Raw genomic sequence first — 72089 nt, forward strand, 5'->3', positions numbered from 1 at the left:
CGGGTGGGGAGAATCACGGCGGAGGGTGGGGGACGGAATTCTCCGGCTGTGCTGGACCAGAAGCACGACGTTCCCGCCCGGCGGACAATGGGTTTCGCGTTGTCCGCAACCCGCCCGCTAAAATTCCCGTGGCGGTGGTGGGATGGGAGGATTCCACCAGAATCTCTACACTGCAGAAGGAGGCTATTTGGCCCATTGAGTCTACACCAATGACAATCTCACCTGGGGTCTATCATCGTAGCCCCACATATTTATCATGTTAATGCCCCTGACACCAAACGGCAATTTAGCATGGCCAATCCACATAACCTGCACATCTTTGGACACTAAGGGGCAATTTAGCATGGCCAATCCACCTAACCTACACATCTTTGGACACTAAGGGGCAATTTAGCACGGCCAATCCACCTAACCTGCACATCTTTGGACACTAAGGGGCAATTTAGCATGGCCAATCCACCTAACCTGCACATCTTTGGACACTAAGGGGCAATTTAGCATGGCCAATTCACCCTAACCTGCTCATCTTTGGACACTAAGGGGCAATTTAGCATGGCCAATTCACCCTAACCTGCACATCTTTGGACACTAAGGGGCAATTTAGCATGGCCAATCCACCCTAACCTGCTCATCTTTGGACACTAAGGGGCAATTTAGCACGGCCAATCCACCTAACCCGCACATCTTTGGACACTAAGGGGCAATTTAGCATGGCCAATCCACCTAACCTGCACATCTTTGGACACTAAGGGGCAATTTAGCAATTTAGCAATTAACCAGTGTCCCTGGTGCTGTGAAGTAGCAGTGTTAACCACTGTTCCACCTCTGTCACCTCCTCTGGCAGCTCATTCTGTATACTCACCACCCGCTCCATTATAAAAAGTTACCCCCTCAGGTCCCTTCTAAATCTTTCCCCTCTCACCTCGCAGTCTTAGAATGTGGGCATCGATGCCAATGCCTCTGAAATGCTAGGAGAGTGCTCAGTGGCACAGTAGTTAGCACTGCTGCCTCACAGCGCCAGCATCCAGGTTTGATTTCCGGCTTGGGACACTGTCTGTGCGGAAACTGCACATTCTCCCCATGTCTGCGTGGGTTTCCTCCGGGTGCTCCGGTTTCCTCCCACAGCCCAAAGATGTGCGGGTTAGGTGGATTGGCCGTGCTAAATTGTCCCTTAGTGTTTGGGAGATCAGCAGGGTCAGTGCATGGGGTTACGAGGATCGGGTCTGGTTGTGATTGCGGCCGGTGCAGACTCAATGGGCTGAATAGCCTCTGTCTGAACTGAGCATAGATCATAGAACAGTCCAGCACAGTACAGGCCCTTTGGCCCTCAACGTTGTGCTGAGCTATGTCCAATCCCAAGATCAAGCTATCCCACTCCCTATCATTCTGGTGTGCTCCATGTGCCTATCCAATAACCGCTTGAAAGTTCCTAAAGTGTCCGACTCCACTATCACAGCATTCCACACCCCAACCACTCTCTGAGTGAAGAACTTACCTCAAACATCCCTTCTATATCTCCCACCATGAACCTTATAGTTATGCCCCCTAGTAACAGCTACATCCACCCGATAAAATAGTCTCTGCACGTCCATTCTATCAATCCCTCTCATCATCTTATAAACCTCTATTAAGTCACCTCTCATCCTCCTCCACTCTAAAGAGAAAAGCCCCCAGCTCCCTCAACCTTTCCTCATAAGACCTACCCTCCAAACCAGGCAGCATCCTGGTAAATCTCCTCTGCACTCTCTCCAATGCTTCCACATCCTTCTGATAGTGAGGTGACCAGAACTGCGCACAATATCCCAAATCTGGTCTCACCAACGTCCGGTATAGTTGCAGCATAACCCCATGGCTCTTAAACTCAAATCCCCTGTTAATAAACGCTAACACACTATAAGCCTTCTTCACAGCTCTATCCACTTGAGTGGCAACCTTCAACTGCCGGCACCATTCGAGTGCATTCCCCTCAATGTACGATAATGAGAATTAAAACCACCTCTGACGCCAGCAGCAGTTGTTCCAAATCCCTGTCGTCGCTTTTTTGGATGCTCCTTCCCTCCTAGCTCCGGGACCCTTGTCCCGACAGTGCGATATTTTAAGGAGCGCTGAAGCTGGCATTGTTCCGAGTCCTCAAACTCGCTCCTTGGAGCGCCGTTCAAATATTGGCCTGGCCAGCTGGGACAGGAAAATAATTAATTCCCTTTTGAATCATATTTAATCCTCTTCAGGGCTATCGTTATCAAACAAATAATTAGCAATCAAGGATGCTGCTCTGATTTGTACTAAAGCCAGAGGGTAATGAGAGAAGATGGACATTTATATTCCTCAGTTCATCACGGTTTCTCACACGGGTCTCAAATAGTGGAAATGCAAAGATAATTCTCAACGGTTATTGCAATGGAATGTGATGTCAGATCTCACTTAGAACTCGTATTTCCTTGCCCTGTTTGTGACTTTTTCTTCTTCGAATGTCTTTTCTTCCATTCGAATATGAGAACATAAGAAATAGGAGCAGGAGTTGGCCATCTAGCCCTTTGAGCCTGCCCCGCCATTCAATAAGATCATGGCTGATCTGAAGTAGATCAACTCCACTTTCTTCCCACAACCCTTAATTCCCCTGTCTATCAGAAATCTATCTACCTGTGACTTAAATATATTCAGCGAGGTAGCCTCCACCACTTCAATGGGCAGAGAATTCCAGAGATTCACCACCCTTTGAGTGAAGAAGTTCCTCCTCAACTCTGTTCTAAACTGCGCCCCCCCTTATCTTGAGGCTGTGCCCTCTAGTCCTGCTGTCCTTTCTAAGCGGGAAGAATCTCTCTACCTCTACCCTATCCATCCCCTTCATTATCTTATACATCTCTATAAGGTACCCCCTCAGCCTTCTAAACTCTAACGAGTACAGACCCAGTCTATTCAATCTCTCCTCGTAATCTAATACAGAAGATACAGAAAAGAATTCTCCATCTGAATCGTCACTGTAGATTAGTTTTAAGTTTGTCCGCCGAGAAAAATATGTCGCTTGTATCATGAGATGAACACTTAGGAAGTTAAATTTTATTCATTAGTCCCAAGTAGACTTACATTAACACTGCAATGAAGTTACAGTGAAAATTTCCTAGTCGCCACACTCCGGCGCCTGTTTGGGCACACTGAGGGAGAATTTAGCACGGCCAATGCCTCCTCACCAGTACATCCAGTACAAGAGCACCTGGAGGAAACCCACGCAGACATGAGGAGAATGTGCAAACTCCACACAGACAGTGACCCCAAGCCAGGAATCGAACCCGGGTCTCTGGTGCCGTGAGGGCTCGTGAGAGCGGAAAGGTGAATGAAAGGCCCCATCATCCAGCTCTCTCAGCTAATTTCTCCCCAGTTTTTTACTGGTTTGACGAAGGCTAGAGGTGAAAGGCCGAGGCTGGTCCTGCAAGAGTATGGCCCCAAAACTAGTCAGAATGTGCGGAGGGTTATGACAGGTAAAATGAAATTCACTTCTGGTTAAATGGAGAATGTGGCATCCATCGTGGAGATTCCCCCTTGCTCCAGCAGGTATAGTCAACATCTACGGTGATGAAGTAGAAATGGAACTTCAAGTTTCTAGGTGTCCCTGATCACCCCTAACTTGCCCTGGTCCTCCTACATTGATGCTACGGTTAAGAAAGCCCATCATGCCTTTAGTTTCTCAGAAGGGTAATGAAATTTGGCATGCCTACTACCATTTTTACCGGTGTATCATAGAAAGCATCCTTTCCAAGATGTATTTCACACCTTGGGTTGGCTTCTGTTCTGAGGCAAGAATGCAAGAAACTACAAAGTGTTGTGAACGTAGCCTAGTCCATCACGCAAACCAGCCTCCCATCCATTGACTGTGTCTACACTTCCCGCTGCCTCGGGAAAAGCAGCCAGCATAATTAAGGACCCCACGCACCCCGGACATTCTCTCTTCCACCTTCTTCCGATGGGGAAAAGATACAAAAGCCTGGGATCATCTCCCACCCGACTTTCAAAAAAAACAGCTTTTGTTTATTCATTTCTGTGACAATAAGTGGGCCAGTATTAACTGCCCATCCCTAGTTGCCCTCGTTCAGAGGGAAGTTGAGAGGCAACTACATTGCTGTGTCTCTGGACCCACATGTAGGTCAGATCAGGAAAAGATGGCAGAATTCCATCCCTAGGGAGACATTAGAGAACAAGATAGGTTTTTCCGACATTTGATAGCGGTTTCATGGTCATCTGTACATTCTTAATTCCAGATTTACCTTCTACTGAATTCAAAATTCCACCGTGATGGGGTTCGAACCCGGTTCCTTGGAACATTAGGTGTTGTCTCTCCTTAGCTTCTTTTCTGATATATTCACTCAAAAGGTGGTGAATCTCTGGAATTCTCTGCCCGTTGAAGTGGTGGAGGCTGCCTCGCTAAATATATTTAAGTCACGGGTAGATAGGTTTCTGATAGACAGGGGAATTAAGGGTTATGGGGAGAAAGCGGGAAAGTGGAACTGATCCACTTCAGATTAGCCATGATCTTATTGAATGGCGGGGCAGGCTCGAAGGGCTAGATGGCCGACTCCTGCTCCTGTTTCTTATGTTCTTATATATCAGATATTTGAGAGGGTCTAACAAATATTCAGCTGATCTTTCTCTCAGGACACAGGGGGCAATTTTACCATTGTGTTTCTACCAAAGCTGTGGTAAAGTTGGGTGTAAAGTGATCAGCGCGACTGGCACAGATTTTCACGACTGGCACCATTTCATGGGCACCGGATTTCTAGTGCAATCTGCCTCTCATTGGAAGTGGGCGAGAGAAGGGTTAATGTATAGAAATTTATATTCGATTTGATTTATTATTGTCACATGTATTAGTATACAGTGGAAAGTATTGTTTCTTGCGCGCTTATACAGACAAAGCATACCGTTCATAGAGAAGAAGACAAGAGGGTGTAGAATGTAGTGTTACGGTCATAGCTAGGGTGTAGAGAAAGATCAACTTAATATAAGGTAGGTCCATTCAAAAGTCTGACAGCAGCAGGGAAGAAGCTGTTCTTGAGTCGGTCGGTACGTGACCTCAGACTTTTATATCTTTTTCCCGAAGGATGAAGGTGGAAGAGAGAATGTCCGGGGTGCGTGGGATCCTTAATTATGCTGGCTGCTTTGCCGAACGGAGTCAATGGATGGGAGGCTGGTTTGTGTGATGGATTGGGCTGCACTCATCTTTTGTAGCTCCTTGCGGTCTTGGACAGAGCAGGAGCCCATACCAAGCTGTGATACAACCAGAAAGAATGCTTTCTATGGGGCATCTGTAAAAGTTGGTGCGAGTGGTAGTTGACATGCCAAATTTCCTTAGTCTTCTGAGAAAGTAGATGCATTGGTGGGCTTTCTTAACTATAATGTTGGCATGGAGGGGACCAGGTTGTTGGTGATCTGGACACCTAAAAACTTGAAGATCTCTCCTTTCCAATTAATGTGGACAGGGGCATATTCTTCTCTACACTTCCTGATGACAACGGCAATCTCCTTTGTTTTGTTGAAGTTGAGGGAATGGTTATTGTCGCTTTATCAGTTTACCAGATTCTCGATCTCATTTCTGAGGTGTCCACTGCCAGTTGGTCAGAATTTGGGGTGGGGGGGGGGGATAGGGGGGTGGAGGGAGAGGGAGCCCGTGGCTATTCTGCAGCGATTAATAGGGGAGGGCCATGGGTCTGCAATCGGTGGGAGGAGGGGGGATCTGCGATTGGTCTGGGCAGTCGGCACGGGCTATGCCTTGGGCCGTTGGGCCCCCGCAATTGCAAGGGTGAGGGAGAGATGCTCCAGGCAGCATGCAGCAGCAGGGGCCTGACGGCTCTCTCGTTGTCGGCTACTGCTATTGCGCACGTGCAGCGTCAAAGGACTGCACACGCGCACTACCTCCCTCTGCAGGATTTTGGGCCCTGCCAGCTTGCTGATACTTTTGCAGGCAGGGTCCGTATAGTTGGGTGGGGGTAGTGGGGAGGGTCAAGGGGGTGCTAAAAACACACCCACAAAAAGGATCTCAAATTCTCCCTGTTTCAAGTCCGTCCAGCACTGATGGTAAAATCGCCCCCTGTAGGTTTACAGCACGGAAGCAGGCCCTTTGGCCAAACTTGTCCATGCTACCCGGTTTTTACCAGTAAGCTAGTTCCAGTAGCCTGCATTTGGCCCATATCCCTCTATACCCACAACTGCCGACACCCAGGCAATTGTTTAAATGCTTTTTAAGACTCAAAATTGCACCCACCTCTACTACTGCCTCTGGCAGCTCATTCTAGACACTCACCACCCTCGAATGCCTTCTTCACCACCTGTAATTCCACTTTCAAGGAGCTATGAACCTGTACCCCTCGATCTCTTGGTTCTGTAACTCTCCCCAACGCCCTACCATTAACTGAGTAAGTTCGGCCCTGGTTCAATCTACCAAAATGCATCATATTGTATTTCAGCTAAATTAAACTCCATCTGCCATTCATCAGCCCATTGGCCCAATTGATCAAGATCCTATTGCAATCTGAGAAAACCGTCTTCACTGTCCACTCTGCCATCAACTTGCTGCAAATGTACTAACTATCCCTTCTAAATTCTCATCCAAATCATTAATATAAATGACAAATAGTAATGGACCCACTACTGATCCCTGAGGCACACCGCTGGTCACAGGTCTCCAGTTTCATAGATTCATGGAATCATAGAAACCCCACAGTGCAGAAAGAGGCCATTCGGCCCATCGAGCCTGCGCAGACCACAATCCCACTCAGGCCCGACCCCCATATCCCTACATATTGTACCCGCTAATCTCTCTAACCTACACATCTCAAGATACTCAGGGCAATTTTAGCATGGCCAATCAACCTAACCCGCACACCTTTGGACTGTGGGAGGAAACCGGAGTGCCCAGAGGAAACCCACGCAGACACGGGGAGAATGTGCAAACCCCACACAGACAGTGACCCGAGCCGGGAATCGAACCCAGGACTCTGGAGCCGTGAGGCAGCAGTGCTACTGTGCCACAAAACAACCTGCTACAACTTACCATCAAGCCAATTTTGTATCAAATTGGTTACGTTGCCCTGGATCTTGCGAGATTTAACCTATGCAACAATCTACCATGCGATACCTTGTCAAAGGCCTTGCTAAAGTCCATGTAGACAACATCCACTGCACTGCCCTCATTTACCTTCTTGGTTACCCCTTCAAAAAACTCAATCAAATTTGTGAGATATGATTTTCCACTCACAAAGCCACGCTGACTGTCCCTAATCATTCCTTGCCTCTCTCAGAATATCTTCGGACAACTTACCCACTACAGACGTTAGGCTCACCGGTCTGTAGTTCCCGACTTGACCCAACATTTGCCACCCTCCAATCTTCAGGCACCTCACCTGTGGCTGTCGATGATTGAAATATCTCTGCTAGGGGATCCGCGGTTTCCTCCCTAGCCTCCCACAATGTCCTGGGATGCACTGGTTGAGGTCCCAGGGATTTATCTAACTTGATGCACTTTAAGAGTTCCGACACCTCCTTCTCCGTTGTATGCACACATCCCTGTTTATTTCCCAAGTTCCCTAACACACAGGTCCTTCTCAACAGTAAGTATGTTTGGTTCTGGGATCGAATCCCACCACAGCAGATGGTGAAATTTGAATTCAATCAAAAATATCTGGAATTAAGAATCTACTGATGACCATTGTTGATTGTTGGAAAAACCCATCAGATTTACTAATGCCCTTTAGGGAAGGAAATCTGCCGTCCTTACCCGGTCTGGCCTACATGTGAGTCCAGAGCCACAGCAATGTGGTTGACCCTCACCTGTCCTCGGGCAGCTAGGGATGGGCAATAAATGCTTGCCACCCATGTCCCACGAATGAATTAAAATAAAAGGGTGGCACGGTGGCACAGTAGTTAGCGCTGCTGCCTCACAGCACCAGGGACCCGGGTTCGATTCCCTGGCTTGGGTCACCGTGTGCGGAGTTTGCACATACTCCCCGTGTCTGCGTGGGTTTCCTCCTGGTGCCCCAGTTTCTTCCCACAGTCTGAAAGACTAGGTCAACTGCTGCCCGTTCATGGGGAACATATCTATTCCTCACCAGTGTGAACCTTTCTGGTGAGGTCATAAGGGTGTTGGGGGGATGTGAGGAGGAGGAAGGGGGCAGATGAGTGAGAACCGGGCTCTATAAGCAGATGTAAAGCAGCATTATAATCCAACTATCTCCCCTGTACTCTCTGTGGATTTTTGTTGAACAAAGAACAAAAACAGCCCGGGAAACAGGCCCTTCGGCCCAACGAGCCTGTGCCGTCATCTTAACACCACCCATGACCCTTATCTAATGTTTTATGGCCATCCACATTGAGGGAAACTAATTTAGGGACAATTTATTACCTCCAGTCAGCCTAAGAGCACATCTTTGGGGTGTGGGAGGAAACCGGAGCACCCGGAGAAAACCCACGCAAGCACGGGGAGAATGCGCAAACTCCCACAGACACCGGCCCAAATCCATGTACCTGCACAGCAAACAGTGATAGTCACTGAGCTGTCGTCCTGCCCAGTATCTGGTCCAGTTTAAGCGGACAACTCAACTCTTCCTACCGAAGGCACAACTCTTGTGCGAGCCACTCACTGCCTCGCAGAGGGAGCGGTGACCTGGGAACGGGAGCTGGGTTAGGCTGTTCAGTGGCTCTATCTCTGGGTTTACGCCAACCCACCCCCTCCGGATGAGCTCAGTGCATTCTACACCCATTTTGAGCAAGAGGTCAGCGACAGCACGCCCTCCAGCCTGGAAGCTCCGGATGTATCTGGGATCAACATTACAGTTGTGAGAGCAGCTTTCTCGAAGGTCGATGCACGGAAAGCGACGGGTTAGATGGATGGGCACAGTAAGAAATCTCACAACACCGGGTCAAAGCCCAACAGGTTTATTTGGTAGCAAAAGGCCACGAGCTTTTGGAGCGCTGCCCCTTTATCAAGTGACTCATCTGACGAAGGGGCAGCGCTCCGAAAGCTAGTGGTTTTGCTACCAAATAAACCTGTTGGACTTTAACCTGGTGTTGTGAGACTTCTTACTGTCTTTACCCAAGTCCAACGCTGGCATCTCCACATCTTAGGTGGATTGTCCATACTAAAATTGCCCCTCGGTGTCAAGGGGGGGAACTAGCTAGGGTAAATGCATGGGGTTATGGGGATAGGGCCAGGGTGCGGTTGTGGTCGTTGCAGGCCCGATGGCCCGAGTGGCCTCCTTCTGCCCTGTCGAGATTCGATGAAAGGTTTCTCCCCACCAACGGGGCAAACGAGAAGAATCCGAATAATCCAAAACAAAAATAAAAATCAATATCTGTTTCAGCGAACAGGAAAGAGAGAGAATGGAATAATTACTCTGGGAGACATCAACACTAACAATCTGTCCACCTGGTCATTTAAATAATGAGATTCATGTTGTGATTCCACTCCGAAAGGATTTTCTGAAACACAAACCTGATGGCAAATATTTCAAGAATAAATCATGTGTTCATGCAACAAAAGGTTGCATAATGCTGAGGTGAGTCATCCCCTGGTACTGGGTCTGAACTCAATTTCCATTTTAACACAGTCAAGAGCAAGGAGCTTTATACAGGAATCTTAAAATAAAAGACCGTCTCGGTTTGAGAATGATTAACTCTCTGTGCCAGTATTAATATTAACACTGATTCCAATGAAGGGGTTTCATTCATCTTCCAAGGAGAATGTATTCTTGAGTGACCAGGGAGCTCTGCTACTAGTTATGTTAGATGGGGTTAAATTCTACTTCAAGAAAGAACCCACAACAGGAAATGCAATTCACGCACTCGCGTTAAGTCTGAGCAGTTTGTGTTCCTAACATGCTTCTCAATGTGGATAAAAAGACTGAGGCTCTTCTCGGACTCACAACGCCAGGGACCCCCAGTTCGATTCTGGCCCATCGAGTCTGCATCGACCACAATCCCACCCGGGCCCCGTTCCTGGAACCCCTCATATTTACCCTGCTAGTCCCACCACCCCCCTCGACACTAGGTTCAATTGAGCATGGCCAATCCATGCTCATGGGAGAGGACCTGGCAGATGGAGTACAATGTTAGCAAGTGTGAGGTTATCCACTTTGGTAGAAATAATAATGGGAGGGATTACTATTTAAAGGGCGAAAAGCTGCAGCGTGCTACGGTGCAGAGGGACCTGGGCGTCCTTGTGCACGAGTCACAAAAACCCAGTCTGCAGGTGCAGCAGGTGATCAAGAAGGCGAATGGGATGCTGGCCTTTATAGCGAGGGGGATTGAATATAAAAGCAGGGAGGTCTTGCTGCAACTGTACAGGGCATTGGTGAGGCCACAGCTGGAGTACTGTGTGCAGTTTTGGTCGCCGCACTTGCGGAAGGATGTATTGGCCTTGGAGGGACTGCAGAGGAGGTTCACTAGGCTGATACCGGAGATGAGGGGGTTGGCCTACGAGGAGAGATTGAATAGACTGGGTCTGTACTCATTGGAGTTTAGAAGGATGAGGGGGGATCTTATAGAGACGTATAAGATAATGAAGGGGATGGATAGGGTAGATGTAGAGAGATTCTTCCCGCTTAGAAAGGATAGCAGGACTAGAGGGCACAGCCTCAAAATAAGTGGGGGGGGGGGGGGGGGGGGGGGGGGCGTGTGGGGGGGGGGGGGGGCATTTTAGAACGGAGTTGAGGAGGAACTTCTTCACTCAAAGGGTGGTAAATCTCTGGAATTCTCTGCCCGTTGAAGTGGTGGAGGCTACCTCGCTAAATATATTTAAGTCACGGGTAGATAGGTTTCTGATAGACAAGGGAATTAAGGGTTATGGGGAGAAAGCGGGAAAGTGAAACTGATCCACTTCAGATCAGCCATGATTTTATTGAATGGCGGGGCAGGCTCGAAGGGCTAGATGGCCTACTCCTGCTCCTATTTCTTATGTTCTTAATCCACCTAACCTGTACATCTTTGGCTTATCACACAGACCGTGACCCGAGGCTGGAATTGAACCCGGGTCTCTGGCACTCTGAGGCAGCAGTGCCACTGTGCCGTCCAGAGTTTGCACATTCTCCTCGTGTCTGCGTGGGTTTCCTCCGGGTACTCCGGTTTCCTCCCACTGTCCAAAGATGTGCGGGTTAGGTTGATTGGCCATGCTAAGATTGCCCTTGGTATCCTGAGATGTATAGGTTAGATGGACTAGTGGGTAAATATGTAGGGATATGGGGGTAGGACCTGGGTGGGATTGTGGTCTGTGCAGACTTGATGGGCCGAATGGCCTCTTTCTGTACTGTGGGGATTCTAATTCTAGTTCTAGACTCCCCCACCATTGGGAACATTCTTTTTGAATCTACCTTGTCTAACCCAGTTAGAATTTAATAATTTCTATGAGATGCCCTCTCACTCTTCTAAACTCCAGGGAATATCATTCTAACCGACTTATTAACTCCTCAGATGACAGACCTGCCATCCCAGGAATCAGCCTGGTAAACCTTCGCTGTACTCCTTCTATAGCAAGGACACCCTTTCTCAGATAAGGAGACCAAAACTGCACACAATACTCTAGGTGTGGCCTCACCAATGCCCTGTACAATTGCAATAAAACATCGCAATCCCTTTACTCCAGTCCTTGGAGTTGGGTGCCACTCCAGACTTGATGTTTGGTGACAGTGTGGGACAGCAGTGGGGCCCAATAAGTTGGGGTGAGCTTATGTATCCCTGAGGATTTTGACAACACTCTTTTCCCGGTCAAGTCATCAGGTAGATGACCAGACAGCTGAAAGTAGCCTCCTCAGAGGATCCCTGCACTGCAGAAGAGGCCATTCAGCCCATTGAGTCTGCACCAACTCTCTGACAGAATATTATACCCAGGCCCTTTCCACTATGTTGGGGCTACTGGGGATTTTTCATGAACGTCTGTATAAGCTGTGTATGTTTATTGATGTCTCTTTTTGTTATATCCACAGGTGATTCGGTCCACCTTGTTGGCCAACAAGGGGCATACACGTGGTGGGTCGTGCGAGGGCTGCTCTTGGATGTTCCTTTGAGAGTTGCCTAGTGCTTCACGTCGTTAGTGTACGCTTAAACTGGACCATCTGACGGGCAACACGACAGCTCAGTGACTATCACTGTTTGCTGTGCAGATACAGGGACCCGGGTCGGATCTCCGACTTGGGTCGGTGTCTGCGGGAGTTTGCACATTCTCCCCGTGCTTGCGTGGGTTTTCTCCGGGGGCTCCGGTTTCCTCCCACACCCCAAAAATGTGCTGATTGGTGTTAACAAATTGTCCCTAAATTAGACCTCCCTTCAATCTGGCGCACATATAATTCTCTAAATTTGTACCCTTTTATTGTGGAGTCCAAGAGGCGTAGACAAAAGTAGGTAGGAAAAGGATTGGAATGAGGTACTCAGCGAATGTTAAAATGGGCGACGTGGGCTTGTAGGGCCAAAGGGCCTGTTTCCTGTGCTGTGTTGTTCTTTGTTCTTTAACTCGTGAGATTACTATCAAATAAACTGGTTGGACTCTAACCTGGCGTTGTGAGACTTCTTACTGTGTTTACCTCAGTCCAACGCCAGCATCTCTACATCATATGCCCATAACCCCATGGTTAGTCTTTCTCACCTATGCGTCATTTTTCTAGTTGATTTATTAGTGCCACGAGTAGGCTTACATTAACACTGCAATGAAGTTACTGTAAAAATCCCCAGTTTCATCCCACAGTCCAGAGATGTGCATATTAGGTGGATTGGCCATGCTAAATTGACCCTCAGTGTCAGGGAGATTAGCGGAGGAGTGGTTACAGGGATGGGACCTGGATGGGACTGTTGTCAGTGCTTGTTCGATGGGCCGAATGGCCTTCTTCTGCACTGTAAGGATTCTATGATGCTTTTCTATGATTCCCCCCAGTTTTCGCACTCTTAGGGTACACTGAGGGTGAATTTAGCGCGGCTATTGCACTGTAACTGGCACGCCTTTCGGGCTGTGGGAGGAAACCGGAGCAGCCAGAGGAAACCCACGCAGACACGGGGAGAATGTGCAAACTCCGCACAGACAGCGAACTGGGGCTGGAATCGAACCCGGGTCCCTGGCGCCGTGGGGTTGCAGTGCTAACCACCGTGCCACGCTGTCTTGAGGAGATTAAAAGCACCAGTGTGCCAAATTTCGAGACACTTTTTGGCACCCTGTCCTCAGGTCGGAATGACTCTGTCGCGATTGTGCAGAAACTTCCACCCCAGGAATTTGACTGTGGAATCCACAAGCGTTCAAAATCGGATTCTGCGAAACGTTCTCTCACTTTGAAGAACAAGGTTTTATTAAATGTCGATGTTTCATTAATTGATAGGGTTGGAGGGCCTGGCTTTGTTGCCAATTAGAACCAGTAATTGGAAAAACTTTATTAAAAATTGCAACGCGTGTTTTGCAAGCGTGGATTATGCTACATTGTCATTCGCAAAGTTAACTGATTACCAAAATTGCGTCAAGCTTTGGGCTTCCATTTCATTGGGCGGCGTAACCTTTTAACAGTGAGGAGATGCAGCGAGGTCACAGACAAGACACATTCTCACAGTGGAAGAAAGGGGAGACGTTGAAAAGCTGGAACTCCCTGGGCGGTGGAAGATCCAGCGATTACAATGAAACGGACAAAAGAGGCTTATGATAAATGTCAGGCTTATAATGCAACCAAACTAAATTCAGAAAGAAAACAGGGAAAAAAAGAGGGGCAACGAGAGCATGTCAGAACGGATGAATATGTAACGTTAAAGGGAATTTCAAAAGCTTTTTTTCTAAACATGCATGGGGCGATTTTCCCAAACAGTAACCAAGCAGGGAAAGAACATAAGAACATAAGAAATAGGAGCAGGAGTAGGCCATCCAGCCCTTCGAGCCTGCCCCGCCATTCAACAAGATCATGGCTGATCTGTCGTGGCTCAGTTCCACATTCCCGCCCTCTCCCCATAACCCTTAATCCCCTCGCTTATCAAAAACCCATCAACCCGCGTCTTAAAAATATTGAGCGAGGCAGCCTCCACCACTTCAACGGGCAGAGAATTCCAGAGATTCACCACCCTTTGAGTGAAGAAGTTCCTCCTCAACTCCGTTCTAAACCGCACCCCCTTTATCTTGAGGCTGTGCCCCCTAGTCCTACTGTCCTTTCTGAGCGGGAAGAGTCTCTCCACCTCTATCCTATCCATCCCATTCATCATCTTATACGTCTCAATGAGATCTCCCCTCATTCTTCTAAACTCTAACGAGTACAAGCCTAATTTTTCAGCCTCTCCTCATAGTTCAACCCCCTCAACTCCGGTATCAGCCTAGTAAACCTCCTCTGCACTCCCTCTAAGGCTAAAATATCCTTGCGTAAGTGCGGCGCCCAAAACTGCACACAGTACTCCAGCTGCGGCCTCACCAATGCCCTATACAGCTGCAGCAAGACCTCCCTACTTTTATATTCAATTCCCCTCGCTATGAAGGCCAGCATCCCATTCGCCTTCCTGACCACCTGCTGCACCTGCAGGCTGGGGTTTTGCGACTCATACACAGCACGCAAGAAACAATATTTTTCGCTTAGGCAGCATGGTAGCACAACAAGGAACAAAGAACAACACAGCACGGGAAACAGGCCCTTCAGCCCAACGAGCCCACGCCACCATCTTAACAATGTATTTTTCCGACAACTCCCTTGACCCGTGTCTATGCTTATGGTACCCCCTATTGGAAACCAGATTCAGGGGAGAACAATTTAGGGACAATTTGTTACACCAATCAGCCTAACAGCACATCTTTGGGGCGTGGGAGGAAACCGGAGCACCCGGAGAAAACCCACGCAAGCACGGGGAGAATGCGCAAACTCCCACAGACACCGACCCAAATCCATGTATCTGCACAGCAATCAGTGATAGTCACTGAGCTGCTGTGGTGAGTCACTGAGCTGTTGTGGTGTGGTGTGTTGTGGTTAGCACTGCTGCTTCACAGCTCCAGGGACCTGGGTTCGATTCCCGGCTCGGTTCACTGTCTGCGCGGAGTTGGCACATTCTCCTCGTGTCTGCGTGGGTTTCCTCCGGGTGCTCCGGTTTCCTCCCACAGTCCAAAAATGCGTGGGTTAGGTTGACTGGCCATGCTAAGAAATTGCCCCTTAGTGTCCTGAGATGCATAGGTTAGAGGGATTAGTGGGTAATGATATGGGGGTAGGGCCTGGATGGGATAGTGGTTGGTGCAGACTCGATGGGCCGAAGGGCCTCTTTCTGCACTGTAGGGATCTTTGATTCTATTCACTATATCTTAATACGTGACCATAATAAATCGAATCAAAAAGATGGCAAAAAGCAGAGAGCATTGAAAATGTGTAAATAGTGGAGTCTCATAGTCCCAGGATTGCTGCTCTTAGGGGTGTTTATTAGTGACCTTGACTGTGTATGGAAGGTATAATTTTAATATGTTTGTCACATACACAAATCTCAACAATGTCACAAATTAGTACCAGTCTTCAGAAGCGCATGAAAAGAAATGTGAAGACGTATGGTTGTAATATTGCTGCAATAGTAATCCAGGCTCCCCAGGCTAATACCCTGAGGGCATGGGTTCAAATCTCATCATTATAGCTGGTGGGATTTAAATCCACATTGTAAATCTGGAATATAAAGCCCCTCGCAGTAATGGTGAACATGAAACTATTCAGCGATGTAAAAATCTATCAGGTTCGCTAACGCCTTTTAGAGAAGGAAATCGGCCACTCTGGTCCCCGTCTGCTCTACACAGGGTTATAGAATCCCTACAGTGCAGAAAGAGGTTATCCAGCCCATCGGATCTGCATTCAACCTCTGAGAAAGCATCCCATTCCAGACCTCCCTGCCACCCTATCCCTGTAGCTCTGCAATGGCCAATCCATCTAAGTGACTTACTTTTTTATAGAACCCCCACAGTGTGGAAGGAGACATTCAGCCCATCAAGCCTGACAACAGTCCCCCTCGTGTAACCTCATATATCTATCCTGCTAGTCCCCCGATATTAAGGGGCAATTTAGCATGGCCAATCCACCTATCCCGCACATCTTTGGACTGTGGGAGGAAACCGGAGCACCCGGAGGAAACCCATGCAGAGACGGGAGGCCATACAAACTCGACACAGGCAATGACCCAAGGCCAGAGTTGAACATAGGTCCCTGGCACTGTGCTAACCACTGTGCCACCATAAGGAGCCATTTATCATGACCAATCCACCTTATCTGCACATCTTTGGACACTAAAGGGCAATTTTGCATGGCCAATCCATCTATCGTACACATCTTTGATCTCTAAGGGAGAATTTAGCACAGCTAGTCTACCTGACCTGCACGTTTTTGGATACTAAGGGGCAACTTAGATCATAGAACCCGACACAGTGCAGAAAGAGGCCCTTCGGCCCATCGAGTCTGCACCTAACACAATCCCACCCAGGCCCTACCCCTATATCCCTACATATTATACCCACTAATCCCTCTAACCTACACATCCCTGGACACTAAGGGGCAATTTCTCAGCATGGCCAATCAACCTAACCCGCACATCTTTGGACTGTGGGAGGAAACCGGAGCACTCGGGGAGAATGTGCAAACTCCACACAAACAGTGACCCGAGCCGAGAATCGAACCCAGGACCCTGGAGCTGTGAAGCAACAGTGCTAACCCACTGTGCTACCGTGCTGCCCAATGGCCAGCCTACCTAACTTGCACATCTTTGGACACTAAGGGACAATTTAGCATGGCCAATCCACCTAATCTGGACATCTTTGGACACTGAAGGACAATTTAGCATGGTCAATCCACCTAACCTGCACATCTTTGGACACTAAGGGACAATTTAGCATGACCAATCCACCTAACCTGCTCATCTTTGGACACTAAAGGACAATTTAGCATGACCAATCCACCTAACTTGCTTATCTTTGGACACTAAGGGGCAATTTAGCATGGCCAATCCACCTAACCTGCACATCTTTGGACACTGAGGGGCAATTTAGCATGGCCAATCCACCTAACCTGCGCATCTTTAGATACTAAGGGACAATTTAGCATGGCCACATCACCCAACCTACACATCTTTGGATACTAAGGGGCAAATCGGCATGGAAAATCCATCTAACCTGCAAATCCTTGGTCACTATGGGGCAATTTAGCATGGCCAATCTACCTAACCTAGACATCTTTGGAGTGTGGGAGGAAACCGGAGTACCCAGAGGAAACCCACACAGACACGAGGAGAATGTGCTGACTCCGCACATTCGCCCAAGCCAGGAACCAAACCCAGGTCTCTGATGCCGTGAAGCAGCAGTGCTAACCACTGTCGCACCACGTTGCCCATTGTGACTCCTGACTCACAGCGATGTAGTTGACTCTTAAGTACCCTCTGAAATGGACTAGCAAGCCCCTCGGTTGAAAGGCAATTCGAGGATGGATCACAAATGTTGGCTTCTTCCAAAATCCCCGTTAACAGATAGAGATCCAGCTCCTCCTAAAAGTTAACCCCAATTCCTTTGAGAGTGCAACAGATTTGTCATATTTTCAGTGGGAAATTTAGCTCTGCCCAAACTCTTGGGCACGAAATAACAATGAAAGTGGATGAGGTCTGTAAAATAATGAGGGGCACAGATCAGCTAGATAGTCAATATCTTTTCCCAAAGGTAGGGGAGCCTAAAACTAGAGGGCATAGGTTTAAGGTAAGAGGGGAGAGATAGTAAAGTGTCCAGAGGGGCAATTTTTTCACACAGAGGGCGGTGAGTGTCTGGAACAAGCTGCCAGAGGTAGTAGTAGAGGCGGGTACAATATCGTCTTTATTTAGAGCATTTAGACAGTTACATGGCTACAATGGGTATAGAGGGATATGGGCCAAATGTGAGCAGTTGGGATTAGCTTAGAGGTTAAAAAAGATGGGCAAGTTGGCCAAAGGGCCTATTTCCATGCTGTAAACCTCCATGACTCTATGACGCACTTTGGGGGTACAATTTGAGTGTTCTCTCTTTGAGCTGTGGCATCAGTGGGCACAACAGTTGTTAGCCCTGCTGCCTCACAGCTTCAGGGTTCCATTCCGGCCTCGCGCGTCCTTCCCGTGTCCGCTTGGGTTTCCTCCGGGCGCTCCGATTTCCTCCCACGCTGAATCTGTACTTCCACTGGTCGCTGGATGGGTAGAGAGAGAGAATTGGCCACCAGGAATGTCAGCGGGGAGATTCACACCCGCCTCATCTTAACCCGGATGGCGCGGGGGGGATTTTTGCCGGGCCTCGCTCGCCCCGAAATATCCCGCCCGAGATCAGCGGACATTTCCACGCTGCGTCCCCCACCCGCTCCGATTGTCCCCTTAATCTGGTTTCCAACGGGGGGGGGGGGTACCGTAAGCATAGACATGGGTCAAGGTGTGGGGGAGGAAAAGCACATTGTTATGATGGCGGGGCGGGCTCGTTGGGCCGAAGGGCCTGTTTCCCCGTGCTGTGTTGCTCTTTGTTCTTTGACAGTAGAATCCCAGCCCGTGAGTCGAGTTCAGCGAGAGATGAGACTGCTGTTAGTCAAGGCTTTGCACGAGGTGGGTAAAGCGAGGGATCCAATCTTGAACTGAACGGCTGAGTTAAACAGCCGCTTTGGCGTGGGATTACGCTCTCGCGAACCGAAGCCTTGCTTTGAGATTGTAACACTGCACTTGACTTACTCCCGGCAACCACACCTGACAGGCTAACCTTGAGAAACACGGCCTGCTCCAGTTTCTGATGGGAAGAAAAAGCCCTGCCTTAATCAGCAAGTATGATCAAAATGAGTGTTATTGATTTGAACAGTAATGAAGGGCTGCTTTTATGTTGCCACCAGACTGGATAAAGGCTGCTTGCTTTGAAGGTCAAAATTGTTCGGAGCATCAGTTGTTCTGCTATCCTCGATTTCCCACCAGTGAGAAGCTCTGTTTATGCTATCGATTTGCCAGCCTGTGTTGTCTGAGCCATGAAAGTCTATCTTTGAAGGGTTTTTCAACTCAACATGGCTCCCGCGGCGAACCAAACTCAGTCAGGACTTTCTTAATATTTATTATTCGTTAGTGGGGCCTCACCACCAGTTGGCTGAGCCAGCATTTATTGCCAATCCCCAACCGTAGAAAACCCTACAGAAAGAGGCCCTTCTGCCCATCGAGTCTGCGCTGACCACAATCCCACCCACGCCCCTACCTCCAAAGAGAGAGAACAACACAGCACAGGAAACAGGCCCCTTGGCCCTACGAGCCCACGTTGCCCATTTTAACACTCACTGAGTGCCTCATTCCAATCCTTCTTCTACCTACGACTTTTGTCTACGCCTCTTGGACTCCACAATAAAGGCGTGCAAATTTAGAGAATTATATGTGCGCCAGATTAAGGGGGGTCTAATTTAGGGACAATTTGTTAACACCAATCAGCACGTTTTTGGGGGGGTGTGGGAGGAAACCGGAGCACCCGGAGAAAACCCACGCGAGCACGGGGAGAATGTGCAAACTCCCACAGACACCGACCCAAGTCGGAGATCCGACCCGGGTCCCTGTATCTGCACAGCAAACAGTGATAGTCACTGAGCTGTCGTGTCGCCCGTCAGTTTAAGCGTACACTAACGACGTGAAGCACGAGGCAACTCTCAACACAACATCCAAGAGCAGCCCTCGCACGACCCATCGCGTGTATGCCCATATCGCTACATATTTTACCCACTAATCCCTCTAACCTAAGCACCTCAGGACACCAATTTTTTAGCATGGTCAATCGACCGAACCCGCACAGCTTTGGACTGTGGGAGGAAACCGGAGGAAACCCACGCAGACACGGGGAGAATGTGCAAACTCCACACAGACAGTGACCCGAGCTGGGAATCGAACCCAGGACCCTGGAGCTGTGAAACAGCAGTGCTAACCACTGTGCTACCGTGCTGCCCATTTATTGCCCATCCCTGACCCACCCCCTCCCTGAGGGCATTTTAGAGTCCGCCACTATTACAAAGAACAAAGAACAAAGAACAACCCAGCACGGGAAACAGGCCCTTCGGCCCAACGAGCCCGCGCCGCCGCATCGCCCTACACCTATTCTACCCTGCATGTCTACGAATGGGACCCTACTCAGTCAGATTCAGGGAAGAAATAGTGTCAATTTGGTGGAAACCAATTAGCCTAAGAGCACATCTTTGGGGTGTGGGAGGAAACCGGAGCGCCCGGAGGAAACCCACGCAACCACAGGGAGAATGCGCAAACTCCCACAGACACAGGCCCAAATCCATGTATCTGCACAGCTAGCAGTGCTAGTCACTGAGCTGTTGCGGTGCCCGTCTATCGGTCCAGGATCAAGCACACACACCGACATGAAGTACTAGGCCACTCCTGGACTTCCAAGAGCAGCCCACGCACAACCTGCCGTGTGCATGCCCCTCGCTTGACACGAGGTGGACCTCCACCTGTGGAATAAAGACAAAACATATTAGTTATACAGCCTGCCCTTCCGGTGTCTCCCGAGGTTTACCCTATTTAATAGCCCCTACCATATCCCTCCATTCCCGTTTCACTCATATGCCTATCTAACTGCATCTTAAACGAGTCCAACGTGCCTGCCTCCACCACCCTACTCGGTAGCGCATTCCAGACCCCCACAACTCTCTGTGTAAAGAACCTTCCTCTTACCTCCAAATTATACCTCCCCCCCCTCACCCTTAATTGATGACCTCTTGTGTTCGTACCCAGTCTAGGGAGCAGTCTCTCACTATTAACTCTATCTATTCCCTTCAGTATCTTATATACCTCTATCATGTCCCCTCTCAATCTCCTTCTTTCCAAGGAGAATAGCCCCAGTCTCTTCAGTCTCTCCTCGTAACCCAGTCCCCCCATGCCAGGCAACATCCTGGTAAACCTCCTCTGCACCCTTTCCAGAGACTCCACGTCCTTCCGGTAATAAGGTGACCAGAACTGGACGCAGTACTCCAAATGCGGTCTAACCAACGTTCTGTATAACTGAAGCATTAGACGGCAGCTTTTATACTCTAAGCCCCTTCCTATAAAGGCTAACATCCCATAAGCCTTCCTAACAACGTTCTCCACTTGTGACACAACCTTCATGGATTTGTGGACCTGCACTCCCAGGTCTCTCTGTACATCAATACTCCTAATCGGCCTACCTTTTATCACATAACTCCTCTCTGCATTATTCCTTCCAAAATGCATCACCTCGCATTTGTCAGGATTAAATGCCATCTGCCACCTATCTGCCCACTGCACCAACCTATCTATATCCTGTTGTATCACCTGACAATCCAGCTCTGTACCCGCCAACCCTGCCATCTTGGTGTCATCAGCAAACTTGCTGATCACACCACCTACTCCCTCTTCTAAGTCATTTATGTAGACTACAAAGAGGAGAGGTCCCAGTACCGAGCCCTGCGGCACACCACTGGTCACTGGCCTCCAGCCCGACAAGGTACCCTCCACAACTACCCTCTGTCTCCTATTTCCCAACCAGTTCTCAATCCACCTAACTACCTGGCCTCGTATCCCATGCGCCTTAACCTTTTCTACCAGCCTACCGTGAGGGACTTTGTCAAACGCCTTACTGAAATCCATGTAGATGACATCAACGGCTCTCCCATCGTCAACCGTTTTTGTCACCTCCTCAAAGAATTCCACCAGATTCGTAAGGCAAGACCTCCCTCTAACAAAGCCATGTTGCGTATCCCTAATCAGATCGCAACGCTCCAAATGCTCATACATCCTACCCCTAAGTATTTTTTCCATTAACTTCCCTACCACCGACGTCAAACTCACTGGCCTATAATTCCCAGGGTTATCCCTACTACCTTTTTTGAACAACGGGACCACATTTGCTACCCTCCAGTCTTCTGGGACCTCACCTGTGTCCAAAGAAGAGACAAAGATGTGCGCCAGAGGCCCAGCAATTTCATCTTTCGCCTCCCTAAGCAGCCTGGGATAAATACCATCAGGCCCCGGAGCTTTATCCGTCCTTACGCTACCTAAAAGCCCTAGCACTTCCTCTCTCGTAATAACTATATCCTGCAACTGAACCTCCGCTCCCTCCAAGAGACCGCACGATTCCGAACCCCTCTCCTTCGTGAATACCGACGCAAAGTATTCATTCAGGAGCTCCCCCATTCCCTCCGACTCAATACACAACTCTCCACTCTTGTCCCTAAGAGGACCAATTTTCCCTCTAACTACTCTCTTGCCTCTAATATAGGAATAAAATGCCTTAGGATTATCCTTAATCCTACCGGCCAAAGCCATCTCATGCCCTCTCTTCGCCCTTCTAATTCCCCTTTTTAGCTCCCTCCTACTCTCTCTATATTCCTCCAGCGCACACTCCGTACCCATTTGTTTTGACCTATCATACGCCTCCCTCTTCTTCCTAACCAAGTCTTCAATATCCCCCGTAATCCACGGCTCTCTAATCCTACCTTTCCCATCCTTTCGCTTAACCGGAACAAACCTCCCCTGCAACCATTTCATTTTGTCCCTAAAAGCCTCCCACTTGCCAACCGTGGACTTGCCAGCTAACAGTCCCTCCCAGTCAGTTTGCTGCAGCTCCCTCCTAATCCTGCCATAGCTCGCCTTTCCCCAGTTCAGCACACTCCCGCTTGGACGGCACTCGTCCCTTTCCATTTTTATCCTAAAGTAGACGGACTTGTGGTCACTGTTCGCCACATGTTCGCCTACCTCTACCTCACCCACCTGCCCTGGCTCGTTTCCCAACACTAAATCCAGTATAGCCCCTCCCCTAGTCGGGCAAGTTACATACTGTTCTAGCGACCCTTCCATAACACATCTCACAAACTCCTCTCCCTCCGTACCCCCAGCTCTAGGCCCCCTCCAATTCACTCCGGGAAAATTAAAATCACCCACTACAACCACTCTATTCTTTCTGCACCTGTCCAAAATGCCCCTGCAAATTCCCTCCTCCACTGACTTTGGGCTGTTGGGTGGCCTATAGTACACCCCTAGCAGTGTGATCTCTCCCTTTTTATTCCTCAACTCCACCCACAGCGACTCAATCCCTATCTCTTCCATATCGCCCTCCCTCCGCACTACTGTGATGTTTTCCTTGACTAACAGTGCCACCCCTCCACCTCTCTTCAACCCTCCTCTGTCACACCTAAAACACCTGTACCCAGGAACATTCAGCTGCCAGTCCTGCCCTCCCCGTAACCACGTCTCCGTTACAGCCACCACATCCAACTGCCTCACAAACATCAAGGCCCTAAGCTCATCCGTTTTCCCTGCCACACTCCTAGCATTGAAACAGACACAGTTCAACCCACAAATGTCCCTCGGAACCACCTTCTCCCTTATAATTTTCCTTTCACCCGTCTCTCTCCCAGCCACCTCCCCACCCCCCCTCCCAATTAGTTTAAATCATTCCTGAACACCCCAGCTAACCTCCCTGCTAAGACACTAGTCCCCCTCCCGTTCAAATCCTCCCCACCCCTCCTGTACAGTTGCCTTTCTCTCCTAAACACCTCCCAATGATCTACATAAGTAAACCCCTCTACCCTACACCAGTCCCTCAACCATGCATTCAACTGCATGATCTCGTCATTCTTAGCCCTGCTCATACTGGGCAGCAACCCAGACAGTGCCACCCTAGAGGTCCTGCCCTTTAGTTTGGCCCCCAACTCCTTAAATTGCCTACGGACCTCTCCCCTACTCCTCCTTCCTATATCCCCCTCCCCTACATGTACTATGACCTCTGCCTGGGTCCCCTCCCCTTTCAAAATTCCCTCTACCCTTTCCATTATATCTTTTACCCCTGCTCCAGGGAGGCAGACCACCATCTTGGAGTCGCGCCCTTGCCCACAGAACCTCCTATCAATCCCTCGGACCCTCCCATCCCCTACCACTATCACCTTACCAGACCCTTTCCGTCCCTCTAAATCAGTCTCCCCTTCCTTCCTATTTTTCTGTGCCCCTGCCGACGAACCTTGGGGGGCCTCCGGGGAGGCCGGGGGACCCTGACTACTCTTCTTCTTCCTCTTTCCCCTCCTAACAGTCGTCCATCCTCCCTTCTCTTCCGCCCTTGAGACCTCCTCCTGCTCATGTTTCCCAGCCATTATCTCCTCATTTTCCCTAACTAGAAACGCATCTTCCAGTCGCCCCTCGAGTTGCCTGATCCGGGCCCTCAATCGCTGCAGTTCTAAACATTTACTGCAGATGTGTACCTTGGGGACCCGTGACACCACCAGGAACTCCCACATGTGGCACCGGACGCAACTTACATTCCTCCCTATATTCCCTGCCATGTCCCAACCTCCTGTAAGTGCCCAAGGTAGGAATCTGACTCTCACCTTCTCTAAGCCTGCACTCGCCTAAGCCCAGCAAGCCAAAGCCCTTCTCACTCAGTTCCCACTCACCCTTCTCACTCAGTTCCCACTCACTCCGCTGCCCGCTCCCGACGCTGCCCGCTCTATACTGCTACCCCTTTTTTATACCCCCCGCTCCCCCTTAACGACAATCCCCTGGATTACTTGGAGTCACGTGTAAGGCTGACCAGGTAAAGACAGCAGATTTCATAGAATCATAGAATCCCTACAATGCAGAGGAGGCGATTCAATCCATTGCCATCATCCCACCCAGGCCCTATCCACTAGCCCCATGTATTTAACCTACTAATCCCCTTGACACAAAGGGGCAATTTGGCATGGCCAATTCATCTAACCAGCACGTCTTTTTGGACTGTGGGAAGAAACCAGAGCGCCCAGAGGAAACCCACGCAGACACGGGGAGACTGTGTACAAGACAGTCACCCAAGCTGGGGATCGAACCCGCCTCTGGTGCTGTGAGGCGGGGCGGTTCCCACCTGGTAGTGTGACCCTGGCAGAGCCAGGATGCCAGGGGCAGTGCCAATGAGTTGGGGGTGCCTGAGGGCAAGGGTGGTCTGAGGGGGGGTGGGGTGCGTGAAGTGGGGATCAATGAAGTTACGGTGTTAATGTAAGCCCATTTGTGACACCTCATGAGTCTTTCAGATTGTGGGAGGAAACCGGAGTACCCGGAGGAAACCCACGCAGACATGGGGAGAATGTGCAGACTCCGCACAGACCCAAATCTGGGAATCAAACCTGGGTCCCTGGCATTGTGAGGCAACAGTGCTGACTACAGTGCCACCGCGCAAGAGAAACATGAAGTGGAGGGCCATGAATAGGGTGGGACATAAAGTGGAGGGCCATGAAGAGTGACCCATTGGGGGGGATCCCAATGATCTTTATTGGGGAGGTGGTAGGGAAACATCCCTTCACTGAGGGAGGACAGGGGATCCCCAGTGTCTGTGGGAGGATGGGGGGGTGGAAGTTCACTTTGAGTTTGATCAATCTCATAGAGAATTCTAACAGGACTGGACAGGTTAGATGCATATTCCTGATGATGGGGGGAGTCCAGAACCAGGGGTCACGGTCTGAGGATTGGGGGTAGACCATTTGGGACGGAGGTGAGGAGACAGTTCTTCACCCGGGGAGCCTGTGGAATTCATTCCCACGGGAAGCAGTTGATGCCAAAACATTGAATGTATCCAAGAGGCGGCTGGTTAGAGCACTTGGGGCGAATGGGATCAAAGGTTATGGGGAGAAAGCTGGATTAGGCTATTGAGTTGGGTGATCAGCCATGATTGTAATGAATGGTGGAGCAGGCTCGAAGGGCCAAATGGCCTCCTCCTGCTCCTATCTTCTATGTTTCTCTGAAGCAGACGCGATGGACCAGATGCCTTGTTTCCGCTCTCATAATCCCACGGCCTAATTTTAGTGTTTAAGCGCCTCTGTTAAACAGTGAAAAGTTTTTCTCTCAACTCCCCTCGGAATCTTTTGCCCTTTACCCTAAAGCTACGCCCTCCCTCGTGACTGACCCCCTCAGCGAAAGGGGAACAGCTGCCTCCTACGTGCCCAGCCTTAACAATGTTGAGGGCCTACATTGCAGATGAAGGCCATTCAGTCCATCAAGTCCACACAGACTCTCTAGTCCAAAAGAATATCTTATCCAGGTCCTCCCCCCTGCCCTATCCAGTAACCCCACATATTTATCATGATTTATCCACGTCTTGTGACACTAAGGGCAAATTAGGATGGCCACTCCATCCCAACCCAGGCTCTATCCCCGCACACTTACCCTGCTAACCCCTATGATGCTAAGGGATGATTTAGCATGGCCAATCCTACCCATCTTTGGAGCGCCACGCAGGCACAGGGGAAAGTGACAGAGAGTGACCTGATTGCCAGAATTGAACCCGGATCTCTGGCGTTTTGAGGCAGCAGTGCCACAATGAAGGAATTTCATCAGAAGGTAACACCATGGGGATAATAAGCGTGGAACACAGACCTCCCCAGAAGGGGATCCGGCAATGCGCCCCGGGTTACTTTTAGCTCAACTGCTCTGATGATTTTCCAATGGGGGCTGCCTCACTGGCAGCCAGCGATACGGAACGCTTGGGTGTTTCGATGCTCTGTGTTAAAGCATTCTTGAATATCTCTAATGCTTTCGTCTGCACCAATTTGAGCATCTTGCAAAAAGATTGGACCTCGGGGACACAATTTTCTATTTTAAACTTGAGAAGTGGAGTCAGAAACAATTTTCTATTAACCCCGCTATTGTACTGGCTGATTTCCAATTCCAGGTTGCCTCATGTCCTACATTTACATACGGTGCAATATTTTTAGGCAAAAAGAAAATGACAGCGTGTGTTGCAAACATGAAAGTCCAACGAAACCTTGAAAAGAGGCTTCAATTATCTAAACATTCCAGCTTCTGTCAGAAGTCTCCTTGAGCTCCTTTCTTGCCTCTCCCACTTTGTCACCTTCCACAACCATAGGACATCCCAAAGCACTTTATAGCCAATGATATGAGATGGATTGGCCATGCTAAATAGCCCCTTGGTGTCCAAAGATGTGCAGGTTAGGTGGATTGGCCATGCTAAATTGCCCCTTGGTGTCCAAAGATGTGTAGGTTAGGTGGATTGGCCATGCTAAATTGTCCCTTGGTGTCCAAAGATGTGTAGGTTAGGTGGATTGGCCATGCTAAATTGTCCCTTGGTGTCCAAAGATGTGTAGGTTAGGTGGATTGGCCATGATAAGTTGTCCCTTGGTGTCCAAACATGTGTAGGTTAGGTGGATTGGCCATGCTAAATTGTCCCTTGGTGTCCAAAGATGTGTAGGTTAGGTGGATTGGCCATGCTAAATTGTCCCTTGGTGTCCAAAGATGTGTAGGTTAGGTGGATTGGCCATGATAAGTTGTCCCTTGGTGTCCAAAGATGTGTAGGTTAGGTGGATTGGCCATGCTAAATTGTCCCTTGGTGTCCAAAGATGTGTAGGTTAGGTGGATTGGCCATGCTAAATTGCCCCTTAGTGTCCAAAGATGTGTAGGTTAGGTGGATTGGTCATGCTAAATTGCCCCTTAGTGTCCAAAGATGTGCGGGTTAGGTGGATTGGCCATGCTAAATTGTCCCTTGGTGTCCAAAGATGTGTAGGTTAGGTGGATTGGCCAGGCTAAATTGTCCCTTGGTGTCCAAAGATGTGTAGGTTAGGTGGATTGGCCATGCTAAATTGCCTCTTAGTGTCCTTAGATGTGCAGGTTAGATGGATTGGCCATTCTAAATTGCCTCTTAGTGTCCAAAGATGTGCAGGTTAGTGGAATTGGCTGTGCTAAAAGGTGCAACATAAATTCATTCCAAGGGAGAGGTAATGTGTTAAGGGAGGACGAGGCCACCAAGGGAAGTCAGGGATAGCATAAAAGAAAAGGAGAGAGCATACCATCAGTTGCGGGCGGAATAGTGGGAAGCCAGAGGCTTTTAAGTGCAATCAGAGGACAACTAAACAAACAGTAAGGACGTAGAAGATGAAATATCAGTTGGACAGTAAAAAAAAGAGAATTGCAAAACGTTTTTCAATATGTACAAGGTAAGAGAGGGACAGGAATAAATATTACACTGTTGGAAAATGAGTCTGGAGAATTAGTGATGGGGGACAAAAAGATGACAGAGGAACTGAACAGTACTTTGTTTCAGTCTGCATAGTGGAAGATACCAGTAATGTACCTGGACTTCAGGGACAGAGGTAAAAGTGGTGGCCATCACTGAGGAGAAGGGAAGCTGAAAGTGTCTGAAGATGGATAAGTCACCTGGATCAGGTGGACAACACACTGGGGCTCTGAAGGAAATAGCTGTGGAGATTGCTGATCACTCAGGAATCACTGGAGTCAAGGAAGGTCATGATGTGGAGATGCCGGCGTTGGACTGGGGTAAACACAGTAAGAAGCCTCTCAACACCAGGTTAGAGTCCAACCAGTTTATTTGATAGTAATCTCCACACACCTACGACGTTTTCGAAAACTTGTGAAGTTAAACTGGTTGGACTCTAACCTGGTGTTGTGAGACTTCTTACTGTCAAGAAAGGTCTCAGAGGACTGCAAATAAGCTAATGTGACACCCCTGTTTGAGAAGGGAGGGAGGCAGAAGATGGGAAATTATAGGCCTCACCAGGTTGTGGTAAGACCTTTGAGTCCATGATTAAGTCAACATATTGCCGTAGTGCCTCCAATGCCAGAATATCAGACCATCGGAGGAAACCCATGCAAGAAATGGGGAGAATGTGCAAAGTTTCTGGGCTAATAGACTACTGATAATACCATAGCTATGTTACAATCTTCATGTTACAACTGCACAAGACATTGATAAGGCCACATTTGGGGTACAGAGAACAAAGAACAACACAGCATGGGAAACAGGCCCTTCGGCCCAATGAGCCCGCGCCGCCATTTCAACATTGTGAGTCCCCTCTTCCTCCCATGACCCTTGCCTGCGCTTATGGCACTCCACATTGGAAAGCAGATTGAGGGGAGACTAATTTAGGGACAATTTGTTACACCAATCAGCCTAAGAGCACATCTTTGGGGTGTGGGAGGAAACCGCAGCACCTGGAGAAAACCCACGCAAGCACGGGGAGAATGCGCAAACTCCCACAGACACCGACCCAAATCCATGTGTCTGCACAGCAATCAGTGATAGTCACTGAGCTGTCGTGTTGCACGTCAGTTGGTCCAGTTTAAGCGTACACTAATGACGTGAAGCACTAGGCTACTGTCAAAACATCCAAGAGCAGCCCTCGCACGACCCATCGCGTGTGTGCCCCTCATTGGACAACAAGGCGGACCGAATCGCCTGTGGATTAAAAGAGAAAAACATGAATACCATGCACATCTTATGCAATGTAGTGTACAATCTGGTTACCCTGTCATAGGGAGGGTGTTATTAAATTGGGAGGGGTATTTCCAAGGACGTTACCAGGGCTCAGGGAGCTGGAGAGGCTGGATAGGCTGGGACATTTTTGACTGGAGCATGGTAGGATGGAGGGTGACCTCATAGAGATTTATAAAATCATGCGGGGCAGAGATAAGGTGAATTGCCAAGATATTTCCTCCCAGGATAGGGGAGTCCAAACCTAGAGGCTAAAGGTCGAAGGTGAGAGGGGAAAGATTTCAAAGGGACCTGAGGGGTAATTTATTCACACATGGAAACACGCGTGTATGGAATGAGCTGCCAGAGGAGGTGGTGGAGGCGGATACGATAATAACACTTAAAAGACATTTGGACAGGGACGCAATGGTTTAGAGGGGTATGGGCCAAATGCAGGCAAAAGGGTTTAGGAAGCCTGGTGGCATGGATGAGTTGGGCCAAAGGGCCTGTTCCCATGCTGTGTATCTCTGCGACTCTATCGCTCTTAATCCCACTTTGGAACTCTCAACTTGGGTCAGTCAATAGGTGCCCCAGCCCCGAGGGGCGAACTGGATGAAGTGCTGCCTCTCATTGCTGTTTGTTCCGTGGTGGAACCTCCCTCTCACTGAGCGAATTCACCCCGATTAAACCCTTCATTAGTAAGGGGGACAATGAGACATATTGGGGGGGGTGGTGTGGACCTCATCTGTCACTCAAGCCACACTTTGGGGGGGCACGCTAGCAACAGTGGGTTAGCACTGCTGCTTCACAGCTCCAGGGACCTGGGTTCGATTCCCGGGTCACTGCCTGTGTGGAGTTTGCACATTCTCCCCGTGTCTGCGTGGGTTTCCTCTGGGTGCTCTGGTTTCCTCCCGCAGTCCAAAGATATGCGGGTTAGGTTGATTGGCCGTGCTAAATTGCCCCTTAGTGTCCTGAGATGCTTAGATTAGAGGAGATTGTTTTAAATAAGGGTCATTAGCATTGGGGCGTCCCTGGTAATGTAAATGGGTATAGTATGATAATAATGTTTTTTCTCTTTTCATTCACAGGTTTTAAGTCGGTCCGCCTCGTGTCCAACGAGGGGCATACACGCGATGGGTCGTACTGGGGCTGCTCTTGGTTGTTCGAGATTGGCCTAGTGCTTCATGTCATTAGTGTGTGCCTAAACTGGACCAGATACTGGGCAAGAGGGCAGCTCAGTGACTATCACTGATTGCTGTACAGCCACATGGATTGGGGCCGGTGTCTGTGGGAGTTTGCGCATTCTCCCCGTGCTTGCGTGGGTTTTCTCCGGGTGCTCCGGTTTCCTCCCACACCCCAAAGATGTGCTGTTGGGCTGATTGGCAGGAATAAATTGTCCCCAAATCAGATTCCCTCAATCTGGATGGCCATAAAACATCAGACAGGGGTCGTGGGTGGAGAGGGGGGCTGGTGGTGTTGAGATGGCGGCGTGGGCTCGTTGGGCCGAAGGGGCCTGTTTCCCGGGCTGATTTTGTTCTTTGTTCTTTATTAATGGGTAAAATATGTAGGGATGCGGGGGTAGGGCCTGGGTGGGATTGTGGTCAGTGCAGACCCAATGGGCCGAAGGGCCTCTCTCTGCACTGTAGGGTTTCTATGGTTCTATTATTCTATGAAATACGGTCCAGCAATCAACTCAGCTCTGATCAATGGGGGCTTGAGTGACGGATGAGGTCCATACCCTGGCTATTTAAGGGTTTAATCGGGGTGAATTCGCTCAGCGAGAGGGAGGTTCCACCACAGAACAAAGATCAATGAGAGGCAGCACTTCATCCATTCCCCTCTCGGGGCTGGGGCGCCCATTGACTGATCCAAGTTGAGGGTTCACAAGAGATTATGTCCCTCACGCCACCCCCCCCCCCCCCCCCCCCTCCTCCCCACCCCCCTCCCCCCCTTGTCCCCAGCCCGCAAGATGAGCCAAATTGTTTTGGTGAATTGGTAATGATGGTGAGTGGGAGTTTGGAGTTGCTGTCTCTGACAGCGAGAATCAACATTAGAGCTCATTAAGAGAAACCTATTGAGGGAGCACACTAATCAAACAACCAACAAACAAGGAAATAAGCAGGCTGAAGCAGAGACGGGGTTGACAAGAGGGAGAATAAGCTTGTTATCTGTTGTGGATCGTGCCTCCAAGAATGACTGTGCGCTGCTTGCAGTGTCAGGCCCCCTTGTGTCTTTGTTGGGCTTTCTGACAGTGAGAAACGGAATAAAAGCCCTTTCATTCCCCCTTCTTATTGCCTGCTGAGCTAAAGCTCTTGGGCAACAAAGGCAGATAAGTTAGTCGAGAAGGCAAACAGCACACTTGTCTTCATCAGTCGGGGCACTGAGTTTAAAAATTGGCAGGCCATGCGAGGCAAGTTTTTTTTCACACAGAGGGTAGTGTATGTTTGGAATGTGGCGAGGGGGTTGGGAGTCGGTACGATAACCACTTAAGGGGCAACGAGACAATGAATAGGATGGGAATGGAAGAGTACAGCTCTGTAAGTGCGTACGGTATTAGTTTAGGCAGGCATCATGATTAACGCAGGCTTGGAGGGCCGAATGGCCTGTTCCTATGTTAAGAGCATAAGAAATAGGAGCAGGAGTAGGCCATCTAGCCCTTCAAGCCTGCCCCGCCATTCAATAAGATTATGACTGATCTGCAGTGGATCAGTTCCACTTTCCTGCTTTCTCCCCATAACCCTTAATTCCCTTGTCTATCAGAAATCTATCTATAAGAACACAATAAGAACATAAGAAATAGGAGCAGGAGTAGGCCATCTAGCCCTTCGAGCCTGCCCCGCCATTCAATAAGATCATGGCTGATCTGCAGTGGATCACTTTCCCGCCCTCTCCCCATAACCCTTAATTCCCCTGTCTATCAGAAATCTATCTATTAAATATATTCAGCGAGGCAGCCTCCACCACTTCAATGGGCAGAGAATTCCAGAGATTCACCACCCTTTGAGTGAAGAAGTTCCTCCCCAACTGCACCCCCCTCTAAACTGCACCCTTATTTTGAGGCTGTACCCTCGAGTTCTGTTTTCCTTACTAAGCGTGAAGAATATCTTGTACTTACCCGATGAAGGAGCAGTGCTCCGAAAGCTCGTGCTACCAAATAAACCTGTTGGACTTTAACCTGGTGTTGTGAGACTACTTACTGAGCTCTCCCAGTCCAACACCGGCATCTCCGCATCGTGTAATTTTCTTTGCTCTTAGTTCTTTGACTTGCTTTCAATTCATTGGAGAGTACTGCTCCCTCTCTCTCTCTCTCTCTCTGGCCCCTTGGCTACCCATGGATTTGGCCTATCATGCCCCCTGGGGTTCCAGGTCTGGTTGGACCTCAATTTTAGATGACAGCATGACCCTCCTACCTCCATCAGTCCGCTCCCACACTATCTCTGTTGGCTCGGAGGCCCTGTGGCTCAGTGGGTAGTGCCCCCATCTCTTCATCAGAAGCTCAGGGTTCAAATCCTAGTGTGGAGATGCTGGCGCTGGACTGGGGTAAACACAGTGAGAAGTCTCACAACACCAGGCTAAAGTCCAACGGGTTTATTTGGTAGCAAAAGCCACTAGCTTTCGGAGTACTGCTCCATCGTCAGGTGAGTGGGAGTTCTGTTCCCAAACAGGGCATATAAAGACACGAACTCAATTTACAAAATAATGGTTGGAATGCGAGTCTTTACAGGTAATCAAGTCTTAAAGGTGCAGACAATGTGAGTGGAGAGAGCATTAAGCACAGGTTAAAGAGATGTGTATTGTCTCCAGACAGGACAGTAAGTGAGATTTTGCAAGCTCAGGCAAGTCGTGGGGGTTACAGATAGAACCCAAGGTCTCGGGTGAGGTCGTCCTCATGTGTGCGGAACTTGGCTATCAGTCTCTGCTCAGCTACTGTCGTGTGTCGTGAAGGCCGCCTTGGAGAACGTTTACCCAAAGATCAGAGGCCGAATACCCGTGATGGATGAAGTGTCTTCTCTTCCTGTTGGGGAACATTTCAGCGACCTTCATGACACATGACAACGCAGAGTCCTTGGGCAATTCTAGACTTTGGAAGCTCTATGAATCTATACAAGGCACTAGTTAAACTGTGCCTGGAATACCTAGAACAAGTTTTAGTCCCCTTAACTGAGGAAAGATACATTGGCCAAAGATATGTTGGTTAGGGTGCATTGGCCGTGCTAAATTCTCTCTCAGTGTACCCGAACAGGCACTGGAGTGTCGCGGCTCGGGGATTTTCACAGCAACTTCATTGAAGAGTTAATGTAAACCTACTTGTGACACTTTAAGCTTTAAACTTGCACTTTAAACTTTAATAAACTATAAACTTTAATCTGGTGCTGGAGGCAGTCCAGAGAAAGTTCACCAGGTCGACCCTGGGTCTGGAGGGATTTCTTGCAAGGTGGCACAGTGGATTAGCACTGCTGCCTCACAGCGCCAGGGACCCGGGTTCGATTCCCAGCTTTGGATGACTGTCTGTGTGGAGTTTACACGTTCTCCCCGTGTCTGCGTGGGTTTTCTCCTACAGTCCCAAAGTTGTGCGCGTTAGGTGGATTGGCCACACTAAATTGTCCCTTTGTGTCAGGGGCACTAGCTGTGGGGATGGGGATAGGGCCTGGGTGGGATTGTGCAGACTCGATGGGCTGAATGGCCTCCTTCTGCCCTGTAAAGATTCTATATCCACTCTGTGTGGTTAAGCACCTCCTGTGTGGCTCAGAGCTAGCGCCGTTACCCACGGCATCACAACAGACTCCCAGTCAGAGAAGAAGAATGCGGATTCTTGGAGACAATACATAAGGAGGGAATGATGTAGGACTTGGCACTAATAACCTGAGGTGCAATGGGAATGTTGACCTCCAGTGTTCCTCGTCCATCATCCCGACTTCTGGAAACGTGAGCGCAATAACTCTTCGGGGCATTCAGGCAGGCAAGGCCACCGTGTTTGATCCATTGACTCAAGGCTCCAAACTCAACTTCGCAACATGCCAGGGAACAAGCTCCTTCAGTCAGTAACCCTGTTTGAGAATGCCAGCCAGCTCTATGTGTGCCTGTTCCAAAGTTCAGTTCAGATATCAGCTGTGATGCCCTGCCTCAGACACATAACAAGGAACAAAGAACAACACAGCCCGGGAAACAGGCCCTTTGGCCCAACGAGCCCACGCCGCCCATTTTAACATTGTGAGTCCCCTCCTCTACCCATGACCTTTGTCTACGCCGGTTGGGGAAGATTGAGGGGAGACTAATTTAGGGACAATTTGTTACACCAATCAGCCTACGAGCACATCTTTGGGGTGTGGGAGGAAACCGGAGCCCCCGGAGGAAAGCACGGGGAGAATGTGCAAACCCCCACAGACACCGGCCCAAATCCATGTATCTGCATAGCAAACAGTGATAGTCACTGAGCTGTCGTGTTGCACCGTCAGTTGGTCCAGTTTAAGCGTACACTAACGATGTGAAGCTCTCTCGAAGCAACATCCAAGAGCAGCCCTTGTACGACCCATCGCGTGTACACCCCTCGTTGGACAACAAGGGGTAGGAGAACACAGGTACTTACTCCCAGAGATAGTCCTCCTTTTGAGCCAAGACGGTCAATAGGGGAGATGTCACTCAGCACTGAGAGTGACTCGGAATGAGGGGGGGGGTGGTGTGTGTACCGTTCTGGTCACCTCATTATAGGAAGGATATGATTGCACTAGAGAGGGTACAGAGGAGATTCTCCAGGATGCTGTCTGGGATGGAGCATTTGGGTTACAAGGAGACACTGGATAGACTTGGATTATTTTCTCTAGAGCAGAGGGGGGACATGATAGGGGTGGCACGGTAGCACAGTGGGTTAGCACTGCTGCTTCACAGCTCCAGGGACCTGGGTTCGATTCCCGGCTCGGGTCTGTGCGGAGTTTGCACATTCTCCTCGTGTCTGCATGGGTTTCCTCCGGGTGCTCCGGTTTCCTCCCACAGTCCAAAGATGTGTGGGTTAGGTTGATTGGCCGTGCTAACAAATTGCCCCTTAGTGATCTGAGATGCGTAGGTTAGAGGGATTAGTGGGTATAATATGGGGGTAGGGCCTGGGTGGGATTGTGTTTGGTGCAGACTCGATGGGCTGAATGGCCTCTTTCTACACTGTAGGGGTTCTATGATTGAGGTGTACGAGATTATGAGTGAGTAAGGGGCAGCTGTTCCCCTTGGTTGAGGGGTCAATCACAAGGGGCACAGTTTTAGAGTGAGGGGCAGGGGATTCAGAGGGGATTTGAGAAAACAAAATTCACTCGGAGGGTGTTGGGAATGTGGAATGCGCTGCCTGGGAAGGTGGTGGAAACCTCACAACATTTAACAATATTTGGAAGGGCACGTTAAATATCGTAACATTCAGGGATACTGGAGAAGTGCAGAGAAATGGGATTAGTGCGCCTATAATGGTGGGTATTGCCAGTACAGATTTAATGGGCCGAATGGCCTTTTCTGTGATGTCTGACTCTATAACTCTATGTCACTCAGCTTTGAGGGTGACTCTGAATGAGGGAGAGATCACTCAGTGTTGACTGACTCCGAGTGAGGGAGAGATCACTCAGTGTTGACTGACTCTGAATGAGGGAGAGATCACTCAGTGTTGACTGACTCCAAATGAGGGAGAGATCACTCAGTGTTGACTGACTCCAAATGAGGGAGAGATCACTCAGTGTTGACTCACTCCAAATGAGGGAGAGATCACTCAGTGTTGACTTACTCCGAATGAGGGAGAGATCACTCAGTGTTGACTCACTCCGAATGAGGGAGAGATCACTCAGTGTTGACTGACTCCGAATGAGGGAGTGATCACTCGGTGTTGATTTACTCCAAATGAGGGAGAGATCACTCAGCGTTGTCTTACTCCGAATGAGGGAGAGATCACTCAGTGTTGACTCACTCCGAATGAGGGAGTGATCACTCGGTGTTGATTTACTCCAAATGAGGGAGAGATCACTCAGCGTTGTCTTACTCCGAATGAGGGAGAGATCACTCAGTGTTGACTCACTCCAAATGAGGGAGAGATCACTCAGTGTTGACTGACTCCGAGTGAGGGAGAGATCACTCAGTGTTGACTGACTCCAAGCGAGGGAGAGATCACTCAGTGTTGACTCACTCCAAATGAGGGAGAGATCACTCAGCATTGACTCACTCCGAATGAGGGAGAGATCACTCAGTGTTGACTGACTCCGAATGAGGGAGAGATCACTCAGTGTTGACTGACTCCGAATGAGGGAGAGATCACTCAGTGTTGACTGACTCCGAACGAGGGAGAGATCACTCAGTGTTGACTGACTCCGAATGAGGGAGCGATCACTCAGTGTTGACTGATTCTGAATGAGGGAGAGATCACTCCCTCTGTTTAAGAACAAAGAACAAAAACAGCCCGGGAAACAGGCCCTTCGGCCCAACGAGCCCGTGCCGCCATTTTAACATTACCAGCCCCCCCTCCACCCATGACCCTTGTACTTGTAATTTGCTACTGCAACTTCTTCCCACCACTGGTGGGGTTGCCAGCTACGCGTAGATATATTCCTGGAGGGTTTAGCACATGATGTGCCCCCCAGTTTCCCAGTTGAGCCATCTCTAATCCCTGGAGGCTCCGGGCCAAATTTGGAAGGGTTGGCAACCCCAAATTGTCAAGGTTGGCATCCCATCCATCTGTCATGTCTTCTGGGCATCTAACTAGTTGCTCTGGCGCAATGTGGTGACCTCCCTCGAGTCGGGGAGGTGTCTACCCCAGCCTGTGATCTCCGCCAGGCCTTTCCCGGAGGTGGGTCACCATAGCAACAGGCTCCATCTCGATAAAGAAACCGCAGCAGCTGCCAAGTCAGTTTCTCTCTGATCTCGGCAACCAGTTCCGGCAAAGCCATTGCAGAATGATAAGGTGAAGCCTGGCAGGAAGCAGGGCCGAGCCAAGCCTGTGACGTAGGCCACACAGTGGCTAGCACTGCTCAAGGGAACTGGGCTTGGGTGACTGCCCATGTGGAGTTGCACATTCTCCCCATGTCTGCGTGGGTTTCCTCCGGGTGCTCCGGTTTCCTCCCACAGTCCGAAAGATGTGCTAGTTAGGGTGCATTGGCCAGGCTAAATACTCCCTTAGTGTACCTAAACAGCTGCCTGGGTATCACCACTGTATCACCATGCCGCCCTTGAGCATGGCCCATCCAACGAACCAACACACCTTTTGACACTAAGAGGCAGTTTAGCATGGCCAATCCACCTAACCTGCACATCTTTGGACACCAAGGGGTAATTTAGCATGGCCAATCCACCTAACCTGTACATCTTTGGACACTAAGGGGCAATTTAGCATGGCCAATCCACCTAATCTGCACATCTTTGGACACTAAGGGGCAATTTAGCATGGCCAATCCACCTAACCTGCACATCTTTGGACACTAAGGGGCAATTTAGCATGGCCAATCCACCTAACCTGCACATCTTTGGACACTAAGGGGCAATTTAGCATGGCCAACCCACCTAACCTGCACATCTTTGGACACTAAGGGGCAATTTAGCATGGCCAATCCACCTAACCTGCACATCTTTGGACACTAAGGGGCAATTTAGCATGGCCAATCCACCCAACCTGCAGATCTTTGGACACTAAGGGCAATTTAGTATGGCCAATTCTTCTAACTTACACATATCTGGACTGTGGGAGGAAACCGGAGCACCCAGAGGAAACCCACACAGAGGCGGGAAGAACACGCAGACTCCACACAGGCAGTCAGGCACGGCTGAAATTGAAACCAGGTCCCTGATGCTGTGGAGGTTTCTGAGCCCTCTGGCTGAATCCTATCCGGAGTTCAGTCATGAAGGATATGAGTCGTTGACTGGGGTCTGTAGCAGCTGCAATCTGGGATCGCTGCAAAGGCCATACTGGCATCGTTTTCTTGTACAGAGGACTTTGGCCTAGTGCGGAAAGGCTTGAGGAGCGCCCAGTGTTGGCGTGGCAACTTGAGACTTCAGTGACGGCGGCACGGTGGCACACTGATTAGCGCTGTTGCCTCACGGCGCCAGGGACCTGGGTTCGATTCCCGGCTTGGGTCACTGTCTGTGTGGAGTTTGCACATTCTCCCCGTGTCTGCGTGGGTTTTCTCCGGGTGCTCTGGTTTCCCTCCACAGTTTCAGATCAAGTCGCCAGTTACAATTTCCAATGGACACGAGCCTCAGCTATCCAACCTGTCCTCTTAAGTCAACTCATTCATTCCAGGCATTAGCCCGGTAAACCTACTCTCAGAGTGAGGGCCCAGTCAATGCTGTAGTGACTCCAATCAGTCCATTGAGATTGGCCTATTGGAGTATGAACTCCCTGGTTAAGGAGTCAATTGATGGGCCAATGAGGCAGTCTTTGCCTTGCATTTAACCGGAATATCAGTTCCTCTGGCAGACCTGGAGATAGACTCTGAACTGCTAGCACATTGTACTGCTCTTACAGTTTGTAAATCAAAGGATTTTGATTAAGGCACTTTTGCCTCCTAAGACTTCAGTGATGGTGGTACACTGGTTAGCACTGCTGCCTCACAGTGCCAGGAACCCAGGTTCGATTCCCAGCTCGGGTCACTGTCTGTGTGGAGTTTGCACAATTCTCCTTGTGTCTGCGTGGGTTTCCTCCGGGTGCTCTGGTCTCCTCCCACAGTCCAAAGATGTGCGGGTTAGATGGATTGGCCATGCTAAATTGCTCCTTAGTGTCTAAAGATGTGCAGGTTAGGTGGATTGGCCGTGCTAAATTGCCTCTTAGTGTCCAAAGATGTGCAGGTTAGGTGGATTGGCCATGCTAAATTGCCCCTTAGTGTCCAAAGATGTTCAGGTTAGGTGGATTGGCCATGCTAAATTGCCCCTTAGTGTCCAAAGATGTGCAGGTTAGGTGGATTGGCCATGCTAAATTACTCCTTAGTATCCAAAGATGTGCAGGTTAGGTGGATTGGCCGTGCTAAATTGCCTCTTAGTGTCCAAAGATGTGCAGGTTAGGTGGGTTGGCCATGCTAAATTGCCCCTTAGTGTCCAAAGATGTGCAGGTTAGGTGGATTGGCCATGCTAAATTGTCACTTATTGTCCAAAGATGTGCAGATTAGGTAGATTGGCGATGCTAAATTGCCCCTTAGTGTCCAAAGATGTGCAGGTTAGGTAGATTGGCCATGCTAACTTGCCCCTTAGTGTCTAAAGATGTGCAGGTTAGGTTGATTGGCCATGCTAAATTGCCCCTTAGTGTCTAAAGATGTGCAGGTTAGGTGGATTGGCCATGCTAAATTGCCCCTTAGTGTCCAAAGATGTGCAGGTTAGGTAGATTGGCCATGCTAAATTGCCCCTCAGAGTCCAAAGATGTGTAAGCTAGGTGGATTGGCCATGCTAAATTGCCCCTTAGTGTCTAAAGATGTGTAAGCTAGGTGGATTGGCCATGCTAAATTGCCCCTTGGTGTCCAAAGATGTGCAGGTTAGGTGGGTTGGCCATGCTAAATTGTCCCTCAGTGTCCAAAGATGTGCAGGTTAGGTGGATTGGCCATGCTAAATTGCCCCTTAGTGTCCAAAGATGTGCAGGTTAGGTGGATTGGCCATGCTAAATTGCCCCTTAGTGTCCAAAGATGTGCAGGTTAGGTGGATTGGCCATGCTAAATTGCCCCTTAGTGTCCAAAGATGTGCAGGTTAGGTGGATTGGCCATGCCAAATTGTCCCTTAGTGTCCAAAGATGTGCATGTTAGGTGGATTGGCCATGCTAAATTGCCCCTTAGTGTCCAAAGATGTGCAGGTTAGGTGGATTGGCCATGGTAAATTGCCCCTTAGTATCAAGGGGTCTAGCTAGCATGAGGCGATGGGGACAGGGCCTAAGTGGGATTGTGGTCCGTGCAGACTCGATGGGCTAACTGGACTCCTTCTGCACTGTAGGTTTCTACGATTCTATGACTTATCACAGATACCAGTTCACTCTCCTCCCCTCCTCTACCACCCCCCCCCCCCGCTCCCATCCCACCCCCTGTGTACCAACCATCGCTGAAGCGATCACAGCAACACCTCCCCTGCCTGCTTCTCACCTTCACTGGGACTCAGTGAGTCACTGGTACAAGATCAAACTCAATCTGATTTACATTTTGGCATTTGGCCATTGCGCGGCTGCTCAAGAAAACTATTTTTGGAAAAGTTAATTAAGAAAATTAAGCAATTATGTCTTCTGACTGAAAAAAGGGAGCGACTATTTACTGTGTGGAACCAGAAAGGGCAGAAGGCGCTGAGGGAATAAGCGCGGTGGGATAATGAGTTACGGTTGAAGGTTGCAGTGGTCTGGGAGAGATTCCCCCTCTCTACCAGGGAGGCAGCTTTAAGAGTTCAATTTCTGTACCTACCGGCTTTGACCAAACATTGCGACGATGCGGTTCGCCCCCGAGTTAGAATATCACGGGCTCAATCGAATTCAGCATTCTTATTTGTTGGCCGGTCACCTTTTGATGCACATGCCTAGTTGCCCAAGGACAGTTGAGTGTCAACCACATTGCAGTGGCCCTGGAGTCACATGGAGGCCAGACCGGACAAGGACGGCAGATTTCTTCGCTCAGAGAGTGGTTGGGGTGGGGCCTGCTGTGGCGTCGGACACTTTAGGAACTTCCAAGCGGTTATTGGATAGGCACATGGAGCACTCCAGAAGGAGTGGGATAGCTTGATCTTGGGATTGGACATAGCTCGGCACAACATTGAGGGCCGAAGGGCCTGTACTGTGCTGTAATGTTCTATTTCCTTCCCTAAAGGGACATTAGTGAACTAGATGGGTTTTTCCGACAATGGTCATCAGAGTCTTAATTCCAGATACTTTTTTTTTTGTATTGCGTTCAAACTCCATGGTGGGATTCGAACGCAGATCATTAGTTTCTGGATTAATAGTCTAGCGATAATCCTTCTCGGCCATCGCCTCTCGTCCAGCCAGCGGGGTACGAGGTGAATGCCACACTTGAGAAGCATTGCTAGACTTAGGCACTCCCCCCCACTCCATGTCTGCCCAACTCTGGGGTTGGGGAGTAAATGTTTCTGTTCCCTACCTCGCTATTTGGAAATCAAGCAGGTCATTCTCCCCATTGCCCTGGCTAATATTTATCCCCAGAGCAAGTTATCTGATGGTTATCTCATTGTTATTTGTTTGCAAACTGGTGCTGCATTTCCCTCTGTGGCTGGGTTTGCGTTCTTTATGAATCGCGAGTCAGTAACTTGGCTCTCCAGAGTGTCTGCATCTCCGGTGGTGTTCAATTAAATCTTCCTACAAAATGTCTGGCTCTTTGCTGCCAAATCTTCAACCTAGGGAAAACCTAAAGAGAGGAAAAAGGGGGGTGTTTTGTTTTTTGCGAGATGCATCTCCTTATTGGGATCATCCAGAGCCACAGTGACGTGGTTGGCTCTTAACTGCCCTTCCAAAGATCTGTACCATCGACATATTGCACTGCAGCAACTCACCATCCTGACTTGGAAATATATCAGACGTTCCTTCACTGTCGTTGTGCCATAATCCTGGAATTCCCCTCCTTAACGGCACAGTGGGTGTTGCCTGGATGAGTGCAACACTGCTCAAGAAACTCAACACCATCCAGGCAAATAAGCCCACTTGACTGGCACCCCATCCACAAACATTCACCCCCTCCATCAGAGAAGTGTTAGCCGTGTGTACCATCGATAAGATGCACTGCAGGAGTTCACCGAGGTTTCGAAGGCAGCACCCTCCAAACTTGTAAATTCTACCATCTAGAAGAACAAGGGCGTCTTACGCCTGGGAACACCACCACCACCTGGAGGTTCCCCTCCGAGTCACTCACCATCCTGACTTGGAAATATAGTGGCCGTACCTTCACTGCCGCTGGGTCAGAATCCTGGAACTCCCTCCCTAACAGCACTGTGGCTGTACCTACACCACCTAGAATTATAGAATCTTAGAATTCTATTCAGTGCTGAAGGAGACCATTTGGCCCATCGAGCCTGCACCGACCACAATCCCATCCAGGCCCTACCCCCATAACCCCACAAATTAGGTTATAGACCCCTACAGTGCAGAAAGAGGCCATTCGGCCCATCGAGTCTGCACCAAACACAATCCCACCAAGGCCCTACAATATTTACCCCACTAATCCCTCTAACCTACGCATCTCAGGACACTAACGGGGAATTTTAGCACGGCCAATCAACATAACCCGCACATCTTTGGACTGTGGGAGGAAACCAGAGCACCCGGAGGAAACCCACGCAGACATGGAGAGAATGTACAGACTCTGCACAGACAGTGACCCGAGCCGGGAATCGAACCCAGGTCCCTGGAGCTGTGGAGCAGCAGTGCTAACCCACTGTGCCACCGTGCCGCCCTATTTACACTAACACTGCCCCTGAAACTAAGGCACAATTTAGATGGCCAATCCACCTAACCAGCACATCTTTGGAGTGTGAGAGGAAACCCATGCAGACATGGGGAGAATGTGCAGACTCCACACAGACAGTGACCCAAGCCGGGATTGAACCCAGGTCTCCTCTGCATGTCTGTATCCTGGTGTCTGTGCCACCGCAGCATGGACTGGACACTCAGGAAGGTCATTCGTTCGACTTCTCGGATTTGCGACTTCCCTTTCCATTTTAAAGTTAAAGTTTATTTATTAGTCACACATAGGCTTACATTAACACTGCAATGAAGTTACTGTGAAATCCCCCAGCCGCCACACTCTGGCACCTGTTGGGTACATTGAGGAAGAATTTAGGACAGTTAATGCTCCCTCACCAGCATATCTTTCAGACTGTGGGAGGAAACCAGAGCGCCCGGAGGAAACCCACGCAGACACGGGGAGAATGTGCAAACTCCATTCAGACAGTGATCCCAAGCCGGGAATCGATCCCGGGTCCCTGGCGCTGTGAGACGGCAGTGCTAACCCACTGTGCCACCGTGCCACCCTAAGGTGCATCTTAAATCCGATCTCTTGGGCTGTTGACTGAAGATCTCTGCATGTACCAAAACGTTGGCCAGAGGTACTGGAAGCAGCTTCTCACTGGCCCGCCAGTGAGATCTTCCAGTCCCGCCGAGGTATATGTCTTTTGGTAATCTTGCCCGCTGGGGTTCTCCTTTAGGGAAGGAAATCTGCCATCCTTACCCAGTCTGGCCTATATATGACTCCAGCGCCACAGCAATGTGGTTGACTCTGAACTGCCCTCCAAGGGCAACTAGGGATGGGCAATAAATACTGGTCCAGCCGCGACACCCATGTCCCATGATTGAATGAATCACAATTGGTGATCCTAATCTGATTGGTAGTGAAAGATAGCGACCTTTTTAACACAAAGCACACATCATCCTCTTCAAATGAATGTACAAATTATTAAACAAGTGAATGGTTCAGAATAAAATCGTAGAATCCCTACACTGCAGAAGGAGGCCATTTGGCCCATCAAGTCTGCACCTACCATCATCCCACCCAGGCTCTAGTCCCATAACCCCAGACATTTCCCCTAGCTAGCCCCCTTGACACTGAAGGGCAATTTAGCATGGCCCATCCACCTAACCCGCACACCTTTGGACTGTGGGAGGAGACTGGAGCACCCGGAGGAAACCCACGCAGGCATGGGGGGACTCCGCACAGGCAGTGACCTAAGGCTGGAAATCGAAGCCAGGTCCCTGGCGCTGTGAGGCAGCAATGCTCACCCACTGTGCCACCGTGCTGCCCCCAATGAGGCCTTTGATCCATGTAGAAACATAGAAAAACTACAGCACAATACAGGCCCTTCGGCCCACAAAGTTGTGCCGAACATGTCCCTACCTTAGAGATTACTAGGCTTACCTATAACCCTCTATCTTACTGAGTTCCATGTACTTATCTAAAAGTCTCTTAAAAGGCCCTATCGAATTTGCCTCTACCACCGACGGCAGCCTATTGCAAGCACCCACTGCCCTCTGAGTGAAAAACTTACCCCTTGACATCTCCTCTGTACCTACCCCCCAGCACCGTAAACCTGCGTCCTCTCGTGGCAACCATTTCAGCCCTGGGAAAAATCTTCTGACAATTCGCTACAAATGTACAAACGATTAAACAATTTGCCGGAATTTTACCGCATTGCCGGCTGAGGCTCGCAAAATCCCACCCGAGGCCTACAGAGAAAGCCGTTCCACGAGCCTCTCCCGCCTGGATTCTGGGACGGGCGAGGTGGTGAGATTCCCGCCTGCTGTTGGCTCTTTAAGAGAGTTCTCCCACTCTTTCCTCCTGCTGACTGCCGTTTTTTCTCCCAAATCGCACGGCGAGAATGGAATCATTTTGAGTCAAACGCACCTCTTTCCCTTTGACCATTCCGGCTACAAGCCCCTTGGGGCTAGTGGGGGCGTGAGATATAAACCACCTTGTATGAACTCCCTCACAGCCGTAACTCATTCCGATCTCTCAGCTGCCCGAACGACAAGGCCTGAAAGACATTCCCAGTAAATTCCCCCTCCCATCTCTCCCTCTCCTACCACAATGCAAGTGAAGGATTTCTATAAATCAAGCCCGGACTAAGACTGATAATTAAACCATTGAGTACTACTTCCCCAAGCTGTGGGGAAGACTCATAAATTGTTGAAAGGAGATGGAAAAGGATGTAGATTATAGTTTCCCTCAGTCCCACCAGGGTTCCCGAGAAAGTAATTTTAAAAATTCTCTGCTTCGTAGAGATGAGGTTACGCCGGGGCGAAGATTATTGGGCAGAGAGTGTGAGGAGGCCTGCTGAGATTGAATATTAGTGTTGGATCTCAGTTCGAGACCACAAGACAGCCTCGCTTTACCAACTCCCCCTGTCAACTCAAGCCTAATAGCACGCAAACCAATTTTTTTTTTTGATTCCTTTCTGTTCTCCCTCCGTTCCTTATTTGAGTTTGCTGAGCTGCCGAACTCCCACAAGCCAAATGAGAAATTTAATTTGTCTTTTTCTTAACATCGATTAAAAATTAAATTGACGCCCTTTACAAAGGGAGGTTTGCTGCTTGCGAGCGGAGTAGGCGTGGGGCTGTTTTAAATGTCCGGATTAGAATCAATAAGGGTTCCGAGGGTCACTCACGTCGGACTTCAGATGTTCGTAGGATTCACTGCAGTGCAGAAGGAGGGCATTCGGCCCATCGAGCATGTTCCGATCACAACTCCACCCAGGCTCTATCCCCAGAACCCCATACACATTACCCGAGCTAGTCACCCTGACACTAAGGGTCAATCCACCTAACCCGCACATCTTTGGACACTAAGGGGCAATTTAGCATGGCCAATCCGCCTAACCTACACATCTTTGGACACTAAGGGGCAATTTAGCATGGCCAATCCACCTAACCCGCACATCTTTGGACACTAAGGGGCAATTTAGCATGGCCAATCCACCTAACCCGCACATCTTTGGACACTAAGGGGCAATTTAGCATGGCCAATCCACCTAACCTGCACATCTTTGGACGCTAAGGGGCAATTTAGCATGGCCAATCCACCTAACCTGCACATCTTTGGACACTAAGGGGTAATTTAGCATGGCCAATCCACCTAACCTGCACATCTTTGGACACTAAGGGGAAATTTAGCATGGCCAATCCACCTAACCTGCACATCTTTGGACGCTAAGGGGTAATTTAGCATGGCCAATCCACCTAACCCATACATCTTTGGATATTAAGGGGCAATTTAGCATGGCCAATGCACCTAACCCATACATCTTTGGATATTAAGGGGCAATTTAGCATGGCCAATCCACCTAACCTGCACATCTTTGTACACTGGGACAATTTGGCCTGACCAATCCACTTAACCTGCACATCTTTGAATATTAAAGGGAAATTTAGCATGGCCAATCCACTTAACCTGCACAGCTTTGGACACAAAGGGGCAATTTAGCATGGCCAATCCACCTAACCTGCACATCTTTGGACTGTGGGAGGAAACCAGAGCACCCGGAGGAAACCCACGCAGACACGGGGAGAACTTGCAAACTCCGCACAGACAGTTGCTCAAGGTGGGAATTGAACCCCGGACCCTGGCGCTGTGATGTAGCAGCACTAACCCCTGTGCTGCCTCGCTGTTGAATTAGCTGTGTGAGTGTGATTAGCTGTTGTTGGAACGTGAGCTGCCCAATTTCTGGAATCTGATCCTTCAAGTTGGCTTGGAGAAAGACCTTTTGAGTTCCTGTAGAGGCACAGGGAGGAAAGCTCAGTGCCGTGTGTCTGAAATGCAGTGAGTACAACACTTCGACTTAAATTTTCACTCTGTAGATTTAATTAAGCGGAGGCGAGGGCTGAGTGGTATTATCACGAAGCTATTAATCCAGAAAATATTCCTGGGGACCTGGGTTCAAATCCCACAGCAACAGATGGTGGAATTTGAATTCAATAAAAAATATCTGGAATCAAGCATCTGCAGTAATTTCCTTTTAATTGTGCAGGTTAGATGGATTGGCCATGCTGAATTGCCCCTTAGTGTCCAAAGATGTACAGATTAGGTGGATTGGCCATGCTAAATTGCCTCTTAGTGTCCAAAGATGTGCAGGTTAGGTGGATTGGCCATGCTAAATTGCCCCTTAATGTCCAAAGATGTGCAGGTTAGGTGGATTGGCCATGCTAAATTGTCCCTTAGTGTCCAAAGATGTGCAGGTTAGGTGGATTGGCCATGCTAAATTGTCCCTTAGTGTCCAAAGATGTGCAGGTTAGGTGGATTGGCCATGCTAAATTGTCCCTTAGTGTCCAAAGATGTGCAGGTTAGGTGGATTGGCCATGCTAAATTGCCCCTTAATGTCCAAAGATGTGCAGGTTAGGTGGATTGGCCATGCTAAATTGCCCCTTAATGTCCAAAGATGTGCAGGTTAGGTGGATTGGCCATGCTAAATTGTCCCTTAGTGTCCAAAGATGTGCAGGTTAGGTGGATTGGCCATGCTAAATTGTCCCTTAGTGTCCAAAGATGTGCAGGTTAGGTGGATTGGCCATGCTAAATTGCCCCTTAGTGTCAAAGATGTGCAGGTTAGGTGGATTGGCCATGCTAAATTGTCCCTTAGTGTCCAAAGATGTGCAGGTTAGGTGGATTGGCCATGCTAAATTGCCCCTTAGTGTCAATGATGTGCAGGTTAGGTAGATTGGCCATGCTAAATTGTCCCTTAGTGTCAATGATGTGCAGGTTAGGTAGATTGGCCATGCTAAATTGTCCCTTAGTGTCAATGATGTGCAGGTTAGGTAGATTGGCCATGCTAAATTGTCCCTTAGTGTCCAAAGATGTGCAGGTTAGGTGGATTGGCCATGCTAAATTGTCCCTTAGTGTCAAAGATGTGCAGGTTAGGAGGATTGGCCATGCTAAATTGTCCCTTAGTGTCAAAGATGTGCAGGTTAGGAGGATTGGCCATGCTAAATTGTCCCTTAGTGTCCAAAGATGTGCAGGCTAGGTGGATTGGCCATGCTAAATTGTCCCTTAGTGTCCAAAGATGTGCAGGTTAGGTGGATTGGCCATGCTAAATTGTCCCTTAGTGTCCAAAGATGTGCAGGTTAGGTGGATTGGCCATGCTAAATTGTCCCTTAGTGTCCAAAGATGTGCAGGTTAGGTGGATTGGCCATGCTAAATTGCCCCTTAGTGTCAAAGATGTGCAGGTTAGGAGGATTGGCCATGCTAAATTGTCCCTTAGTGTCCAAAGATGTGCAGGTTAGGTGGATTGGCCATGCTAAGTTGCATCTAAACAAATATATGTGGGGTGACAGAGGGTAGGGTGGTGATGCTCTGTCAGAGAGTCGGTGCAGTCTCGCTGGGCCGAATGGCCTCCTGCCTCACTGTCTGGATCCTTTGACACTTGTCCCTTTCTGTCGTATTGAGAGGGAAAATATGCTCGAATCCCTGAAATGTGGTTTAACCAAACGTATAACATTTGCATCACGTCTCCGCTTTCAAGGCCTATTCCTCCAGTGAGGAGACCCGTTTCACACTTACACTGAGCTGGCTTTCATTGGTGAAAGGGTTAAGTCTTTGCCCCACCGCCCCTGGTCTCTCCCCAGCTCTCGCACTCACCCTTGGACATTGCAGTCTCTCCACAGCGGTCAAATGTAGAGATATTTCTTCCGGAGGAGTGAGCAATGACAGAACTATTAGTTTGGTGTAGGTGTAACAAGCACTCCCAAATGAAGGAGATAATTGAGTCACATCATTTCTAATTAAATCCAGATGACTATTCAAGAGTGTGTGTTGCCTGTGCCCTTCCTGCTAAACGGGCGCCGTACATCTCGGCTGGCCTGTGACAACAAGCAGATTGTTTTATGCCAATCACGAGAGTGGGTGACTCCCTCTGCAGCATAAGATCTGCCCCAGAGGGCGAACATCAGATGCTGAATCATTGCGAGTCGGAGAGAACAGTACTTTATCCACTCCTGGCCTGCCCGAGATCGCATCCTTCGATCACACGTCTCCAAGATCCTCTCTCTTTCTCTCTCACTCTCTATCTCTCCGGGGTGGCATGTTGGCACAGAGGTGAGCGCTGCTGCCTCACAGTGCCAGGGACCCGGGTTCAATTCCAGTGACTGTCTGTGCGGAGTTTGCACATTCTCCCCGTGTCTGCGTGGGGCTCGGGTTTGCTCCCACACTCCAAAGATGTGTGGATTAGGTTAGAGTCGTAGAGGTTTACAGCATGGAAACAGGCCCTTCGGCCCAACTTGTCTATGCCGCCCTCTTCTTAAACCCCTAAGCTAGTTCCAATTGCCCGCATTTGGCCCATATCCCTCTATACCCATCGTATCCATGTAACTTTCTAAATGCTTTTTAAAAGACAAAATTGCACCCACCTCTACTACTACCTCTGGCAGCTTGTTCCAGACACTCACCACCCTCTGTGTGAAAAAATTGCTCCTTTGAACCCTTTTGTATCTCTCCCCTCTCACCTTAAACCTGTGCCCTCTAGTTTTAGACTCCCCTACCTCTGGAAAAAGGCATTGACTATCTAGCTGATCTGTGCCCCACAGTATTTTGTAGACTTCTATAAGATCACGCCTCAGCCTCCTACGCTCCAGAGAAAAAAGCCCCAGTCTATCCAGTCTCTCCTTGTAACTCAAACCATTAAGTCCCAGTAGCATCCTAGTAAATCTTTTCTGCGCTCTTTCTAGTTTAATAATGTCCTTCCTATAATTGGGTGACCAGAATTGTACACAGCATTCCGAGTGTGACCTGACCAATGTCTTGTACAACTTCAACAAGACGTCCCAACTCCTGTATTCAATGTTCTGACCAATGAAACCAAGCATGCTGAATGCCTTCTTCACCACTCTATCCACCTGTGACTCCACTTTCAAAGAGCTATGAACCTTGAATCACGCAACTCCAAAATCTTTTCTCTCTCTCTTTCTACCTCCACACTTTCTGAGGCAGCACGGTGACACAACGGTTAGCATTGCTGCCTCACAGAGCCAGAGAGCCGGGTTCCATTCTAGTCACTGGCTGTGTGGAGTTTGCACATTCTCCCTGTGTCTGCGTGAGTTTTCTCCAGGTGCTCTGGTTTCCTCCCATAGTCTAAAGATGTGCAGGTTAGGTGGATTGGCCATTCTAAATTGCCTCTTAGTGTCCAAAGATGTGCAGGTTAGGTGGATTGGCCATGCTAAATTGCCCCTTACTTTCCAAAGATGTGTAGGTTAGGTGGATTGGCCATGCTAAATTGCCCCTTAGTGTCCAAAGATGTGTAGGTTAGTTGGATTGGCTATGCTAAATTGCCCCTTCGTGTCCAAAGATGTGCGGGTTAGGTGGATTGGCCACGCTAAATTGCCCCTTCGTGTCCAAAGATGTGCAGGTTAGGTGGATTGGCCATGCTAAATTGCCCCTTAGTGTCCAAAGATGTGCAGGTTAGGTGGATTGGCCATGCTAAATTGCCCCTTAGTGTCCAAAGATGTGCAGGTTAGGTGGATTGGCCACGCTAAATTGCCCCTTCGTGTCCAAAGATGTGCAGGTTAGGTGGATTGGCCATGCTAAATTGCCCCTTAGTGTCCAAAGATGTGCAGGTTAGGTGGATTGGCCATGCTAAATTGCCCCTTAGTGTCCAAAGATGTGCGGGTTAGGTGGATTGGCCATGCTAAATTGCCCCTTAGTGTCCAAAGATGTGTAGGTTAGGTGGATTGGCCATGCTAAATTGTCCCTTAGTGTCCAAAGATGTGCAGGTTAGATGGATTGGCCATGCTAAATTGCTTTTTAATGTTCAAAGATGTGTAGGTTAGGTGGATTGATCATGCTAAATTGCTTCTTAATGTTCAAATATGTACAGGTTAGGTAGATTGGCCATGCTAAATTGTTTCTTAGTGCGCCAAGATATACAGGTTTGATGGGTTAGGGATGATAACTCTGCAGAGTTATGGGGATACGGTGGTGGGGGCATGGTGGGCCTCAGTGGGATGTTCTTTCTGAAAGTCAGTACAGATGCGATGGGCTGCATAGCCTCCCTCTGCATGGCAGGGTTGGTATGGTTCTGTGACATGCAGAATCTTTGCAACGTACAAGAGCTTAAACCTTGTGGGGAGATTGTAGTGTAGTGGCAACACCACCAAACTAGGAATCTAGAGGCCCAGTGGGGGTTGGGGAGCATTTGCTCAAATCCTACCAGGCGAGCTGTGACATTTAAATCCAGTTACTATATCTCAGATTGAGAGCAATGCTGCCCACATAACAATAACCACTCTCCTTCTCTCCCCCTCCAACCTTGCCCCTATGTAATCCTCCCTTTTCTCTCTTTTTGCTTCCCCTTTTCCCCTTTCTCTCAATTTTACCTCTCTCCCACCCATTTCTCCTCTCCCCCCACAATTTCATCTGTCACACTTTACCCTCTCATTATAGCCTCTCTGCCGTTTGACCATTCACACTCTCTTTTCTCTCTACGGGCTGCCATTAGCAGTTTTCCCCCCCCCTGGTTTCTGTGGCTATGACTCATCTTTCATTCCTTCCCACTGCAGTATAAATATCTCCCACTTTCTCAACCTTTTAGCTTTGACAAAGGGTCACCTGGACTCGAAACGTCAGCTCTTTTCTCTCCTTACAGATGTTTCCAGATTTGTTGAGATTTTCGAGCATTTTGGTTTCAGATCCCAGTAATTTAAACATTTATTTATTAGAGTCACAGTTAGGCGTACATTAACACCGCAATTAAGTTACTGTGAAATTACCCTAGTCACCACACCCTGGCACCTGTTCGGGTACAAGGAGAGAGAATTTAGCATGGCCAGTGTACCCAACCAGCATGTCTTTCAGACTGTGAGACGAAACTGGAGCATTGGACGAAACTCACACAGACATAGTATAGAAGATCATAGAAACCGTACAGCACAGGAAGAGGCCATTCGGCCCATCGAGCCTGCACTGGCCACAATCCCACCCAGGCCCTATTCCCATATCCCTACATATTTACCCACTAATCCCTCTAACCTATGCATCGCAGGTCACTAAGGGCAATTTTAGCACGGCCAATCAACCTAACCCGCACATCTTTGGACTGTGGGAGGAAACTCTAGCACCCGGAGGAAACCCACGCAGACACTGGGAGAATGTGTAAACTCCACATAGACAGTGACCCGAGCCGGGAATTGAACCCAGGTCCCTGGCTTTGTGAGGCAGCAGTGCTAACCCACTGTGCCACCGTACCACCCCCAAAAGCAAAGCAGATAACACTGCTGTGCTCTCACGGAGTTTGGCAGCACCTGCTCGGGTATTGATCCCCGATCTCCCGCCTCACAGGCGGGGATAATAAAGTTCATTTATGAGCGTCTCAAGTAGGCTTACATTAACACTGCAATGAAGTTACTGTGAAAAATCCCCTGGTCGCCACACTCCTGTTCGGGTACACTGAGGGAGAATTTAGCACGGCCAGTGTATCGAACCAGCACGTCTTTTCGGACTGTGGGAGGAAACCAGAGCACCCGGAGGAAACCCACACAGACATGGGGAGAATGTGCAGCCTCCACACAGAGAGTGACCCGAGCTGGGAATCGAACCCAGGTACCTGGCTCTGTGGGGCAGCAGTGCTAACAATTTAGTTATTGTCGCACACAACCTGAGCGCTACTGAAAGACAGCAAACATGCTGTTTAATCTTCGCTCTCCATGGAGACACCTCAACCAATCCGAGTCGCCTCAACCGTCCAATCAGCTTCCTTTTTTTCCCCATGCAGTGTTGCACCTTTTGAAATATGGCACTCTTGCATCTGTCCTGATAAGTGCAAGATGAAAAACTTTGACTGCCTGTCTCTTTTGTCAGAAAGGCGACTTCTATTAGTACATCATTGGATTGGAAAGTTACCAGTCTACAGCTGGGATCATTCTTTTCAGTTTAATGCTCTGAAGTTCATTTATTAGTGTCACAAGTAAGGCTTACATTGACACTGCAATGGAGTTACTGTGAAAAATCCCCTGGTCGCCACACTCCTGTTTCGGGTACACCGACGGAGAATTTAGCACGGCCAATGCGCCTAACCAGCACGTCTTTCAGACTGTGGGAGGAAACCGGAGCACCCGGAGGAAGCCCACGCGGACACGGGGAGAATGTGCAGACTCCACACAGACAGTGACCCGAGCTGGGAATCGAACCCGGGTCCCTGGCGTTGTGGGGCAGCAGTGCTAACCCACTGCGCCACCCCCACACCAATAGGTACAACTCCAGTGATGAAGTTGGGTCTTTACCATCCAGCAGCCAGCTCTCTTGTCCCTTTGACTCGGAAGAACAGAGAGAGGTTTTTTTTTTCTGAATCTTTCGAGCAGTGTGGTGGTGGGGGGGGTTGCGGGGTGCTGCGGAGGGGTTCAAACTAAAAGTTCAAACACCACTCACACTTTAGGATGAGCTGCTTCCATTGTCAGGGAAATGTCACATCAAATGTTATCAGGACGGCAGTTCCACTCTCACGGAATGAAAGGATTAGTGGACATTTAGCCAGCTCGAGTCATTCCCCTCGAGACTGCGCCACTAAGAATACGGTCGGTTCCTCGCCAGTCCCAACACTCTCGATAATATTTCTCCTGCCCCGTGCGCAGAATGAGTAAATGCAGCACACAGCGCGCGCGCTCAACCTCCAGAACTCTCCTGAAATTGCAATCGGTTGGGAAACTTCAATCTCTCACCGCAAGTGACCCGGGTTCGATTCCCCGTCAGGGGCTGAAGGTATATGTAGGGTGGCACAGTGGTTAGCACTGCCGCCTCACAGTGCCAGGGACCCGGGTTCGATTCCAGGCTGGGCTGACTCTCTGTGCGGAGTCTGCATGTTCATAGATCGTAGAACCCCCCCCCCCATATCCCCGCATATTTTACCCTCTAACCTAAGCATCTTTAGCGATGAGGAGAGACTGGGTAAACTGGGGTTGTTCTCCCTGGAAAGTCGGAGGATGAGGGGGCGATCTGATAGAGGTGTGTAAAATTATGAAGGGCACAGATAGGGTGAACAGTGGGTAGCTTTTTCCCAGGTCGGAGGTGGCGAACACGAGGGGTCACAGGTTCGAAGTGAGGGGGGCAAAGTTCAACACAGATATCAGGGGGGGCGTATTTTACACAGAGGGTGGTGGGGGCCTGGAATGCACTGCCAAGCAGGGTGGTGGAGGCAGACATGATGGGGTCATTTAAGACTTATCTGGATAGTTACATGAATGGAGGAATACAAACAAACGGTCTAGTTGGGCCCATGAGCGGCACAGGCTCTTTATTCTTTGTTCTTTGATCATCTCAGGACACTAAGGGGCAATTTTAGCGTGACCAATCAACCTAACCTGCACATCTTTGGACGAAACCAAAGTTCTCCCCGTGTCTGCGTGTGTTTCCTCCGGGTGCTCCGGTTTTCTCCCACAGTCCGAAAGATGTGCAGGTCAGGTCCATTGACCTGAACAGGTGCCAGAGTGTGGCGAATAGGGGAATTTCGCAGTAACTTCATTGCAGTGTTAATGTAAAACTGTACTTGTGACTAATAAGTAAACTTTACTGCCATGTTAAGTTGCCACTTAGTGTCAGGGAGATTGCCAGGGTAAACTCATGAGGTTACCGGGATAGGTGGGATTGTAGTTGATACAGACTTGATGGGCTGAATGACCTCTGTCTGTACCGTATGGGTCTATGATTTAATGATACACGCTCACAGACTTCCTATCTGTTCATGAGGAAAGCTGTACCTCCACACCCCCTCTCAACCCCGCCTGCCCACTGCTGCCCCAGTCCCTACATGTCTTCAGACTGCCTTCTGCCTAAGTGAGAACTCCACCTCTCTGGGGTGATTAGCTGCCCTCTGTCCCAATGGTCTCTCAAGCAGAATGACCCTCTTCAGCTGCATTGCCCTTAAAGTGATCATCGCCAGAAGTCACGACAGCATGTGTGGGGAACGGGGAAAATCTCACACTGAACAACTCTGGGGAACTGTCCCGGGGTTAGATCAAAGACTCAATGTTGAGATAGAGCAAAGGGAGCTTTACTCTGTATCTGACCCCATGCTGTACCTGTCCTGGGAGTGTTTGATGGGGGGACAGTGTAGAGGGAGCTTTACTCTGTATCTAACCCCGTGCTGTACCTGTCCTGGGAGTGTTTGATGGGGGGACAGTGTAGAGGGAGCTTTACTCTGTATCTAACACCCTGTTATACATGTCCTGGGAGTGTTTGGTGGGGACAGTGTAGAGGGAGCTTTACTCTGTATCTAACACCCTGTTATACCTGTCCTGGGAGTGTTTGATGGAGGACAGCGTAGAGGGAGCTTTACTCTGTATCTAACCCCGTGCTATACCTGTCCTGGGAGTGTTTGAAGGGTGACAGTGTAGAGGGAGTTTTACTCTGTATCTAACCCCATGCTGTACATGTCCTGGGAGTGTTTGATGGGGACAGTGTAGAGGGAGCTTTACTCTGTACCTAACCCCGTGCTGTACCTGTCCTGGGAGTGTTTGATGGGGACAGTGTAGAGGGAGCTTTACTCTGTATCTAACCCCGTGCTGTACCTGTCCTGGGAGTGTTTGATGGGGACAGTGTAGAGGGAGCTTTACTCTGTATCTAACCCCGTGCTGTACCTGTCCTGGGAGTGTTTGATGGAGACAGTGTAGAGGGAGCTTTACTCTGTATCTAATCCTGTGCTGTACCTGTCCTGGGAATGTTTGATGGAGGACAGCGTAGAGGGAGCTTTACTCTGTATCTAACCCCATGCTGTACCTGTCCTGGGAGTGTTTGATGGGGGGACAGTGTAGAGGGAGCTTTACTCTGTACCTAACCCCGTGCTGTACCTGTCCTGGGAGTGTTTGATGGGGGACGGTGTAGCGGGAGCTTTACTCTGTACCTAACCCCGTGCTGTACCTGTCCTGGGAGTGTTTGATGGGGGGACAGTGTAGAGGGAGCTTTACTCTGTATCTAACCCTGTGCTATACCTGTCCTGAATAAATGTCTCCATCTTGAGTAGAGATCTGCAGTCCATTGCATCAGTGATGGGGGAAGTGAATGTTTAAGGCAGTGATGGACAACTTGGACCCGAGTGTAACCACCCAGAGAAGTGGGGATCACACTGCCAATGTGCTATGTGGTCAGTATGGGGTTCAGGATAATGTGACAGTCTCCGCAGACCCAGCTTGGTCCAATAAAGCCTGAGAAGGTGAGGACAAATAGGAATGGAGAGGATGGAAAACAGTCGGGGAGAATTATAGATTCTGTGCCATTTGAATGTAGCCGTCACTCGCGTGACAAGTGGGAGCAGGGAAACTCAACCCATGCGATGGGGCACAGAGGCAGCCATCTATCTATTTGCTGCAGAGTTGTTACTGTGCAGGACATTAGTAAAGGTGATTTCCCCCCCACGCACTGCTGGAAAGGCTTTTTAAAAAATAAATCATGCTGATTTTCACAGGCCCACGGAACACAGAAGGTTAGCTTAAGGAGCAGTCAATCGACCAACGGACGGGCTTTGCAGAATGAAGAGCTGCCTGGTGTCAGGGTTTCAGGGCGGCAAGCATTTTCCAAAGCGTTCCCGCACCTGAAATGGGGTGGCACAGTGGTTGGCACTGCTGCCTCGCAGCGCCAGGGACCTGGGTTCGATCCCCAGCTCGGGTCACTGTCTGTGTGGAGTTTGCACATTCTCCCCGTGTCTGCGTGGGTTTCCTCCTGGAGCTCCGGTTTCCTCCCACAGTCCGAAAGACATGCAGATTAGGTGCATTGACCCGAACAGGCGACTGCAGGAATTCCACAGTCACTTCATTGCAGTGTTAATGTAAGCCTTACTTGCGACTGGTAAATGAATGAACTTCTAAGGTGAACAATTTAATTATTGTCGCACACAACTTGGGCGCTACTGAAAGACAGTGAACATGCTGTTAAATGTTCACTCTCCATGGAGATACCTCAACCAATCCGAGTCACCGTCCAATCAGCTTCCCTTTTTTCCCCATGCAGTCTTGCACCTTTTGAAATCTTGCATCTGTCCTGAGAAGTGCAAGATGAAAAACTTTGACTGCCTGTCTCTTTTGTCAGCAGTGCAACTTTTATTGGTACATCATTGGATTGGAAAGGTACCAATCTACAGCTGGGATCATTCTTTTCAGTTTAATGCTTTGAAGTTCATTTATTAGTGTCACAAGTAAGGCTTACATTAACACTGCAATGGAGTTACTTTGAAAATCCCCCAGTTGCCACACTCCTGTTTCGGGTACACTGATGGAGAATTTAGCACGGCCAACGCAGCTAACCTGTACGCCTATCGGAATGTGGGAGGAAACCGGAGCACCCGGAGGAAACCCACGCAGACACGGGGAGAACGTGCAGACAGCGACCCAAGCTAGGAATCGAACCCCGGGTCCCTGGCGCTGTGAGGCAGCAGTGCTAACCGCTGTGCCATAAGACATAGGAGCAGAATTAGACCACTCGGCCCATCGAATCTGCTTCGCCATTCAATCACATCTGATATTTTTCTCATCCCTATTCTCCTGCCTTTTCCCCATAACCGCTGGTCCTCTTATTAATCAAGAACCTATCTATCTCTGCCTTAAAGACACTCAATGAGCTGGCTGCCCAATTTTATTCCTGTACTGCTTGCAATAAAGGCCAACGCACCATTTGTACCTGCAAGCTCGCTTTCTGCACCCCTTTTATGAGTGTACTCTTTGAATCTGTTCTGATGTTGTTATAGGGAATAAGGGTTATGGTGAGCGGGCGGGTAAGTGAGCTGAGTCCACGATAAGATCAGCTGTGATCTTATTGAATGATACGGAGATGCTGGCGTTGGACTGGGGTAAACTATCTCATTGAATGGCAGAGCAGGCTGGCCTACTCCTGCTCCTAGTTCTTGTGTTCTTCTGTCAACACCTTTTTTAAAGAAAATGTACTGCTTTTCTACACTTGCGACGCATATTTCACACCTCCCCACATCTGTCCTCTTGCCACCCATTTGCTGAACCTGCCTCTATCGCTTTGTAGCCTCTCTGTGTCCCGGCCCAGGTTGCCTCCCCACCTATCCTGGTATCTCTGGCAGTCTTTGATACATTAGTCTCTGTCTCTTCATCATGATATGGACTGCAAACAGCTGAGGTCCCAGCTCTGATCCTTGAGGAGGAACTTCTTCACTCAAAGGGTGGTGAGTCTTTGGAATTCTCTGCCCGTTGAAGTGGTGGAGGCGACCTCGCTCCAGCCAGTGACACCCATGCCCTATGAATGAATAAAAAATAATCCCTCAGCACTATTTTAAAGAAGCCTAGAATTGTGAAATCCCTACAGTGCAGAAGGAGGCCATTCGGTCCATCAGGTCTGCACCTTCCCTTCGAAAGAGCATTCTACTCAGGTCCACCCACCACCCTATTCCTGTAATCCCACCTATTTAACTCACTAACCCCCCACTAACGTTTATGCCTTGGGACCCTAAGGGGCAATGTAGCATGGCCAATCCGCCTAACCCGCACATCTTTGGACTGTGGGAGGAAACCGGAGCACCCGGAGGAAACCCACGCAGACACGGGGAGAATGTGCAAACTTCCCATGGGTCCCTGGCGCTGTGAGACAGCAGTGCTAAGTGCTGTGCTCTGCCCAATTCCATTATCTATTTGGTACAAAGTGTTGCTACTTCCATTCTCACCCATCTTGTCCACAGTTATCTACATGGACCCATATCTATAGCGCTGAGCTCAAGGCAAGTCCTAAGCTTAAATAACCGACACTTTCGAGTTACTTATGAACTTGTGCCTTGTGTCAGCACACTGTTCATTCCTGTTGGACAACTCGCTCCTTGTCCAAAGCTCCCCCATTCCTCATTGCCTGTGCCAGGGGTGAACGTCTTACCAACGCAGCCCAGTGGTGGTGTATCAATTTTCAACATGAAGGAGCTTTCCACCGTAGTTTGATGTGACACTCTCTGAAAGTAGTAAACCTCCCCCAGCTGGACACCTCTCCTGGCAGCTCCACTGCGAGTATGGATATAAAAGCACTCTGACTTATTCTCCTGCACAAACAGGCCGAAATATAACCTGGACCACCTGGAGTTTCAGCTGCTTTGCCTTTGGTGTGTAACCGAGTGCTGGCAAAGCTCCAAGGATTATCCTTTGCACACCGCAAACTTTCCCCGCAAGGTTGTCGATCACTCCTTCCAGGCATTTAGTAAGCTGATTTGATTTGGTTTGATTTATTATTGTCACATGTATTAGCATGCAGTGAAAAGTATTGTTTCTGGCGCGCTATACAAAGCATACCATTCATAGAGAAGGAAACGTCAGTGCAGAATGTAGTGTTACAGTCATAGCGAGGGTGTAGAGAAAGATCAACTTAACGCAAGGTAGGTCCATTCAACAGTCTGACGGCAGCAGGGAAGAAGCTGTTCTTGAGTCAGTCGGTACGTGACCTCAGACTTTTATATCTTTTTCCCGACGGAAGAAGGTGGAAGAGAGAATGTCCGGGGTGCGTGGGATCCTTGATTATGCCGGCTGCTTTGCCGAGGCAGTGGGAAGTGTAGACAGAGTCAATGGATGGGAGGCTGGTTTGTGGGATGGATTGGGCTAAATTCATGATGTTTTGTAGTTCTTTGCGGTCTTGGGCAGAACAGGAGCCCAGACCGAGCTGTGATACAACCAGAAAGAATGCTTTCTATGGGGCATCTGTAAAAGTTGGCGAGAGTTGTAGCGGACGTGCCAAATTTCCTTAGCCTTCTGAGAAAGTAGAGACATTAGTGAGATTTGTTAACTATAGTGTCGGCATAGGGGGGACCAGGACAGTTTGTTGGTGATCTGGACACCTAAGAACATGAAGATTTCTTTTTTTTTGGGGGGGGGTGCGGGTGGGAATGGGCTCCGATCTTTTTCCTGTGCAAGCTGTTTACTCTTCACTCAACAGAAGACACTCAGGCAGAGTGGCACTGCAATGGGAATGCCAGCCTGGGTTAGACCATAAGACATAGGCCACTCGGAACATCGAGCCTGCTCTGCTATTCAATCATGGCTGTTTTGTTTTCTCATCCCCCATTCTCCTGCCATTTCCCCATAACCGCTGATCCCCTTATTAATCAAGAACCTATCTATCTCTGTCTTAAAGACACTCAATGACCCGGCCTCCACAGCCTTCTGTGGCAAAGAGTCCCACAGATTCACCACTCTCTGGCTGAAGAAATTCCTCCTCGTCTCCGTTTCAAAGGATTGTCCCTTTAGTCTGAGGTTCATAGATCATAGAACCCTACAGTGCAGAAAGAGGCCCTTCGGCCCATCGAGTCTGCACCAAACACAATCCCACCCAGGCCCTACCTCCATATCCCTACATATTATACCCACTCATCCCTCTAACCTACACATCCCTGGACACTAAGGGGCAATTTCTTAGCACGGCCAATCAACTTAACCCACACATCTTTGGACTGTGGAAGGAAACTGGAGCACCCAGAGGAAACCCACGCAGACACGAGGAGAATGTGCAAACTCCGCACAGACAGTGACCGGAGCCGGGGATCGAACCCAGGACCCTGGAGGTGTGAAGCAGCAGTGCTAACCCACTGTGCTACCGTGCCACTCAGAGGTTGTGCCCTCCAGTTCTAGTTTTTGCTCTTCGTGGAAACATCCTCTCTACGTCCACCCAGTCCAGGTCTCATAGTATCCTGTAAGTTTCAATAAGATCCCACCTCATCCTTCTGAACTCCAACAATACAGACCCAGAACCCTCAACTGTTCCTCATACGACAAGTTCATCATTCCAGGGATCATTCTTGTGGCAATGCAACAGACTTTGGACTAGACTAGCATCACCAGAACTCCTTATGTACAAACTTCATAGGCACAAACCTGGCACGTGGAGTATACCATGGAGAAATTTGATATTGTCTATTTTGGCAGGAAAAATTTTAAAGAAAGTATATTATGTAATTGGTGGGAGATCTCAGAGCTCTAGATGCAGAGGGATCTGGGTGTCTGAGGCACGAATCACACAAGGCTAGCACGCAATAATTAGAAAAGCGAATCAAATGTTATCACTTATTGTGAGGGGAATTGAATAGAGAAGTCAGGAAGTGATGCTCCGGTTGACTTTTCTATTCAATTCCCCTCACAATAAGTGGTAACATTCGATTCGCTTTTCTAATAATTGCGTGCTAGCCTTACGTGATTTGTGCCTCAGACACCCAGATCCCTCTGCATCTAGAGCTCTGAGATCTCCCACCAGTTACATAATATACTTTCTTTAAAATTTGTGAGACCACATTTGGAGCATTGTGTACAGTGCTAGTCACCTTATCGAAGGAAAAATAGAACCATATAACATTACAGCTCAGAAACAGGCCTTTTGGCCCTTCTGGTCTGTGCCGAACCATTTTTCTGCCTAGTCCCACTGACCTGCACTTGGACCATATCCCTCCACACCCCTCTCATCCATGAACCCGTCCAAGTTTTTCTTAAATGTTAAAAGCGACCCCGCATTTATCCGGCAGCTCACTCCACACTCCCACCACTCTCTGCATGAAGAATCCCCTCTAATATTCCCTTTAAACTTTTCCCCCTTCACCCTTAACCCATGCCCTCTGGTTTTTTTTCTCCCCTAGCCTCAGTGGAAAAAGGCTGCTTGCATTCACTCTATCTATACCCATCTCACCTTATACACCTCTATCAAATCTCCCCTCAGTGAGGGGAGATCAGTGAGGGGGGAGGGGGGAGGAGGGGGCAGTCCGCTGTCACTCTGGCTGAGATCAGTGAGGGGGAACAGGGGGGGGGTCCGCTGTCACTCTGTCTGAGATCAGTGAGGGGGAAGGGGGGGGTCCGCTGTCACTCTGTCTGAGATCAGTGAGGGGGGAGGGGGGGGTCCGCTGTCTCTCTGGCTGTGATCAGTGAGGGGGAAAGGGAGGGGGGGGTCCGCTGTCACTCTGTCTGAGATCAGTGAGGGGGAAGGGGGGGGGTCCGCTGCCACTCTGCCTGAGATCAGTGAGGGGGAAGGGGGGGGGGTCCGCTGTCACTCTGCCTGAGATCAGTGAGGGGGAAGGGGGGGGTCCGCTGTCACTCTGCCTGAGATCAGTGAGGGGGAAGGGGGGGGTCCGCTGTCACTCTGCCTGAGATCAGTGAGGGGGAAGGGGGGGGTCCGCTGTCACTCTGTCTGAGATCAGTGAGGGGGAAGGGGGGGGTCCGCTGTCCCTCTGTCTTTGATCAGTGAGGGGGAAGGGGGGGGTCCGCTGCCACTCTGTCTGAGATCGGTGAGGGGGAAGGGGGGGGTCCGCTGTCACTCTGCCTGAGATCAGTGAGGGGGAAGGGGGGGGTCCGCTGTCACTCTGTCTGAGATCAGTGAGGGGGAAGGGGGGGGTCCGCTGCCACTCTGTCTGAGATCAGTGAGGGGGGAGGGGGGGGTCCGCTGTCTCTCTGCCTGAGATCAGTGAGGGGGAAGGGGGGGGGTCCGCTGTCACTCTGTCTGAGATCAGTGAGGGGGAAGAGGGGGGGTCCGCTGCCACTCTGCCTGAGATCAGTGAGGGGGAAGGGGGGGGGTCCGCTGTCACTCTGTCTGAGATCAGTGAGGGGGAAGGGGGGAGTCCGCTGTCACTCTGTCTGAGATCAGTGAGGGGGGAAGGGGGGGGGTCCGCTGTCACTCTGTCTGAGATCAGTGAGGGGGAAGGGGGGAGTCCGCTGTCACTCTGTCTGAGATCAGTGAGGGGGGAAGGGGGGGGTCCGCTGTCACTCTGTCTGAGATCAGTGAGGGGGGAAGGGGGGGGGTCCGCCGTCACTCTGTCTGTGATCAGTGAGGGGGGAGGGGGGAGTCCGCTGTCACTCTGTCTGAGATCAGTGAGGGGGGAAGGGGGGGGGGTCCGCTGTCACTCTGTCTGAGATCAGTGAGGGGGAAGGGGGGAGTCCGCTGTCACTCTGTCTGAGATCAGTGAGGGGGAAGGGGGGAGTCCGCTGTCACTCTGTCTGAGATCAGTGAGGGGGAAGGGGGGAGTCCGCTGTCACTCTGTCTGAGATCAGTGAGGGGGGAAGGGGGGGGGTCCGCTGTCACTCTGTCTGAGATCAGTGAGGGGGGAAGGGGGGGGGTCCGCTGTCACTCTGTCTGAGATCAGTGAGGGGGGAAGGGGGGGGGTCCGCCGTCACTCTGTCTGTGATCAGTGAGGGGGGAGGGGGGGGTCCGCTGCCACTCTGCCTGAGATCAGTGAGGGGGAAGGGGGGGGTCCGCTGTCACTCTGCCTGAGATCAGTGAGGGGGAAGGGGGGGGTCCGCTGTTACTCTGCCTGAGATCAGTGAGGGGGGAGGGGGGGGGGTCCGCTGTCTCTCTGCCTGAGATCAGTGAGGTGGAAGGGGGGGGGGTCCGCTGCCACTCTGTCTGAGATCAGTGAGAGGGAAGGGGGGGTCCGCTGCCACTCTGTCTGAGATCAGTGAGAGGGAAGGGGGGGTCCGCTGTCACTCTGCCTGAGATCAGTGAGGGGGAAGGGGGGGGTCCGCTGTCACTCTGTCTGAGATCAGTGAGGGGGAAGGGGGGGGGTTCGCTGTTACTCTGCCTGAGATCAGTGAGGGGGGAGGGGGGGGGGTCCGCTGTCTCTCTGCCTGAGATCAGTGAGGGGGGAGGGGGGGGGGGTCCGCTGTCTCTCTGCCTGAGATCAGTGAGGTGGAAGGGGGGGGTCCGCTGCCACTCTGTCTGAGATCAGTGAGGGGGAAGGGGGGGGGGTCCGCTGTCACTCTGTCTGAGATCAGTGAGGGGGAAGGGGGGGGGGTCCGCTGTCACTCTGTCTGAGATCAGTGAGGGGGAAGGGGGGGGTCCGCTGTCACTCTGTCTGAGATCAGTGAGGGGGAAGGGGGGGGGGGTCCGCTGTCACTCTGCCTGAGATCAGTGAGGGGGAAGGGGGGGGTCCGCTGCCACTCTGTCTGAGATCAGTGAGGGGGAAGGGGGGGGGGGTCCGCTGTCACTCTGCCTGAGATCAGTGAGGGGGAAGGGGGGGGTCCGCTGTCACTCTGTCTGAGATCAGTGAGGGGGAAGGGGGGGGTCCGCTGTCACTCTGTCTGTGATCAGTGAGGGGGAAGGGGGGGGTCCGCTGTCACTCTGTCTGAGATCAGTGAGGGGGAAGGGGGGGTCCGCTGTCACTCTGTCTGAGATCAGTGAGGGGGAAAGGGAGGGGGGTCCGCTGCCACTCTGTCTGAGATCAGTGAGGGGGAAGGGGGGGGTCCGCTGTCACTCTGTCTGTGATCAGTGAGGGGGAAGGGGGGGGTCCGCTGTCACTCTGTCTGTGATCAGTGAGGGGGAAGGGGGGGGTCCGCTGCCACTCTGTCTGAGATCAGTGAGGGGGAAGGGGGGGTCCGCTGTTACTCTGTCTGAGATCAGTGAGGGGGAAGGGGGGGTCCGCTGTTACTCTGTCTGAGATCAGTGAGGGGGAAGGGGGGGGGTCCGCTGTCACTCTGCCTGAGATCAGTGAGGGGGAAGGGGGGGGTCCGCTGCCACTCTGCCTGAGATCAGTGAGGGGGAAGGGGGGGGTCCGCTGTCACTCTGCCTGAGATCAGTGAGGGGGAAAGGGGGGGGGGTCCGCTGTCACTCTGCCTGAGATCAGTGAGGGGGAAGGGGGGGGTCCGCTGTCACTCTGCCTGAGATCAGTGAGGGGGAAGGGGGGGGTCCGCTGTCACTCTACCTGAGATCAGTGAGGGGGAAGGGGGGGGTCCGCTGTCACTCTGCCTGAGATCAGTGAGGGGGAAGGGGGGGGGTCCGCTGTCACTCTACCTGAGATCAGTGAGGGGGAAGGGGGGGGTCCGCTGTCACTTTGCCTGAGATCAGTGAGGGGGAAGGGGGGGGTCCGCTGCCACTCTGTCTGAGATCAGTGAGGGGGAAGGGGGGGAAGGGGGGGGTCCGCTGTCACTCTGTCTGAGATCAGTGAGGGGGAAGGGGGGGGTCCGCTGTCACTCTGCCTGAGATCAGTGAGGGGGAAGGGGGGGGTCCGCTGTCACTCTGCCTGAGATCAGTGAGGGGGAAGGGGGGGGTCCGCTGTCACTCTGTCTGAGATCAGTGAGGGGGAAGGGGGGGGTCCGCTGTCACTCTGTCTGAGATCAGTGAGGGGGAAGGGGGGGGTCCGCTGTCACTCTGCCTGAGATCAGTGAGGGGGAAGGGGGGGGGTCCGCTGTCACTCTGCCTGAGATCAGTGAGGGGGAAGGGGGGGGTCCGCTGTCACTCTGCCTGAGATCAGTGAGGGGGAAGGGGGGGGTCCGCTGTCACTCTGTCTGAGATCAGTGAGGGGGAAGGGGGGGTCCGCTGTCACTCTGCCTGAGATCAGTGAGGGGGAAGGGGGGGGTCCGCTGTCACTCTGTCTGAGATCAGTGAGGGGGAGGGGCGGGGTCCGTTGCTATTCTACCTGAGATCAGTGAGGGGGAAGGGGGGGTCATGGCCATAAAACAATAGATAAGGGTCATGGGTGGAGGGGGGACTGGTAGTGTAAAATGGTGGCGCGGGCTCGTTGGGCCGAAGGGCCTGTTTCCCAGGCTGTTTTTGTCCTTTGTTCTTTAACACATTTACTTTCTCAGGAGGCCACAGAATTGTGGTATGTCAGCTGCAAATCTCACCAGCTTTTACAGATGCACCCATAGAAAATATTCTTTCTATTTGTATCACAGCTTGGTATAGCTCCTGCTCTGCCCAAGACCGCAAGGAACTACAAAAGCTTGTGAATGAAGTCCATCACACAAACCAGCCTTTGGACACTAAGGGCCAATTTAGCATGGCCAATCCACCTAACCTACACATCTTTGGACACTAAGGGGCAATTTAGCATGGCCAATCCACCTAACCTGCACATCTTTGGACACTAAGGGGCAATTTAGCATGGCCAATCCACCTAACTTGCACATCTTTGGACACTAAGAGGCAATTTAGCATGGCCAATCCACCTAACCTGCACATCTTTGGACACTAAGGGGCAATTTAGCATGGCCAATCCACCTAACCTGTACATCTTTGGACACTAATGGGCAATTTAGCATGGCCAATCCACCTAACCTGCACATCTTTGGACACTAAGGGGCAATTTAGCATGGCCAATCCACCTAACCTGCACATCTTTGGACACTAAGGGGCAATTTAGCATGGCCAATCCACCTAATCTGCACATCTTTGGACACTAAGGGACAATTTAGCATGGCCAATCCACCTAACCTGCACATCTTTGGACACTAAGGGACAATTTAGCATGGCCAATCCATCTAACCTGTACATCTTTGGACACTAAGAGGCAATTTAGCATGGCCAATCCACCTAACCTACACATCTTTGGACACTAAGGGACAATTTAGCATGGCCAATCCATCTAACCTGTACATCTTTGGACACTAAGAGGCAATTTAGCATGGCCAATCCGCCTAACCTGCACATCTTTGGACACTAAGGGACAATTTAGCATGGCCAATCCATCTAACCTGTACATCTTTGGACACTAAGAGGCAATTTAGCATGGCCAATCCACCTAACCTGCACATCTTTGGACACTAAGGGGCAATTTAGCATGGCCAATCCACCTAACCTGCACATTCCCGACTCACCCCCCATGTCCCGGACTGCCCCGATCTCCAGGACCCCCAGTCTGCAGTGCAGACAACCCCCCTTCCCAGCAGACACCCCCTCCACCTCCCCCCAGGCAGACAATGCTCCCTCCCAGTCCACAGGGATCTTTGGCGTCTCTTCTATCAATCCCTGAGAAGAGTAGCAGTGAGACAACCCCCCCCCACCACCCTCACCGATCGTCCCTTAGGCCCCACCCCTCAAATAGGCACCACCCCCTTGGCGCTGCCCAATGGGTAGCACTAAGGTGGTCCCTAGGCGTGGGCACTTTGCCCGTTGGGCAGTGCCAGGGGGGCACAAGCTGGCAATGCCAGGATGCCCATGCCTAGGGTCACCACACTCCTCCTGCCCAGCCCCCTGGGGGTCTCCAATTGCCCGCCCTTCACTCCAGCAGTGTCAGACCGCTAATTCCCCACTAGTGGGGAGCGACTCTAAACCTCGCTGGTATGAAACACTCCGATGAGGTGGGAGAGGCCAACAGGCCCATTCAGTCCCAGGCCTGCTATTTCCATTTAAACAGTATGTAACATATAACCTAAATGTGAACCCCAATGATGTCTGGCACAGAGCAGACAGTGCTGACATCCAGTCTGGGAGATGCGAGCAGGGCGCGAACCCTACAAATTGTCCCCCCCTCCCCATGAGATTCTCCTGGCCCGTTGTGCTAGAATAAATTAGCTCAACGAGATGGGAGAATCACTCTCTCGTGGTCAATTTAGCACGGCCAATCTACCGAACCTGAACATCTTTGGATTGTGGGAGGAAACCGGAACGCCCGGAGGAAACCCACGCAGACACGAGCAGATTCCACGCAGACAGTGACCCGAGCCGGGAACCGAACCCAGGCCCCTGGCGCAGTGAGGCAGCAGTGCTAACCCACTGGGCCACCCGAGCGATAAGTTACCAGCAAGTAAAAGATGTAAAAGGCTGAGGCTGATAGCTAATGAGAGTTGCAGCATGTGATGGCTGGACATGGTGTGGGGAGGGAGATCCAGGGCATTGTCTTAGAATCATAGAGGTTTACAGCATGGAAACAGGCCCTTTGGCCCAACTTGTCCATGCTGCCCCCTTTTTTTAAACCTTGAAGTTAGTCCCAATTGCCCGCATTTGGCCCATATCCCTCTATACCCATTGTACCAAGGTAACTGTCCAAATGGTTTTTAAAAGACAAAATTGTTCCCACCTCTACTACTACCTCTGGCAGCTCGTTCCAGACACTCACCACCCTCTGTGTGAGAAAATTGCCCCTCTGGACACTTTTGTATCTCTCCCCTCTCACCTTAAATCTATGCCTCTAGTTTTAGACCCCCCTACCTTTGGGAAAAGACATTGACTATCTAACTGATCAATTTCCCCTTATTATTTCATAGACCTCTATCAGATCACCCCTCAACCTTCACTGCTCCAGGGGAAAAAAGTCCCAATCTATCCAACCTCTCCTTATAACTCAAACCATCAAGTTCTGGTCACATCCTAGTAAATCTTTTCTGCACTCTTTCCTGTTTAATAATATCCCCTCTACAATAGGGTCACCAGAACAATATTCCAAGTGTGCTCTTGTATAACTTCAATAAGATGTCCCAACTCCTGTATTCAATGTTCTGACCGATGAAACCAAGCATGCCGAATGCCTTCTTCACCACTCTGTCCACCTGTGACTCCACTTTCAAGGAGCTATGAACCTGTATCCCTAGATCTCTTTGTTCTGTAACACTCCCCAACACCCTATCATTAACTGAGTAAGTCCTGCCCTGGTTCAATCTACCAAAATGCATCACCTCGCATTTATCTAAATTAAACTCCATCCGACATTTGTTAGCCCACTGGCCCAATTGATCAAGATCCCGTTGCAATTGGAGATAAACTTTCTTCACTGTCCACTGTGCCACCAATCTTACTGTCACCTACAAACTTACTAACCATGCCTCCTATATTCTCATCCAAATCATTAATATAAATGACAAAAAACAGTGGCCCCAGCACTGATCCCTGAGGCACACCACAGGCCCCCAATTTGAAAAATAACCCTTGACAACCGCCCTCTGGCTTCTGTCAAGAAGCCAATTTTGTATCCATTTGGATAACTCACCCTGGATCCCATGAGATTTAAATTTATGCAACAACCTACCATGCGGTACCTTGTCAAAGGCCTTGCTAAAGTCCATGTAGACAACACCAACTGCAACATCAAAATCAACATGAACTGTCTTACACAGGTGTTTGCAGAAGCAGAATATTTGGTGCTGTTGAAAATGGGATGTGACGCATGCTGTGTAGTTTGAAAATCCCGATCTACAGTGACATTGGGTTAGAAATTGAAAGCTAGTTCACGCAGAGGAACAAAGAGCCTGCCTTCACACTCATGCTCAAAGGAGACGCGCCTTCCAGTGGAAAGAAACAACTCAGATAGTTTCTGTCAAATGGAGCCAGTACAGTGAATCATTAAAGCGAAAATAACCAGAATCTACGCTGTATTTATTCAAAACCTCAAATCTTCCCGAAGCGTTCGACAGCCAATTAAATAGTTTCTGACGAGAATTCACTGCTGTAATGTGGGAAGCACAGCAAGGTCCCACTAACAGACAGAAGGTAGTTGCCTCTTAACGCCAAGCTGGGTCAGGGATGAATGTTGGTCCAGACACCCCTCTATCTCCTTCAAGGTCTGCATTGTAGGGATTCTGCAATACTTCTAATGGTTGGGATTCTCTGGGTGGCACGGTAGCACAGTGGGCTAGCACTGCTGCTTCACAGTTCCAGGGTCCTGGGTTCGATTCCCAGCTCGGGTCACTGTCTGTGTGGAGTTTGCACATTCTCCTCGTGTCTACGTGGGTTTCGTCTGGGTGCTCTGGTTTCCTCCCACAGTCCAAAGACGTGCAGGTTAGGTTGATTGGCCATGCTATAATTGCCCCTTAGTGTCCAGGGATGTGTAGGTTAGAGGGATGAGTGGGTAACATATGTAGGGATAAGGGGATAGGGCCTGGGTGGGATTGTGGTTGGTACAGACTCGATGGGCCAAATGGCCTCTTTCTGTACTGTAGAGTTCTATGATTCTTTCTATGGGTAAAATTGAAGTTAAAATTTATTTATTAGTCGCAAGTAAGACACTGCAATTAACTTACTGTGAAATTCCCCTAGTCGCCACACTCCGATGGTTGTTTGGGTCAATGCATCTAATCAGATGTGTCTTTCGCTCTGTGGGAAGAAACCAGAGCACTCGGAGGAAACCCGTGCAGACACGGGGAAACTCCACACCGACATTGACCCAAGCCCGGAATCGAACTTGGGTTCCTGGCGCTGTGAGGCAGCAGCGCTAACCACTGCACACCCATGACTCAAAGATCAAAGACCAACACAGCACAGGAAACAGGCCCTTTGGCCCTACAAGCCCACGCCACCCATTTTAACACTCAGTGAGTGCCTCATTCCAATCCTTCTCCTACCTACGGCTTTTGTCTACATCTAGTGGACCCCACATTAAAAGGGTGCAAATTTAGAGAATTATATGTGCGCCAGATTAAGGAAGATCCAATTTAGGGACAATTTGTTAACACCAACCAGCCTAAAAGCACGTTTTTGGGGTGTGGGAGGAAACCGGAGCACCCGGAGAAAACCCACGCAAGCACGGGGAGAATGTGCAAACTCCTACAGACACCGACCCAAGTCGGAGATCCGACCCGGGTCCCTGTAACTGCACAGCAAACAGTCACTGAGCTGTCGTGTTGCCCGTCAGTTGGTCCAGTTTAAGCGTACACTAACGACGTGAAGCACTAGGCAACTCTCGAAGCAACATCCAAGAGCAGCCCTCGCACGACCCACCGTGTGTATGCCCCTTGTTGGCCAACAAGGCGGACCGAATCGCCTGTGGATGTAAAAAAAAGCCATCAATAAACATACACAGCTTATAGACATTAATGGGAGACCCCCAGTAGCTCCAACGTAATACAGGTGAGCCATAAAATATGTTGGATGGCCCATAGGAATCTGTTAGTTCCCAGGAACGTCCTGAGGCCCTTGATCCTCAACTAGAACATTCTTCTGTATCCCTCCATCTCTCGTCTGCTCATGTGCCTGTCTAGGTAAGCCTTAAACAACTCTAGCATGCCTGCCTCCACCACCCTACTTGGCTTTGCATTCCAGGCTCCCACAACCCTCTGTGTGAAAAACCTCCCTCTAAATCTGAATTATACCTCACCCCCCCTCACCCTAAGCCCCTCGTGATTTTCGCATTCAACCTTTATGGGTTGGATTGCAGTGCGTGAAGAGGGATTGAAAAGGTCAGTTTAGGTTCAGAGCCTAAAGGAGAAATATTGATGGGGGTGATATATGAGCAATGGTTCGATTTGATTAGATTTATTATTGTCACATCTATTGGTATACAGTGAGAAGTATTGTTTCTTCTGCGCTATACAGATAAAGCATACCTTTCATAGAGTACACAGGGGAGAAGGGAGCGATGGGGTGCAGAATACAGTATTGCAGTTATCGCTAGGGTGCAGAGAAAGATCAGCTTAACGTATAGTAGAACCATTCAAAAGCTTGATGGGAAGAAGCTGGTCTTGAGTTGGTCAGAACATGACCTCAGATTTTGTATCTTTTTCCCGATGGAAGAAGAGAGAAAGTCCGGGGTGCGTGGGGTCCTTGATTATGCTTGTTGCAGCGGGAAGTGTAGACGGAGTCAATGGATGGGAGGCTGGTTTGCATCATGGACTGGGCTACTTTGCAGTTTCTTGCGATCTTGGACAGAGCAGGAGCCATACCAAGCTGTGATACATCTGGAGAGGAAGTTCTCTGTAAAAACTGGTGAGGATCATAACAGAAATACCAAATCTTTTTAGACTCTTTCAAAAGTAGTGGCGTTGGTGGGGCTTTCTTAACTATGGCATCGGCGTGGGGGGAACCAGGACAGGTTAAGGGGAAGTCGTGTCTGACAAATTTACTGGAGTTCTATGAGGATGTGTCTAGGGCAGTGGATAGAGGAGAGCTGGTGGACGTGGTCTTTCTTGATTTTCAGAAGGCGTTTGACAAGGTACTTCACAGGAGGTTATTGCAGAAGGTCAGGGGACATGGAGTTGGGGGTAAGGGTGTTAGCGTGGATAGAGGATTGGTTGTCAAATAGGAGGCAGAGAGTGGGGGTCAATGGGTGCTATTCGGATTGGCGGTTGGTGACTAGTGGAGTGCCCCAGGGGTCGGTGCTGGGGCCTCAGCTTTTTACCATTTATATAGATGATCTGGAGGAGGGAACCGAGTGTAGGGTGTCGAAATTTGCTGATGACACCAAGATTGGAGGAAAGGCAAATTGTGCGGAGGGTGTGGAGAGTCTGCAGAAGGATCTAGATAGGCTGGGCGAATGGACCAGGATATGGCAAATGGAATTTAATGCTGGCAAGTGCGAGGTGGTCCACTTTGGTAGGAATAATGGTAGGAAGGATTATCACTTACGTGGCGAAAAACTGCAGCAGGCGATGGTGCAGAGGGACCTCGGGGTCCTTGTGCATGAGTTGCAAAAACCCAGCTTGCAGGTGCAGCAGGTGGTCAGGAAGGCGAATGGGATGCTGGCCTTCATAGCGAGGGGGATTGAATATAAAAGTAGGGAGGTCTTGCTGCGGCTGTATAGGGCATTGGTGAGGCCGCAGCTGGAGTACTGTGTGCAGTTTTGGGCGCTGTACTTACGCAAGGATATTTTGGCCTTGGAGGGAGTGCAGAGGAGGTTTACTAGGCTGATGCCGGAGTTGAGGGGGTTGAGCTATGAGGAGAGGCTGAATAAACTAGGCTTGTACTCGTTAGAGTTCAGAAGAATGAGGGGAGATCTCATTGAGACGTATAAGATGATGAATGGGATGGATAGGATAGAGGTGGAGAGACTCTTCCCGCTCAGAAAGGATAATAGGACTAAGGGGCACAGCCTCAAGATAAAGGGAGGGCGGTTTAGAACGGAGTTGAGGAGGAACTCCTTCACTCAAAGG

Source organism: Carcharhinus amblyrhynchos, chromosome 33 (genome assembly GCF_965287045.1).
Source record: "Carcharhinus amblyrhynchos chromosome 33, sCarAmb.v2.hapA, whole genome shotgun sequence".
Classification (NCBI taxonomy): Eukaryota; Metazoa; Chordata; class Chondrichthyes; order Carcharhiniformes; family Carcharhinidae; genus Carcharhinus; species Carcharhinus amblyrhynchos.